Genomic DNA, 72089 nt, shown 5'->3' on the forward strand with positions numbered 1-72089 from the left:
TCCACGTGGTCAAGATGCACTACCCTATAAGGTTGTATAGACAGTTCAGAAGATTGCAACCATGCTCACCATCGCTGTATACAACCAACAGAAAGTTGCACGGGTGCGATGACTATAACATAATAATTTAGCAGTCATGTGCATACATACAACCACTAACTTATATTAAACTTGTAGGTATGATCGAAGGAATAGGTACAAGGAGAAGAATTGGGCCGTGACACACGCGGGGTACATCCACGACTGGGAGAATAGGCAAAGGGTCCTGATCGCTGAGAAACCACCGCATGACCAACGCAACTTTGACCGCTACCTCCAATGGTTGCATAGGAGTACTCGCACACATATGTAGGCCCCTACACTAAGAAGCCAATTGATGAGGACGAAGACGAGGATGACACCACTGATGCATACGATGAGGTGACAAGGATGGAGACAGCTTCAGAGAGCCCCACTACAGAGATACGTGGGAAGAAATTTGAATTTCAATACAACTGCACGTCGGTATTCCTATGAATTGTAGTGATACGACCTTACCTCGATTGTGTATGCAGGCAACACAGTTGACAAGTCTGTCCAATGAAGCAGCCGTGCGACTTCACGAGACCAGAGGGGAGCCACACGGCATTCTACACATTTTCATCGATGTACATTCTATTCTCAAAGCCATGATAGTGCTTAAATGGTTCCCATGATTCATTCATCCGTGTTTTCTTTTTTTGCAGAAAATGAGGAGGAGTTGTAAGAAGCTAGCACAGAAGCTCAGCTACGTGGATACTCCGTGGGAGATGCCCTATGACCCAGACCTATCTAGTTCCTTACGCTCGAGCACTATGCCGACACGAGCAGGTTCCTCCGACACGATGGCTACTGGGACCTCTTATGTTCATACTCCCGGCAATGCAGGCAAGGGTCCCGCAGAGCACGACATTGAGGAGGATGAGGATGAGGAGGATGAGGACAAGGACGAGGAGGAGGACTACGATGAGATTGGGATGTCTCAGCTTGGTGATGCACCATTTCCTACATAGTTCGACGAACAGGTACTTGAAACAACCCTTCGCCATGTAGGTCACAATTACTTAAATATTGTAAGTAACGATGCCTATATTGTAATTGCAGGGTCATAGTTACACTCAGTAGTACCGCCGGTCCGCTAACGAGACCATACCGACGTTGGGTTCACCCCTAACGTACTGCCTTCACGTCTGAAGAGGCAGCGACGTCCACGGTACCCATATACTCCTGGGTCATAGGAGTTCTTTAGGATGACATGATGCACTTGTACTCGGACAACCATATACTGATGGAGCATGTAGTATGTCGAGTAATGTCGAACTTATGTATTGATGAACTTGTGTTGTAGTTATGACTTGTTGAACTTATGTCAAATAGAGGTATTGTCGAACTTGCGATGAACTTGGGACGTGTACAAGTTAGTATTGCTGAACTTGCGTATTGATTGTCTCGTGCACTTAACCTTCCTGTTGACCTATTCATTGAACCGACACGATGAAATAACTTGGCTTATATGAGAACATAACAGAAGTGCCTTGTTCCATTTGTTGCCGCTTTGACTGCCCGCGCCATGGCTGGGGGCGCGTTAGCCTTTGCTGCGCCATGGACGGTGGCGCGGCAAACCCATGCTGGGCGCTGGCCAGACTCCCTAGTAGCAGCAAGATTTTGATGCATATAATTTAGGGGGTTTCGAAAGATCGCAATGGTGAGAACAACTTTTTATTTATATTTTTTAAAACAGAGCATAGACATGACACAAGGTCATTAGTGATTGGTACAGTCTTCTAGATAATGTTTGGACAAGATGGACACCAAACTAAGACCCAAAAGTAATAACCGAATGTGTGACAATGACAAAAGCAAAAGCATTATATACCGAGAACGTAACAAATACATGCAAATTGCAGCATTGTAATACCATTTTTTGTGGTGAAAGTTTTATGAGATAACACAATGTCTGTTACAAAAATTAAACAGTGTTCATTACATGGGTGCAATAAATAAATAGTTCAAATGAAACACAATACATCACCGAGAAAGTTCTACTACAATACAAATACTAAATCTAAAGCATTGAACTAGCACACCTATACCAATTCTCTACCACACCTCTACCAATCCTCAGTCTAAAACATACTGAGTAAGCAACTCGTCGTCTGAGTACCAGTCCTCACCACTACCTCATTGTTGTGGCTAGGCTCACCTGCATTGCCCTGATCTGCCTGTCGCCTGTAGTAAGCTGCCTCCGCTTCACCTACGGCCTCTGCGGCCTGAGTCAAGAACACGTCCTCCTCCATCTGACTCATGTGGCTAGGCTCACCTGCATAGCCCTGATCTGTCTGTCGCCTGTAGTAAGTGGCCTCCGCTTCATCTGCGGCGAACGCATCCTCCTCTGCCTGCAAGCCTGCATCTGCTTGAGCAATAAGCTCGCTAGGTCTACCAGTGTCTTTCTCAGCCTCCTTCTCCTACAAGCTCGCATCCACTAGAGCAATGAGATCGCTCAACCTGGCAGTGTCATCCTCATCCTCGTCCCCATCATTGGCCAACACAATCGAAGATTGGACGGTGCGACCAGCTCGCGTTCTGTGCTCATCTAACTTCTTTTTCTCATACCTTGCACAGGCCACCTCTGCAGTATGGTCCTCACTGCATCCAATCCCTTCATGTATAAAATGCAACTAGATAGCAATGCGATTATATTACATTTAAAATCAGGCAACGAAAATAAAAAAACTTTCAAGCACTCACTGGCACACAATGCAACAACATGGTCATTCAAGACCTACATCTGTACTCCTGTCTCCTCCCTTGCCACCTTCCTTGCCCTCTCCTCCTCTAACGCCCTCTATCTCTCCAACCCCCATTTGTCAAGCCTAACATCGATCAGGTTATGAATACCGCGCTGTCTAGCAAACTCACGCATCTTCTTTTTGTGCTGTTTAATGAATAGGTTGACGTAGTCAGGTCCATATCCCCTCTTTCGTGCAATTACTTCGCCTCCCCTTCAGTTCATCCAAGAACTTAGCTTGACCATCATAACATTCCCACCTGCATTTCCTAGTGCTCTGTTCAAACAAAAAATTATATCATATATATCCTAGCAAAAGAAACAAAATACAATTTCATGTTTACCACAAAAATAACCAACCTCATCATAGTCAACCATATGGCCCCAATAATGGCCTATTCCAAGCTCCGAAGGGACTAGACCGTAGTTGGATTTAACACCACATTCGCACATGACTGGAGGTGCTTTGTAAATTAACCTTTCTTTCTTCTTTTCCTTTGCCTTTGGTGGCTCCGGCCATTGATTCTTAGGACCGTAGAGCCACTCATTGAAACGACACTTCACAAATCCATAATGCTACAAGAGAACTACATTAGTACATGCACACATATAGAGATAAACATTTAAATAGATACACTTTCCACTTACTTCGTGCTTGTTCGGACACACAAACTCCAACGTATTCTCAGGGTTTATCACAGCTCGATCTCCGCATTCGCATAGAAGAGGTTCCTCAAGTCGTCTAACTACGGCTAGGTGCTTCTCCTTAGCCATCATTGGTGGAGGGTTAGGGGGGGTGGAACCCACCGCTCGAAGTGCTCACGTGGATGTCTCCCTCTACACCAATCATCGAAAAGGATGTACCTAGGGTCAAACTTGTCTGCACCGTCGATCCACTAAAAGAAAAAGCACCTCTCATGGGCCTACACAACAAGATTCCAACAAAATATTAGTAGCCTGCTTACACAAATGAAGAAAAAAATAGTGGAAATAATTACTTACATTAAAACGACTACATGTGTAGAAGCAACGCGCCGCTGTGTCTAGATGTCTCGATTGAAACACGTCGGCAGAAAAACCATAGTCACAGTTAGGGACAGAGAGGTCAGGAGGGACGGGGGCATCTTTGCTAGACGCATCGGGGTATAATTCTCTAGGACGACCCCATTTTCACCAAAACTTCTCCCGATATATGTCTTGCATCTAACAAAATGGTTGTAATTTAACAAACAAAAATAAAAACATCACAAATTAATGTCAATGAGAACCATTTGCATTACAACAAATAAAATATAACATACACTTTAGTGCAAACTCTATCTTAGATGTAAACATGCAAACTACATAAAAACTATACTTTGGTCACCAAAAAATAAAATTTGGTACATCAACAGTGTGTCCATATATTTATTCACATATAAAAGTTGAGATGCAAACTCAAACAAGCAAAATTCATATAAAAATTGACCTTAGAATCATGGTAATCATAATTCTAACTAACCAATTAACCTTAACATTGGCAATCCTAATCCTAATCCTTCAATCCAACGTTCTAATGAACTCATATTTTCCTCCATACCCTAACTACTCATTCAAATCCTTTGATTCACCGTGGAGGTCGAGGAGGAGCTTCATTACCTTGACAACTCCGAGGAGGAGCTTCGGGGAAGGTAGGGAGGGGGCCGCAAGGGAGGGAAAGTCAGCGGCCGGCCGTGAGGGAGCCGATAGGCAATGGCACGGGCGCCGCGAGCGACCTCACCTCGAGTTGGGCAGACAGATAGAGGGAGGGAGCCAGCACCGCAACAGGTAAGTAAAGCTTTGCCACGCCATTGAAAGGATCAAGATGCCCAAGAGGGGGGGTGAATTAGGCTAATTCTAAATTTCTTTGCAATAATTAAATCATATGGTTAGCCCAATTAACCCCTTGTGCCTATAAAAGTGTTTCTATTAATCTAACGCACAAAAGTTTAGCAACTTATATTCCAATCCTACTCTAGCATGGCAATTCTAGGAATATAAATGATAAGAATTGAATTGCTCAAAGTAAATAGAGAAGGAGGAATGCGACGATGTTTTGCCGAGGTATCGGAGAGTCGCCACTCCCCACTAGTCCTCGTTGGAGCACCCGCGCAAGGGTGTAGCTCCCCCTTGATCCACGCAAGGATCAAGTGCTTTCTATGGGTTGATTCTTTGATACTCCGTCGCGGTGAATCACCCACAACCGCTCACAACTTGAGTCGGGTCATCCACAAGCTCTCCGGATGATCACCAAGCTCCTAATCACCACCAAGCCTTCTAGGTGATGGCGATCACCAAGAGTAACACACACGAACTCTCACTTGACCACAACAAGCCTAGGGAGAAGGGTGGATGCACACTTTGCTACTCTTGATCTCACTAATGAGGGCTCTCTTTTGGATTCTCAAATTTCAATCACCTCACTAGGACCTTGCTCTTCTTGGCACTCTCTAAGGTGTGTTTCAACTGTTGGAATGAGCAAAAGTCACCCCACACATGAGTGGAGGTGGTATTTATAACATCAGCTAAAAAACAAACCGTTATGTGCCTCTACGGGGTGACCGGACGCTCCGGTCATATTGACTGGACGCTCCGGTCAGTTCACCCCGAACTCCAGTGATCACATAGCGACTGGACGCTGGCAGCATCCGATCGTAATTTTCCCTCTCTAGAACCTTACTGGAGTCGATCGGACGCTGGCCCTCAACGTCCGGTCACTCACCTCTCAGCGTCCGGTCGTGCCAGACGAAAACACCTCGATCAAATGAACTAACCGGACTCTATGCTAGCATCCGGTCAAACCGGAACTAGCGCCCGGTCGGTATTTGACCCTCCATTCACTTCTAACTCTCGATCATATGTGAATGAAGTTTGCTCCAATGGATCTTAGGCTTATTTAGGAGCTACCTAGTGCTAGTTTCAACTAGTGTGCACCACACCTAACTCACTAGACTCACCTAGGTCAAGCTACCCATCCATACCCCCCTTAATAGTACGACCAAAGGAAAAACAAAGTCCTTAACTACTCTAAGTGTCTCTTCAACACCAAACGACACTTATAACTAGTCCATCCTTAACCTTGTCGTCCATCCTTTGAAAACCGAAATGATTTCCATCATAGGGGCATGAACACCATGATTGCCCAATCGATCTCCATTACCGTGACCTAACTTAATTGCCTCTACAAAACGCACGTTAGTCACAGTAATCACGTATTGTCATTAATCACCGAAACCCAACTAGGGGCTTAGATGGTTTCAATCTCCCACTTTTTGGTGATTGATGACAATACTACCTCGAGTATGTGAAAGAGATGAGGTTTTTAACATGCTTGGATCATATAAGCTTTTTGCAATAAGAACAAAAGAGTTAGGCAAGCTTATATGACCCAAGCCAACATGATGTACTCAAATGATATGAAATAAGCATGAGTACAAGTAATAAAGCTCATTTGCATCGGAGTAAAATGCGGAAGCAAAGCAAATGAGCATAGCACAAGTGATATGACATATAAATGATTCAAAGTAGAGAGCACACATGTCACATATCACATAAATATCACGATTACGTAGATATCACTATCACATAGATATAGTTCAATGCATAATAGTAAACATGAATGCATAATGTATCACACATAAAAATCCAAATGTAATAGCTAATAGATAAACTAAGCTCCCCCTATATATGTCGCTCGCCCTAAGACTAACATACTCGATCCTTCTCCCCCTTTAGCGTCAAACACCAAAACCTAAGGGTTGGTCGGCGGGGCTACAGCGGACGAGTTGGGCGCTGAGGTACGAGGAGCGAGCTAGAACTAGGTGCCATCATCATCTGACCCTGAGCTCTGAGCAGTCTGACCCTCTGTAGGTGGAAGTGATGCTGAAGCAGTATGGGTCGGATCAGGGACTGGAGCTGCTATAGACTGTGCTGGTATGACTGTAGTAGCCGGCTTTGATGATACCACTGAAGAAGGGAGCGTCTTTGTAGTCTCGGTAATAGGTGTAACTATCGAGGGACCTGGGACATATAGATATGGTGGAGTAGGCTGCCCTGTCAACTCACTAAAGGTCGCTCCAAGACTCCTGAACACTGAGGTATCTGGCACTAGCCGCAAGAATGTCTGTGCCAGTGTGAAGCCCATCTAAAAAGGTGTGAACTGTGGGGCTAGCACTGGCAAAGCAAACCACTAGGACACCTGCTCTATAGGTGAAGCAACTATGCTGGTGGCTGTCCCTGACTCTGAAGCCCACTAGGCTGTAATGCTGGAGTCATAGAAGTGGTGGCAGTCTGACCAAGCTGGGGCGTAGGCTATGGCAGTGGAGCCCCAATAGCTGTCACTACATGCTGCATGAATTCAAGTAGCTGCTGTTGCATGAGGAGCTGCTGCTGATGCATGGCCTGATGCTGCTACTGTATAGCCTACTGCTGTTGCTGCATAGCTAGCTACTGCTGCTAGAACTCGTCCTACCAAGTTTAGAACTATGCAAATGTAGCAGCTGTCTCCTAAGCCTAGCGAACCTGATCCTACCTCATCCGCTCAAGTATGGCAAGTAGAGCGGGGTCTGTCTACGGTGCAGGTGGAGCTGAACTAGAGCTGTCGGCCTCAGCATCATGTTGTCATGGAGGCATAGTAGGGATAGCCTAGTAGTCATCATCTAAGTTGTCACTGGGGTCGCTCTCGACCATCCCCTTCTGCTGAGCATCAAGCTGCTCCTCCTCTATAGCTGCAAGGGCCCTGATAGTCTCATCCTGCTAGGCTACAGACTCTGGCACCTCTAGACGATGGTGCGGCTAACTAGGTGCACTCGGTGTACTATGGCAGATCATCTGAGTCAGGTTATATATAGGGAACTTGGTAGTAGCACCACTATACTCAGCTAGCATCTTAGGTGGCCTCACAGTAACTGCCCTGTGAATGAGAAAAGTGATCCAATGGGCATAGGGCAACTGATGATGACCTCTAAACCCCTCAGCAATAGTATCCTCCATCTCTGATAGAAGGAGATCCCAAATATCAAACACAGTCTGCTGCATCAGGGAGTTCAGTAGCCATAACTGTAAGCGAGTCAAGCCCTCACGATACCCATCCTCAAAATCAGGGTCCTCCTCATAATAGCATCCAGCACTCTGGCTATAGGAGTAAGATCACTCGGAGTCCTGCTCGACCCCTCACCAAAAGGCTCTCTGAAGCAGTGACGGACTAGATCTATCGGAGGTACCATACCGCCATGAGGACGTCTGGGAGGCGTTGTCTGTCCATAGCAAATCTCATGAAGCCGAATGGGGTGCTCCTAAAGTCTGAGTATCTCCCTAACCCTAGAGCTCTGTAGCCTGTAATCTCTACCTCTGAATGCAAAGTGAATATACCTATGCTGCGGGTCAATCCATAGTGTAGCATAGAACTCCCGGACCCAAGATGGAACATATAAATCGGTCTGTTCGAGAAGATCTGTCAGCCCTAGCAGATAAGATAGGTACTAGCGAATGTGCTCTCCGGCTGCTGCTACAATAGACTCAATGTTACAGACCCTCTGAGACCTAAAAACTGTCCCACTATTGAGATATGCATTATAAAAGTCCTCCTGCAGTGGTGTGTAGAAGCCCTGTGAAGCTCTATCATCCCTCTGCCTGCTCTCCCTCCTGAGCCTGCTCTATAGGCTCTGCTGGCTGGGGCTACTGCTGTGGCTCCTGCTGTGACTCCCCTTGAGGTTGTGGCTCATCAATAGCAACACATTGTCCTCCAATCATGAGAGTCCCAGTTGGACTACCATGAAAACTCTCAACCTCCTAGATGCCGGCCCTCTGAGCTGGTGAAACTTGATCTCTAATGACAACTCCACTCCGGGCACCTCCTCTCTCAGCATGCTCTACCGCTGCTGCAATTGTAGCTGCTCTAGCTGTATCTGCATTTGGATACTTTCACTTCTTTGTAGCCAGCTTCTTTGTCGCCTTGCCTTTTGGATCTGCAGGCAAGCGAGGTGGATGCCTCGGATCTTCATCACCTGGACCACCTCCGACGTTCTTCACACGAGCCATCTGATGAAACTAAAAAGATCAACTGTCGCTGACAAAGATCAACTGCCAACTGTCACTTTCAAGGCTTGGCCTCAATCCGTACTCGCGAGCTTGTCCCCGAGTTGACTGACAACAGCAAATATGATCTCAACGACACCGACTCGCTGCACGATAGAATAGATACGATATACAAATAAATACAATATATCTAGAGATGCAAAACCCTAGGAAGCAAGCAATTAGATATGAAATTAGAACCGAGGGCTTGCTACCTGACGTAACTGCGATCTGAAGAGAAGAGAAGCGACACACGGGGATCCACCGAATCGGCTAGAGTTAGGGTTTCGGCTCGACAAAGATCGGCGACTAAGCAATGCAATGTATGGCAGTGGATTAGGCATTGCGTGGAGCAGTGGCACGGTGGCAGAGAGCACGGTGACACTAGCGCTAGGGCATGGGGGCGGTGCTGCAGCTGTGGAGCTTGGCGGTGGCTCGGGTAGTGGAGGCGCAAGGAGGCTAGCGTGGCGGCTTGGGTGGCTCTGGTGCGGGCGTTGATAGAGTGAGTGCGGTGGCACTAGGAGCTACGGTGGCACTGGAGGCAGTGGCTCGGGCAATGCAGCGTGGGCAAGGAGGCATGACGGTGTGGCGAAGCTGTTGCGGGAGCAGAGGCGCGATGGCGATGGAGGGCGGATGTGGTTCTAGGTCAACTCACCGACGCAATTAAAAATGGTGGCCCCCGAGTCAGATAAGGAAACAGAGATAAGAGATTGAATCTCGCACGTTTTCTACTGACCGGACGCTGCCACCCACGTCCGGTCGATTCTAGAGAGGTCCAAAACCCCTGGAATCGTGACCGGACGTGTCCGATCCCAACTGACCGGATGCAGCCAGAGTCCGGTCAAACCTGTCGACGTTATCTTCAACTAACCGGATGCTGGATCGCCTTCTGACCGGACGCTAGGAACACTGTTTCAGCATCCGATCACTCCTTCGCAGCAAGTTCACCTCCTGTGAACTGACTGGACGCTGGACTTTAGAGTCCGGTGCAGCGTCCGATCACTCCTTTCTAGTAAATCTTCAATGTCCTTCATGCTGCCTGTTCCCAATCAAGTCCCAACTCAAATAAGATCCAAATAAACACCAATTAGGACTGATGTGAGTGACCTCTCTCAAACCCTCATATTTTTCAAAATATTTTGCCTTAGGCTACAATTCTTTTTAAGAAAATAGGCAATAAAGGGTGATTTAAGATAAACGACAAAACAACATTCATGCATATGCAATACTTGAATGTAAATCTAGTTGCTTGTCAAGTTTGATCCAAGGTTAAGCTTCTTCACTCGCTTTTCGGCAGTTATCTTAACCATGTTAGACAAGCCCTATGTGCATTGCCACAAAGTAAACATGTAGTATATTACAATGCAATGCAACGGACAACACAAGCTCATCTTTTAGTGTCATTACTAAAATCAAGAACATTGAGCTCATTCCGTAATCGACAAAAAGTCACCTCATCTAGTGGTTTAGTAAAGATATCCGCCAATTGATCCTCGGTCCTTACACCTTCTAGTGATATATCATTCTTTGCAACATGATCCCTAAGAAAGTGATGACTGATATCTATATGCTTGGTGCGAGAGTGTTGAACCAGATTATTTGCAAGTTTTACCGCACTTTCATTGTCGCACAAAAGAGGTACTTTTTCTAGAACTACACCATAGTCTAGCAAAGTTTGTTTCATGTAAAGTATTTGTGCACAACAAGCACCCGCGGCAATGTATTCCGCTTCGGCGGTGGATAAAGTCACACTATTTTGTTTCTTGGAGGACCAAGACATAAGTGATCTACCAAGCAAATGGCACCCTCCGGATGTGCTTTTTCTATCAACTTTGCAACTGGCATAATCCGAATCGGAATAGACCACTAATTTAAATATAGCTCTTTTGGGATACCAAAGGCCAATGCTTCGTGTGTGCTTAAGATACCTAAGGATACTTTTAACGGCAATCAAATGAGTTTCCTTAGGATTAGCTTGAAATCTAGCACACATACACATACTAAACATGATGTTAGGCCTAGATGCGGTTAAATATAATAAGCTACCAATCATAGAGCGGTAGAGAGTTTGATCAACCTTGTTACCTCCCTCATCTAGGTCGAGATGTCCATTAGTTGGCATTGGTGTCTTGATTGGCTTACATTCATCCATCTTGAATCTCTTGAGAAGATCATTTGTATATTTCTCTTGAGAGATGAAAATCCCTTCTCTCATTTGCTTGATTTGAAAGCCAAGAAAGAATGTAAGCTCTCCAATCATTGACATCTCGAACTCCTTTGACATCAATTCACCAAATTCTTTGCATGAATCTTCATTTGATGATCCAAAGATGATATCATCAACATACACTTGACAAATGAAGATATGACCATCAAGCTTCTTGGTGAATAGTGTGGTGTCGACCTTCCCAATGGTGAAGCCCTTCTCAATGAGGAAGTCCCGAAGGCGCTCATACCAAGCTCTTGGGGCTTGCTTAAGCCCATATAATGCCTTGGACAACCTATAAACATGATTATGATATCTAGGGTCTTTAAACCCAGGAGGTTGATCAACATAGACTAGTTCATTAATAAAGCCATTTAAAAATGCACTTTTCACATCCATTTGATATAATTTCATTTCATGATGTGATGCATATGCAAGAAGGATACGGATGGCTTCTAATCTTGCAACCGGTGCAAAGGTCTCTCCAAAATCCAAACTTCAATTTGAGAGAACCCCTTTGCAACTAGTCTTGCTTTGTTCCTCACAACAACACCTTAATCATCTTGCTTGTTGCGGAACACCCACTTCGTTCTAATGACTCTTGCACCTTTTGGCCACTCTTCAAGAGTCCAAACTTCATTACGAGTGAAGTTGTTCAACTCATCATGCATGGCATTGATCCAATCTGGATCCTGAAGAGCTTCTTCTACCTTAGTAGGCTCAAAACAAGAGACAAAAGAGTGATGAGCAATAAATGAAGTAAGTTTTTGTGAGCGAGTCATTACACCCTTTGATGGACTCCCTATGATGAGATCTTGTAGACGATCTTGTAGTAGAGGTGTATTTCTTCTATTGACCACTTGAGGGGGAGGTTGTGGAGCATCAACATCTTGTGCTTGTGCCACCATTTGATCATGGGAGACATGAGTGTCTTCATTTTCTACTCTCCCATCTTTTTCACTATCTTGTGGCACACTTGATGAAGAAGGTGGATCAATGACTTGTACATTATCTTCATCATCTTTAGGCTTGATGTCTCTAACCGGAATGTTCTTCATAGCCTCCCTCAATGGTTCATTACCTACATCATTAAGATTCTCATGTGCTCCTTGGGAGCCATTAGATTCATCAAATTCTACATCATATGTTTCTTCAACCAAGCTGGTGACATAATTAAATATTCTATATGCTTTGGACTTTGATGAGTAGCCAACAAGAAAGCCAATATCACAACATCTTTGAAACTTCCCTAGGTGTTGCCGCTTCTTATAGATGTAGCATTTGCAACCAAACACCCTAAAGAAGGAGATGTCCGACTTCTTCCTATTGAGCAACTCATAAGGTGTCTTGCCAAGGAACTTTTGAAGGAATAGGCGGTTGGATGCTTAGCATGCGGTGTTGATAGCTTCCGCCTATAGAGCTTTGGGGGTGTTGTACTCATCTAGCATTGTTCTTGCAAGAGTGATCAATGTCTGGTTCTTTCTCTCAACTACACCATTTTGTTGAGGAGTATAAGTTGCGGAGACCTCATGCCTGATCCCAACTTCATCACAATAGGCTTCTATGTTTGTGTTGTCAAATTCTTTCTCATTATCACTTCTAATTTTCTTGAGCTTCACTTCAAATTCGTTTTGTGCTCTCTTGGCAAACTTCTTGGAGCAAGATGCAACTTCGGATTTGTCATAAAGAAAGAATACCCATGTATACCTTGAATAGTCATCAACAATCACAAGACAATAAAGATTTCCTCTCAAACTCTTGTATGTTGTTGGTCCAAATAAATCTATGTGAAGGAGTTCTAGCACTCTTGTGGTTGACATGAAAGCTTTGGTTGGATGAGTATTTGCAACTTGCTTGCCGGCTTGACATGCACTACAAAGCTTGTCCTTTTCAAACTTCACATCCTTCAACCCTCTCACCAAATCATTCTTCATTAGCTTCTTGAGTGAGCTCATCCCAACATGACCAAGTCTTCTATGCTATAGCCATCCAAATGTTGTTTTGGTGAATAGGCATGTCTTCAAGTTAGCATCTTCGGAGGTAAAATCTACCAAATATAGGGTGTTGTATCTAAATCCTTTGAATATCACTTGATCATCATCCTTCTTAGACACAACAACTTCCTTCTCGGTGAACAAGCATTGAAAGCCAAGATCACACAATTCTCCAACGGATAGCAAGTTGAAGCTCAATGAAGCAACATATAGCACATTTGAGATAGAATGATCATTTGATATTGCCACTTTGCCCAATCCTTTGACCTTGCCCTTTGAATTATCTCCAAATGTGATTCTTTCTTGTCCATCTACTTCTTCATCTAGTGAGGTGAACATACGAGGATCACCAGTCATATGTTGTGTGCAACCACTATCAATTACCCAATGACTTCCACCGGTCTTGTAGTTCACCTACACATAAGAGATCAAGCTTTAGGAACCCAAACTTGTTGAGGGCCCTTCACCTTCTCGACAAGTGACTTTGCAACCCAAATCTTCTTAGGCCTAATCTTGTTTGGAGATCCTAAGAACATGACTTTCATCTTTCCACTAGAATCCTTTCTAAGCATGTAATGAGCATTAAAAGCAAAGGGTCTAGCATGCTTGGGCAAGGGTTGTGGTGGTGGAGTTTGGCACTCATGAGCAAAGTGGCCTTCTTGTCCACACTCAAAGCATCTCTTTGGCTTTGGCTTTGGCTTTGATTGTTGTTGTTGAGCTTGAGCCTTCTTCTTCTCTACATTTGCCACATATCCAATGCCACTTCTATCCATCTTCATGACGGTGTTCATTAGAAGCTCACTTTGAAGATGTTTGCCTCTTGTGAACTTGCTCAATTCAATCTTAAGATGCTCTTTTTCCAACTTGAGCTTCTTGTTCTCTTCCTTGAGTGCATCACTACTTTCATCTTTCTTGAGTGCAACATTGTTTCTCTCTTCCTTGAGTTTCTTGTTTTCTTCTTTTAGCTTCTCATTCTCAAGAATTAAGTCACCATCATGATCAAGAGTTTCTAGCACAATGGTGTTGTGGATTTTGAACTCTTCAAACTCTTTCTTAAGCCTTTTATTATCTTGCTTGAGCTTGACATACTCATCATAGTCATTGTACTCAACCACTTGCTTACCTTTGCCACTAGATCCTTGCTTAATGCTCTTATCAATTAAATCATCACATAATATAGCTATATCAATCTTAACAACATGGTTAGTAGCATCATGTGGCTCATCGGATAAAAATTCTTGAGCAATAACAAGACTATCATGATTAATCATAAGAGTAGTATATTCTTCTTTTAGCTTGTTGTGGCTAGTGATGAGCTCTTTGTGCACCCACTCAAGTTTATCATATTTATCTTTAAGCTCTTTCTTAGAAGATTTGAGCTCCTTGAGTTTGTATGACATAACATCATTTGCTTCTCTAAGCTCAACACTAGACTTTTGGCTATGTCACATTTAGCTAAGAGAGAATCATTCTTAATTTCAAGCTTTTCATTTTTAGCTCTAGTCTTTATAATGATCTTAGTGTATTTCTTTAGCAAATTAGCAAGATCATCATAAGAAGGCAATTCATATTCATCATCATCGCTATCGCTATCACTATCATCATTATTAGCATGATCATCACCACTACTATCATCATTTGATACCTTGCGATCACCCTTTGCCATAAGACATAGGTGTGTAGAGGATGATGGCGGTGGTGGCAGTGAAGATGATGAAGAATCAATAACAATGGCGGCCACCTTTCGTTGTCACTATCATCATTGGATGATCCACTAGATGAATCATGTTCGTGAGCCAATCACCGATGATGTATGCCTTTTCACTTTTCTTCTTCTTGTGGAAGTTCTTCTTCTTGCCATCTCTCTTCTTCTATGGCTTATCTTTCTTCTTTTCATCTTCATCACTTGAGTCATCTTTCTTGCCCTTGTTCTTGTTCTTGAACTTGTCTTTCTTGGGCTTTGTGCATTGATGTGCTAGATGATCAAGTTCTCCATAATTGTAGCAATCCATCTCTGAGATTGGCTTCCTTCTAGAGCTTGTGAAGAACTTCTTCTTCTTGCCATTAAACTTGATGCCACTCTTGTTGAGCTTCTTTAGCATCTTGGCAGTTCTTTTCACCATGAGAGCAAGGCTTGCATCATCAACTTCATCATCACTTGAGCTCTCATACTCAAGCCTTGCTTTGCCCTTGTCTTGACTAGCTTTGAATGCTAAGTCCTTATCTTTCTTCTTAGTAGAGGATGAGAAATCTTGTAGTGTGATGTACATGTACATCTCATGAGCATTGATCTTTCCCAAGATTTGCATTGGTGTAGCGGTGGAAAGATCACCTTGGTGTAGCACAGTCACAATATGCCCATATTTGTCAATGGGGAGGACACTCAAGATTTTTCTTACAACATCAGATGGCTGCATTTGAGTGAGTCCAAGCACATTGACTTCCTCTACAAGAACATTCAAACGTGAATATATCTCATTAGCACATTCTTTGGGAAGCATTTCAAAAGAGTTAAGCTTCTTCATGACAAGATGATAGCGTTCCTCACGCTCGCTCTTTGTTCCCTCATGGAGCGCACAAACGTCCGACCATAGTGCATGGGCGTCTTTGTGGTTCCTCACCCGGTTAAACACATCTTTGCAAAGGCCTCTAAAGATGGTGTTTCGAGCCTTTGCATTCCATTTTTCGTAATTTATCTCATCGCCTTGTAGGTGCGTGGGATCCTGAGGTTTTGGGAATCCTTGTGAGGCGGCTCTAAGTATACCAATATCTAGAGCTTCTAGATACGCCTCCATGCGGATTTCCAATATGAAAAATCATTCCCCTCAAAGATAGGAGGAGGTCCATCCCCGTGAGACATCTTTCTCTAGGCGGTTAAACCTAAATATGTGAGCATGAGGCAATGATACCAATTGAAAGGATCAAGATGCTCAAGAGGGGGGGGGTGAATTGGGCTAATTCTAAATTTCTTTGCAATAATTAAATCCTACGGTTAACCCAATTAACCCCTTGTGCCTAGAAAAGTGTTTCTATTAATCTAACGCACAAAAGTTTAGCAACCTATATTCCAATCCTACTCTAGCATGGCAATTCTAGGAATGTAAATGACAAGAATTGAATTGCTCAAAGTAAATGCTCAAAGTAAATAGAGAAGGAGGAACGCGGCGATGTTTTGCCGAGGTATCGGAGAGTCGCCACTCCCCACTAGTCCTCGTTGAAGCACCCGCGCAAGGGTGTAGCTCCCCCTTGATCTGCGCAAGGATCAAGTGCTCTCTACGGGTTGATTCTTTGACACTCCGTCGCGGTGAATCACCCACAACCGCTCACAACTTGAGTTGGGTCATCCACAAGCTCTCCGGATGATCACCAAGCTCCCAATCACCACCAAGCCGTCTAGGTGATGGTAATGACCAAGAGTAACACGCACGGACTCTCACTTGACCACAACAAGCCTAAGGAGAAGGGTGGATGCACACTTTGCTACTCTTGATCTCACTAATGAGGGCTCTCTTTTGGATTCTCAAATCTCAATCACCTCACTAGGACCTTGCTCTTCTTGGCACTCTATAAGGTGTGTTTCAACTGTTGGAATGAGCAAAAGTCAATCACACACGAGTGGAGGTGGTATTTATAACATCAGCTGAAAAATGAACCGTTATGTTCCTCTGCGGGGTGACCGGACTCTCCGGTCAGTTCACCCCGAACTCCAGTGATCACGTAGCGACTGGACGCTGGCAGCATCCGATCATAATTTTCCCTCTCTAGAACCTTACTGGAGTCGATCGGACACTGGCCCTCAATGTCCGGTCACTCACCTCTCAGCGTCCGGTCGCGCTAGACGAAAACACCTCGATCAAATGAACTAACCGGACTCTGCGCTAGCGTCCGGTCAAACTGGAACTAGCGTCCAGTCGGTATTTGACCCTCCATTCACTTCTAACTCTCGATCATATGTGAATGAAGTTTGCTCCAATGGATCTTAGGCATATTTAGGAGCTACCTAGTGCTAGTTTCAACTAGTGTGCACCACACCTAACTCACTAGACTCACCTAGGTCAAGCTACCCGTCCATACCCCCCTTAATAGTACGACCAAAGGAAAAACAAAGTCCTTAACTACTCTAAGTGTCTCTTCAACACCAAACGACACTTAGAACTAGTCCATCCTTAACCTTGTCATCCATCCTTTGAAAACCGAAATGATTTCCATCGTAGGGCATGAACACCATGATTGCCCAATCGATCTCCATTACCGTGACCTAACTTAATTGCATCTACAAAACGCACGTTAGTCACAGTAATCACGTATTGTCATTAATCACCGAAACCCAACTAGGGGCTTAGATGGTTTCAATCTCCCACTTTTTGGTGATTGATGACAATACTACCTCGAGTATGTGAAAGAGATGAGGTTTTTAACATGCTTGGATCATATAAGCTTTTTGCAATAAGAACAAAAGAGTTAGGCAAGCTTATATGACCCAAGCCAACATGATGTACTCAAATGATATGAAATAAGCATGAGTACAAGTAATAAAGCTCATTTGCATCAGAGTAAAATGCGAAAGCAAAGCAAATGAGCATAGCACAAGTGATATGACATATAAATGATTCAAAGTAGAGAGCACACATGTCACATATCACATAAATATCACGATTACGTAGATATCACTATCACATAGATATAGTTCAATGCATAATAGTAAACATGAATGCATAATGTATCACACATAAAAATCCAAATGTAATAGCTAATAGATAAACTAAGCTCCCCCTATATATGTCGCTCGCCCTAAGACTAACATACTCGATCCTTCTCCCCCTTTAGCGTCAAACACCAAAACCTAAGGGTCGGTCGGCGGGGCTGCAGCGGACGAGTTGGGCGCTGAGGTATGAGGAGCGAGCTAGAACTAGGTGCCATCATCATCTGACCCTGAGCTCTGAGCAGTCTGACCCTCTGTAGGTGGAAGTGATGCTGAAGCAGTATGGGTTGGATCAGGGACTAGAGCTGCTATAGACTGTGCTGGTATGACTGTAGCAGCCGGCTCTGATGATACCACTGAGGAAGGGAGCATCTTTGTAGTCCTGGTAATAGGTGCAACTATCGAGGGACCTAGGACATATAAAAGTTGAGATGCAAACTCAAACAAGCAAAATTCATATAAAAATTGACCTTAGAATCATGGTAATCATAATTCTAACTAACCAATTAACCTTAACATTGGCAATCCTAATCCTTAAATCCAACGTTCTAATGAACTCATATTTTCCTCTATACCCTAACTACTCATTCAAATCCTTTGATTCACCGTGGAGGTCGAGGAGGAGCTTCATTACCTTGACAAGTCCGAGGAGGAGCTTCGGGGAAGGTAGAGAGGGGGCCGCAAGGGAGGGAAAGACAGTGGCCGGCCGTGAGGGAGCCGATAGGCAATGGCGTGGGCGCTGCGAGCGGCCTCACCTCGAGTCGGGTAGACAGATAGAGGGAGGGAGCCAGCGCCGCAATGGGTAAGTAAAGCCTCGCCGCGCCATTGAAAGGATCAAGATGCCCAAGAGGGGGGGGTTGAATTGGGCTAATTCTAAATTTCTTTGCAATAATTAAATCATACGGTTAGCCTAATTAACCCCTTGTGCCTAGAAAAGTGTTTCTATTAACCTAACGCACAAAAGTTTAGCAACCTATATTCCAATCCTACTCTAACATGGCAATTCTAGGAATGTAAATGATAAGAATTGAATTGCTCAAAGTAAATAGAGAAGGAGAAACGCGGCGATGTTTTGCTGAGGTATCAGAGAGTCGCCACTCCCCACTAGTCCTCGTTGGAGCACCCACGCAAGGGTGTAGCTCCCCCTTGATCCGTGCAAGGATCAAGTGCTCTCTACGGGTTGATTCTTTGACACTCCGTCGCGGTGAATCACCCACAACCGCTCACAACTTGAGTTGGGTCATCCACAAGCTCTCTGGATGATCACCAAGCTCCCAATCACCACCAAGCCTTCTAGATGATGGCGATCACCAAGAGTAACACAAACTCTCACTTGACCACAACAAGCCTAGGGAGAAGGGTGGATGCACACTTTGCTACTCTTGATATCACTAATGAGGGCTCTCTTTTGGATTCTCAAATCTCAATCACCTCACTAGGACCTTGCTCTTCTTGGCACTCTCTAAGGTGTGTTTCAACTGTTGGAATGAGCAAAAGTCACCCCACACACGAGTGGAGGTGGTATTTATAACATCAGCTGAAAAACGAACCATTATGTGCCTCTACGGGGTGACCGGACGCTCTGGTCATGTTGACCGGATGCTCCGGTCAGTTCACCCCGAACTCCAGTGATCACGTGGCGGTCGCAATTTTCCCACTCTAGAACCTTACTGGAGTCGATCGGACGCTGGCCCTCAACGTCCGGTCACTCACCTCTCAGCGTCCGGTCGCGCCAGACGAAAACACCTCGGTCAAATGAACTAACTGGACTCTGCGCTAGCGTCCGGTCAAACCGGAACCAGCGTCCGGTCAGTATTTGACCCTCCATTCACTTCCAACTCTCGATCATATGTGAATGAAGTTTGCTCCAATGGATCTTAGGCATATTTAGGAGCTACCTAGTGCTAGTTTCAACAAGTGTACACCACACCTAACTGACTAGACTCATATAGGTCAAGCTACCCGTCCATACCCCCCTTAATAGTACGGCCAAAGGAAAAACAAAGTCCTTAACTACTCTAAGTGTCTCTTCAACACCAAACGACACTTAGAACTAGTTCATCCTTAACCTTGTCGTCCATCCTTTGAAAACCGAAATGATTTCCATCGTAGGGGCATGAACACCATGATTGCCCAATCGATCTCCATTACCGTAACTTAATTGCCTCTGCAAAGCGCACGTTAGTCACAGTAATCATGTATTGTCATTAATCACTAAAACCCAACTAAGGGCCTAGATGCTTTCAGCCATGATGCACGGCGCATCGGCCCCACCACGTCAGTGGTCGCCACGGTCATTGACGGCCCCATGCCGTGCCGCCATGCATGGCGCGACAGCGTGAATTTGCCGCGCCATGCAAACAGGCGTGTCCAAAAGTGTTACTTTTGAAAAAAAAAACAGTGTTACAATTAAAAATAGTTTAAAAAAGTGTTAATAATAAAAAAATTCACCCCTACTCACCGCATCGCTCCATAGTCCGCAACCCTGCCTCTACTCACCGCTCGGCCGCTCCCTCTCCTAGCTGCCCGCTCCTAGGTACTAGCGCTTGGCCGGTCGGCAGGTAGCCAGCAGTCGTGGCCTGCGGGAGAGTGGAGACGGTAGCAGAAGGCGGCGCCGACATAGTTCAAGGTCATTCCACCAAGGGAGAGCAGCAGCAGCAGGCGGCGTCGGCGTACGTCGAAGGACACTCCATGGAGGGAGAGTGGTAGCGGCAGGCGGCGCCGGGGGGGAGGGGCGGTGAAGTGCTGCGGTTGAGCGCCGCCACCACCCGCGGGTGAGGTGGTCGGAGGCGGCTCGGCAACGTTGCGGCGGCCGGAGGGCGTAGGCGGGGCGGTGTTTTGACGGGGTCGCGTCGCAGCCGACGGAGGAGCGTCGCCACCAGCAGGCAGTAGCAGCCGTGGCTCACCGCTAGGCCGGCTGCGCCCGGCGGCCAGCGTGCGATGAAGCCTCCTTGTGTTTATCCCAGGGGACATTTAACTTTTTGCCATCCTTACGGATGGCACTCCTTCATTTGCTATTTTTATACGAACACCTACATATTTACCATCGCAAACAGTAATCCTCCTAATTTTTTGCCATTTTTGCTGATGTGGCATGCCACGTAGTCAGCCAGCGTGGCAGCGCCTCTCCTCCCACGACTGCTTCTCTCTCCCTCCATTCGCTGACATGTGGGCCCCACCAGTCAGGTTCATCTTCAACCTCCGGCCACCGGAGAAACTATCCCCATAGTGCAGAGGTCTTCATGCAATAAATGTGAATCTTTTTTCATTGTCTCTCTCTTATCCCTCCGATGCTCTCTCCTATGTTCTCCGCCAACCGAACCAAAACGTGGCGGGTGCGGCAGATGCGGGCTGGGCCAGGGCGCGGCGGTGCGGCTGCCGTGGGCAAGCGGGGCCGGCTCGGATGACCGGTGCCGGTGCAAGCGGACGCGATGGCGCGTCTGAGTGCGAGCGAGCAGGGCCGGCACGGGCGCGGTGGCGGGTGGGCGCGGCAGCGCGGCTGAGCGGGGCCGACGTGGCCGAGTGCGGGCGCAGCGGTGCTTCCGCCGTGGGCGAGCGGGGATAGCTCGGGAGAGCGATGTCGGTGCGGGCGGGCGAGTGCGACGGTGCGTCTGAGCGCGGGCGAGCAGGACCGGCGCGGGCACGGCGGCGCGGCGAGCGGAGCCGGTGTGGGCGGGCAAGACGCGGGCGAGCGGGGCCAGTGCGGGCCATCCTGGAAACCAGTGGTTTCTTCTCAACGGCCAGAGGTTGAAGATGAACCTGACCGGTGGGACCCACATGTCAGCGAGTGGAGGGAGAGAGAAGCAGCAGTGGGAGGAGAGGCGCCGACACGCTGGCTGACTGCGTGGCATACCACATCAGCAAAAATGACAAAAAAAAAAAAAAAGAGTGTTACTGTTTGCAATAGCAAATATGTCCGTGTCCACCGTTGTAAAGATGGCAAAAGTTACTAAATGTCCCTTATCCGAGAGTCTACCGGACCGTGGTGAAGCCTCTCCTCCAAAATTACCGCTCGGCTGCGGTGAAAGCTCCGCCGAAAATTCCTGCCCGTCCGTGGTGAAGCCTATCCGAAATCACGCCTTCCTCAAGATCCCGTCCCAAGCCGCGCCTTTTCCGGGTTCAGACTCGATCCGCTCGGCCTCGCTCGCGACTCCGCTGGGCCGCTCCCGGCTTGCGCCCCCTCCGCCCCCCCCCCCCCCGCGGCTCGCGAGAGCCCAGCCCTTGAGCCGGCACGCCCCGGCCCCGGCGCCCCGTCCGCGGCGCGGCGGCAGCCAGCCCCAGCCCCGCCCCGAGCACCGCGTCCAGGCCGGCCACAGCAGCAGCATCCTCCTCGCCTGCTCCCTCGCCCTTCCATTCGCCGCCGCCGCCACGGACGCGAGGAACGAGGACGCGGCCGGCTCCTCCTCGCCTGCTCCAGCGCCGTTCCGTTTTGCCCCGCCGCCGCTGCGGACGCGAGGAGCGACGACGCCTCGGCGCCCGCCTATCCGCCGCCTCCACTTCGCAGGCGCCTCTGGTAAGCTCGTCGAGGTCCATTGTTCCTGATGAAGTGTGCTTTGCCCATTTGTTCTTTTGCCTTTTGTTCTGTTTCTGAGTTTCCATGCTGCATGACTGGTACTGCATCAATCGTCCATGGTTGCCATCTTTGATACCCTGATGTCACTGAAGTTTCCATTTAATTTTTAAAGAACACATACCAATGATTGCCAGCAAGCATTGCATAATGCATACTGAGTTAAAATGCATCAGTCTAGAAAAAAAATGCTTGCATCAATATCAGTTAAGGCCACGTGAGGTATGGAGTGTTGTTCTGAGAAAATTCTATAAAGCAAAACCAAAGAACTGATGTGTGTTTGTCAGGAATATAACGAAAGAGTGAAAGCAGCTCCCAGGCTCTATAACGAAAGGGGCTTATATGGCCATCGCAGTTTCGTAAATCAACTTCTTCAGAATTTGTCAGGAATACTGAAAACTGTCCATCATATTGCTCTATTGCCCCTTTCACTCCCATGGATGGATGGAACAAGAGAGAGTGCCTATTTTATGATGGCAGACAACTGAAGTTAAGATGGCATGTAATTTGCGGTTACCACACTATCAGTGCTGCGCCCCTGAACCTGATAGTGTCCTAACAGGGGCGGCTATCAGGTGCAGGACTTCTTTTGGCGAAAAGTTGTCCCTATGACCACTGACTAGGCAAAGGACCATTTCTGTCTGATCTTGAGGCCCTTTCCCCTGATGAACTGTCGCTTAAGAATCTGAACCTTAGTGCCCAGGAAGATGAAAATGCCTGGTCAGTGCCAATTCTACATCCATAATTGATTAGAAGTGGTTTAATGCCATTTTGGGCTGGCCCTGCCTCAAAAGTTTTAATCTTAAATTATGCACAAACTTATAAATTAGGAGTGACCTGTCCAAACTTATAAATTAGCACAGTTATTGAATTTGTGGACAATGGGTGTAATACAATAACCATTATATGTATCGTGGCAATAATCATTAAATTTAGTTCTTCTATTTTTTTTTCTCAAGGGGACCTGTTTGCTGTTTTGTTAAGAATCCAGAACTGACAGTCATTTGGTGGTAACATCGGGACAGTGCTGCTCATGTATTTATACGAAAATTGTTCCTTCTGATGTCTCTCTGATAGGAGGGAAAATGGTTGGGAGGGAGGACTGCAGACTTCACCTGAAAAATTCTGTATTGGCAGGTTTAATGTAGGCATAGCATTCTTCAGGTCAAGGAATGCCACCAACCTATCATTTAGCAAAAAAAAAAAAAAAAAAAAAGACCCTATAAGTAAGAGACTGTATGGTGTAAGTAATTTACGCTTGGCTGTATAGCACAGCATGCCTCATGTAATTTAGATTTGGCAATGGACCGTGAATCTTTTCCCCTTTTTTTTAACATTACAGTATGCCTCCTGTAATTAGTCGAGCCAGAACAAATAATGTTTCTTTTTGATTAACTGATGCAAAAGGACATTCCAAATTCCATCTTACCCAACAATGTGGTTTTCTGATAATCCAATGATACTACAGATGCTGATGTGATACTCTGACGGAATCCTTTTTTTTTATTATCTTTGATAGTTCTGTTTTTTTTTTTTTTTTGAAAAAAGTGTTGTTCAAAGAAACTGTTGTGTTTTTATTAATCCTGTCTGATGGAATATTTATTAGAAATTGGTATCTGGTTACACGTCATTTGACCTCGTGGTGTTCATATAACAGGTTTGTGATTGTAAAAACCTGTAAAGGGATCGAGTAGAGAGAAGATCGAGTCAGCCCATCCAGCATTGGCCAACAACGAGGTGCCGACCAAAGAAACACTTAAGGAGATTTCTCAGTACATTGGACTGTAGATAACTAATGTTTATTCCAGTCATGTTTTAAAGATATCCAGATTAGAGAGCACTGATATGCTACACAAAACCTGCTTCATAAGTCTATGTGATGTGGTTATGTTCATATAAATAGAATTTCTTATTTAGTGTATACATAGTTGCTGAAAAAGGCTGGATATCTTTCATCATGTTGGTCAATGATTCCTGACAATCCTAGCCATCTCAACAGCCATGCTGACTTATCTTTTTAGTCTCAATTTGCACCAGTGCAAAGAAAAACGCCCGAGGGCCAAAGGTGAGACGAACTCAATCTCAGGCTATCCTTTATTCCTTTAGATTGTTTGATACTTATAACAACTCACTAACAAACCTTTCCTAAATCTAAGGGCTGACAGCCCTGACTCAACAAACTCCAAACCAACTAGGACTCTTAATAACTAACTCCTACAGACCCGGCTGGGGCCCAAACCGGCTCCCATGCCTTGCCCTGGTGGCTGGCCGCACCCTAGTGCCTGGCCCGACCCCTGCTACCCTAGCCACTCATCTTGCTACGGCGGTGGTACACCTTTCCCACCATAACAAAAACAATATGAGGTCAACTAGAACCATTGGTTTAACGGTTCATGTTATTTGCTGTACTTGTTCATCTAACTGATAGAGATCCTACAATCATGTGTCCATGGATTACTTTGTCCTTCAGTACTTAGTTGTTACAACCTGGCCATGTCTCTTCCTATTACAGATTAATACAGTGCAAAATAGTGGTTCTCGAGCGCCATTGGGAGACAAGACTAACACAACTAAAGAAGGTTACAGAATGCAACATGCTATCGAATATTCCATTGTGTTTCCTATGTATATGTTATATCGATTTTTTTTAAAACTATCACCAGTTGATGCTAAAGACCACAAGAGGGAAAAGGATAGAGCTCGATGGCATGCAATGTCCCAAGAACGGAGGGATGAAAAAAATAAGAGGCGACGTGAGTCATATCATAATAAAAAAATTAAGCATCAAGTCACCGAAGCTAAAGGGCGTACCCAGTGCAGAGAGCTCCCGCTCTGTGCGGGGTCTGGGGAAGGGTGTCAGTGGCAAGCCTTACCCTCGCTTGTGCAATGCGAGGAGACCGCGACTCGAACCCGGGACTTTCCGGTCACAGGCGGTAAGACTCTACCACTTGCACCAGGCCCGCCCTTCAAGTCACCGAAGCTACCAATAAAAAAACAAGCACTTATTTTGACATTGTTACTAAATTTGATGCTTATTTATTTGAATGTGGCTCGAAACAGTATGTTGCTAAGCCAAGTTAAAATTTATTTGTCTTCATTTCAACCCACTATTTTTTTTTGATGCTCTTATTGCGTTGAAAATTTGAGGCTCCTAACCTACAATTTTTTTCTTACTTTTATTGTGTTGAATTGCATTCAAAATTTTAAGGTTTCCATAGCAACGCACGGGCATACGCTAGTCTGTTTATAATGTTCTAACTGTTGATGATACTGGTAGATACCACAAGAAAATCTGGAAAGGGAAAATTCCTTAGAAATTGAAAATCTTTCTTTGGATGGCATTGAATAATGCTATCTTAACTAAGGACAACATGATCAAGAGAAATTGGCCTGGGGATCCTTCTTGTTATTTCTGTTCTCAACCTGAGACAGTTGATCATCTTTTATTTCAGTGCAGTACTGCCAAAGTTGTGTGGGCTACTGTGGCTGTATGTTTTGGGGCTAGTAATGTGCCCAGATATCTGAACCAGTGTTGGGAATGGTGTGAAAAATGGTTACCATTGGGGGAAAAGTTTCATACTCTGGGAATTGCTGCTGTTTGCTGGGCAATATGGAAAGCCAGGAATAAATTGTGCTTTGAAGGCAAATTAATTTTAAATCCAATTTCTATAGTTTGCCATGCTTGCGCCCTTATGAGTTACTGGGCAGGGCTATATGCAGGGATGGATAGGGAAGCTCTGGAGGAAGGAATCAACACTATTATGCTGCGAATTGCAACAGGATTGCTGAACAAGAAGCCACGGAAAGGTGAACAGCACTTGGGAATCAACAGAATGGTTGAAGCCTTCACAAAGCTGTTAGTTCTTTTGGTGGATCGCTGGAGGACATCTGAAACCAGATGGATGTTTGCTCTTTTCTTTTGTTTTGTCAAAACTTGAACTTCTCGAGTTCTCTCTCTCAGGCTTAGTTGACTGGTAGTTTCTGGCGATCATGTTGGTGTTTTCCCCTTAGTTCGGGTACATGTGCCCTTTTCATCTTAAGTGGTTTAGGTGTAGTAAGGTAAGGCAATCTTCTCAGCTGTCTTTCTTCCCGGCTTCTTGATATCTGTTGCTACTCACAGTTACTGTATCTCCGTTATTTTGGTAATGGAAATGGGGTTAAACCTGACAGAATCCCGATCCGGCGAGAGGGAGACGAGAGCGAACACGCACACACGAACACAGGTAGGCACACGATATTGGTGCTGCAAAGCGGCAGCGTTTCTGATTGTATTGCCAAGCTTATATAAACCAATACAAGGAAACTAATCAAGAACTTTTGAACACAATCACAATCAGTGATCATGCGCCTAAATATCTACTGGTAAATATAGTAAGCTAAGTATGGTAAGCTAATCTAGCACACAAGGATTACAATCAACAATCTCCTCCTAAGCCTTGCTGTGCTTACTATTTACATCAAACATGCCGATCTTTCCTCGAAGCTCCTGAAACCGAACGCGCCCGAGCGCTTTAGTGAGAATGTCACCCAGCTGCCGTTCAGTACCAACGAACTCGACGTCGATCAGCTTCCTGTCGCAGCACTCCCGGATGAAGTGGAACTTCACATCAATATGTTTCTCCGGTCATGATGCACAGGATTTCTCATCAAGGCGATGACGGACTTGTTGTCCACCTTGAGCTTGGGTGCGAGGACGGCTCCTCCGACGAGCTCAGCCAGCAATCGTGCTAGCCAAACTGCCTCGCACGCAGCTCCAGCAGCCGCGATGTATTCCGCCTCGCAGGACGACAGCGCAACCACCTTTTGTTTTGCCGACTGCCATGCAACCGGTCCACCCGCAAGGAAGAAGATGAGACCGCTTGTGCTTTTCCGATCGTTAACGTCGCCTGCTAGATCGCTGTCGGAGTAGCCCAGCAGTCGAGGCACTGCTCCCTTCTTTTCTCCCGGATGGTAGTGCACACCCCAGTACACCGTGCCCGCCACGTAGCGAAGGACGCGCTTCACAGCTGCCAGATGCTCTTGCCGCGGCGCCTCCATGAACCGGCTGAGGTAGCCCACCGCGTATGCCAGGTCCGGCCTGGAATTGCACAAGTACCTCAAGCTGCCAATGAGGCTGCGATACTCGGTGGCGTCCACACTTGGCGTCGAGCCTTCCTTCAGCAGCTTCAACCCCATCTCCATGGGCGTGGCGCTCGCATTGCAACCTACTAGCCCAGCCTTCTCGAGGATCTTGGTGGCGTAGGCACTTTGGTGCAGCGTGATCCCATGAGCTCCTTGGGTGACCTCGAGGCCAAGGTAGTAGGAGAGGAGCCCAAGATCGCTCATGCGGAAAGTGCTCAGCATCTGCTTCTTGAACTTCCCCACGACATCTGCATCACCTCCAATGATGATAAGATCATCGATGTATACGCCCACGATCATGCGCCCTTCTCCTTTGCCACAAGTGTACATCCCGTGTTTGTCGACGCAGCGCGTGAACCCGAGCGACAGCAGCTCAGCATCAAGCTTCTGGTTCCATGCGCGTGGAGCCTGACGGAGGCCGTAGAGTGCCTTGTGAAGCCGAAACACCTTGTGCTTGAGCTTGTCGTTGACGAAGCCAGGAGGTTGCTGGACGTAGACTTCCTCCTGGAGCTCTCCATTCAAGAACACCGACTTGACGTCCATGTGATGGACGCCCCAACCGTAGTGCGTTGCGATGACGAGGAGCAGGCGCACCGACTCCAGTCGAGCGATGGGAGCGAACACCTCTTCAAAATCGATGCCGGGACGTTGCACGTAGCCCTTGGCTACAAGGCGGGCTTTGTACTTGACGATGCTCCCGTTCTCGTCGTGCTTCACTTTGTACACCCATTTCAACCCGATGGCTCGGTGTCCGCGCGGGAGTTCGACCAGCGACCATGTTGCATTGTCGCGGATCGACTTCATCTCCTCCTCCATCGTAGCAGCCCAGTTGGGGTCGCCGTCGGCTTCTTTCAGCGACCTGGGCTCCTCCACGCTCACGGCGTGGCTCACTGCGTGCAGCTTAGCCTCCACAGCGTCGTGGTGTGCCAGTCCGGGTGCTGCATCCACGCCAAGGATGTTGTCCAGCATCCGGTACCGGTGCTCCCCCTCCTCATCATCATCAGCGTCAAGGTTTGGGTCCGTGCTGAGCAGTGTCGCGAACTCAACCTGCGTCCCAGCCATCAGTGGCGTCGGGGACGGCGATGCAGGTGGTGGTGAGCTCGGTGCGCCAGGTGACGACGAACGCAACATGGACGGTGGTGGGGAAACTGGTGAGTGCTGCTCAGGAGACGTCGGCTCTTGAGCCGGCACCTCAATACGTTGGCGCCGCAGTTTGTAGTCATTTGCGATGGTGAAGGGGTACTCATTGATGGCGACCGACGCATCTCCCCAGTCCCAGCGCGCGCCCTCATCGAAGATGGCATCATGGGAGACTTGGACGCGCTCGGAGACGGGGTCGTAGAAACGGTATGCCTTTGATCCGTCCTGGTAGCCGATGAAGACAACCTTCTGCCCGCGATCGTCGAGCTTGCTGAGATGCGGGCGTAGGCGCTTGATGTAGGCGACGCACCAAACACTCTGAAGAGGTGCACGGGCGGCTTCTTCCCGTACCACGCCTGGTATGGGGTCATCCCGTTGAGCGCGCTGGTGGGTGCCCGGTTGAGGAGGAACATGGCGGTGTGCACTGCCTCGCCCCAGAAGTGGCCCGGCATGCCCTGCGCACGCAGGATGCTCCTCGTCGTCGCCACGACCATCTGGTTTTGACGTTCCACCACACCGTTCTGCTGCGCCGCGTATGGAGCCGAATGGTGACGCTGGATGCCCTCGCCTACACAGTACTCACCGAACTCAACTGAGGTGAACTCACCACCGTTGTTGGTGCGGAGCACCTTCAACTTCTTGCCGGTTTCATGCTCAACGCGTGCTTGGAACATCATGATCGCCGCCGGTGCATCCGCCTTTGAGCGCAAAAGAGTGAGCCACATATAGCGGCTCATGTCATCAGCGAGGAGCAAGAAGTAGGCATTCCCTGCCGGTGTTGATGGCGAGATCAGGCCGCATAGGTCACCATGGACCAGTTCAAGTTCCTCCTGAGCCCGGTACTTGGCGGCCTTGGGGAACGACGTCCTCTTCTGCTTTGCTAGGATGTAGTCCTCACAGACTTGGTCTACGTGGTCAATCGCTGGTAGTCCTCGCACCATGTCCGCACGCCCGAGCTTGCGCAGCGCCTGGAAGTTGAGGTGACCATACCGCTCATGCCAGCGCCACGCCACGTCGTCGACACGCGCGGTGAGGCACACTGGTGCGACGATGTTCATGTCGAGGAAGTAGAGCCGGCTCGGTGATCGGTGCACCTTCGCCAGCAGTTGCCGCTCTAGGTCGAAGAGGCGCAGTATGCCCGACTCGATGTCGACCTTGAACCCATCCTCATCCATCTGGCTGAGACTTATGATGTTCGTGGTGAGGCGCGGGATGTAGTAGACCCCATCTAGTCGACGGTGTTCACCGGACTTACAGGCGAAGAGCACGGTGCCCTTGCCCTGGATGTCGACCACCGATCCGTCCCCAAACTTGATGGTGCCAGTGACGCCGGTGTTCAGCTCGGCGAAGACAGTGCGCGTTCCCGTCATGTGGTTCGTAGCCCCGGTGTCCAGTACCCAGTGGCGAGATGCCACGGCCTCCTTCTGTTCCTCACTGAGGTGGAGGAGCACCTTCGGTTCGACGAGGTGGACACGCGCCTGTGGCTCAATGACGGGCGGTGGCGACCTGGGGTGGCAGCATGACACGGATGGCGCGATTACCTCAGCGTCCATGGCGATGTACATCAGCGCGTGCTCATCGTCCTCAGCCTGCGCGACATGTGCCGCTCCCTTCTTCTTCCTGCGACAATCCTTGGCCCAATGGCCGGACTTGCCACAGTTGTTGCAGAGGGTACCGGGTGGTGGCCTCCCGCCACCGGTGTTCCCGGCGCCTGCAATCTGGCCATCACGGCCGTCACGCGTCGAGGATCCTGCACCGCCGCGGCCACGTCCTCGCGGTCGGCGCTTCCCACGGCTGCTGGGGCCACCGCTGCCACCAGAGTTCTCCTGCTCACGGCACGCTTTGCGGCGGGCCTCCCAGTCCTCCTCGCAGAGCATCAGGCGCCCCATGGCGTCTGTGACCTCCTTGGGCTTGGCGCGCTCCTCGAACACGTGCAGCCGTCCAACCACCTCCTCGATGGTGACCTTGTTCAGATCAAGGAACATCTCGAGGGAGACAGCGGCTTGGTTCAGCCTTTCAGGGACCACCTGCAGCAGCTTCTTCACTACCTCAGCGTCGGTGATGTTGTCGCCGAGGGAGCGGAGGTTGGTGGTGAGCACGGTGATGCGGATGCCGAACTCGTTGACGCTCTCTCCTTCCTTGAAGGAGAGGTTGCCGAATTCCCGGCGGAGCTGCTGCGCGCTGGCATCACGCGCGCGTTCGTCGCCGACCCGCAAGTTCTTGACCGCGTCCCACGCCTCTTTCACCGTGCGCTTGACGGCGAGGGTGCTTAGCTCGGAGGGCACCGAGCGCAGGAGCCCGGCCATCGCCTGTCGGTCGTCGTGGTACTCATCTTCGTCGGGGTCCTCGGCGATGCCATGGTAGACGACGTCCCAGACTCTGAGGGTCTGGAAGTTCACCTCCATAACGAGGGCCCATTCCGGATAGTTTGTCCGGGTCAGCATCGGCCACGCGACGTTCGCTGATGGTCGCTCAATGATGCGCTCGACGACGCACGACCCGGCGTCCCGGTTGCGCGAGTGACGGCTGTGAGAGCGGCCACGGCGACGTGGCGGCGATTTCGATGGCTGGACCTTCTTCTCGCTGGAGGCATTACCCGTCAGCAGCTTCTTGGATGGTGACTGCGACATGGCGATGTCGAGACCTGGCTCTGGTACCGATTGACAGAATCCCGATCCGACGAGAGGGAGACAAGAGCGAACACACACACACGAACACAGGTAGGCACACGATATTGGAGCTGCAAAGCAGCAGCGTTTCTGATTGTATTGCCCAGCTTATATAAACCAATACAAGGAAACTAATCAAGAAACTTTTGAACACAATCACAATCAGTGATCATGCGTCTAAATATCTACTGGTAAATATAGTAAGCTAAGTATGGTAAGCTAATCTAGCACACAAGGATTACAATCAACAAAACCCTCGGTTCGAAAAAAAAAGAAGCCAACTAAAACTTTCTTTGAACCAGGGCAACAAACAAGCAAACAAGCTTGTCTGCTATTGTTGAGCAATCGAAGGGACAGAAAATTATTTTCTTTCGCGCACCTGTGGAGAAGCCAGGAGGAGAAGGCCGCGGCCCTGGCGAGACAAATCGCGGAATCAGTCAAGCTCGCGTTCGCGCTCCCTTCCGCGGTCTCCGTCTCAGGCGCAGATCGAGGCCAGGGAAGGGAAGCCGCAAGGATGGGAGCAGGAGGCACGGCCGTTGCCGGCCGGCGAGATGCAGCTTCCGGAGAGTAGTGAGTGCGAGGGGAACGGGAACGGGAATGACGGCGACGGTTGCTGGGCTGTTTCAGTGGGCCGACAAACTGTTACTCTTAATGGGCCAAATGCCCTGTTCTTCTTGTTTGAGCCGGATACTCAAGGTTTCTTCGATGGCGGAGAAAGAAAGCCCATAGGGTTGGCAGTGTAAGGCCCAGTTCGAAGTTTGGTGCTTTGAAATGGACCACTTGGAAAAAGAACATACAAAACAGAAGAATCACACATATTTTGTCATAGTAGAAAGATATTATTTTCCTGCAGCTAGCTGAACTCATAAACTAAATTATAGATGATGCTGTAACGGACTGGATATGGGCAACATCATCATATGATAAAGTACCTTATCTCTGCAAGTCGTATATCTGCAGGTACGGTGGTGCAGTAACTATATATAGTTAGCTACTGCTGTGCTAATATATAGGTGCACTGTCCTAAAAAAATGCTAAATATTTAAGTTTGAATCAAATCTGTATGAATATATTAATATTCATTTATTATACTAAATCTGTGCCATTAGTAGATTCATTATAAAACATATTTTCATAATTATCTATTTATTGGATGGAAGTCATGAATAGACTTAGCTAAATCTAAGATAATTTGGGTCGCACCAAACATAGAATTGCAATGTTTGTTTATAGACGGAGGAGGCGAGCAGTAGATAAACGGTGCAGTGAAGTCGTGGATTGGCACTTGGCAGCAGTCAGCAAGCGGCCATGTCCTCGTGTACCCTCTGCAGTACAATACGAATTGAAGCTACTTATTAGCAGCCATGCAACTAATCCTCTCAACTGAAGATCGGACCGTACGAACTACCAAATTAAATTAAATATACATATATCAGGCCAGTCCGGCTCCGTCTCTTGATTCGCAAAAGGTGTGTTTGGATAATTGGGTGATCTGCTCCGTCATTGTTTGCACGCGCAGAGACGAACCACTACAGTAGACGTGTGCTTTGCCGAGTGCAATTGTACTCAACAAAGAAGGCTTTGCACTCAGCAAAGCCTTTGCCGAGTGCTACACTTAGCAAAGAGCTGTCGGTATATCCCTTCACGGCAAAGGCTTCTTTACCGAGTGCCGCATGTCGGGCACTCGGCAAAGGATTTCTCGAGTGCCACGACGGCACTCAGCAAAGAAAAGCCGCCGTGACGGCCAGGTCACGGTGACGGCCCCTTTGCCGAGTGTCACGCGTCGGCACTCAGCAAAGAAATATGTTTTTTATTTTTTTTAAAAAATGCTTTAGCACTCGGCAAAGCTTGTTTTTTTTTTGTTTTCTTTGCCGAGTGTTGTAGGTAGGCACTCGGCTAATTAAAGCCACACGTTAGTCGTTCTTACAGTTACAGGCTAGACATATTATACTCCCGGATATAAGAACCTGCACGAATTTCAATATTAAAAGTTTGTTATCTTTGACTAACAATTAGCCTAATTATATTAAAAGTTTGTATTACAAAAATAGTTACATTAGATTTTGTATTTAGAAAAAAAAATACTTTCTAATGATCAAACTTAATTTTGTTCCTATAAATTATATATTACAAGAGAAATAAATCAAAATATGTTCTTTAAGACAGCATCAAGTCAAATCGCGTCTTATATTCGGGGACGGAGGGAGTATCCACTAATGCAAATTACCAGACATCTCATTACTAATTTTTCTTATATCTACTCATAGGACCTCACCCAAAACTTTTTTTTTGAGAATTTGCAGCCCCTCATCCTGCTTCCCCACCCAAAACGTCTATATGAAACATCCATCGAGCAACCAAATACACCCAAAACGTCTCTCAGAGCTAGTGAAGTCATTTCTCTTTGTTTTTTTTTTCCAAACATGTAGAAAGAGCTACGCTGCACATCATTCATTAATCTCTAATATAAATTCTGCTACAAAAAAGCCCTAGCTCCCAGACGGACTCATAGTCTCCTTTTTCTTATATATATATAATATACAAAAATAAACAAATAATAAAGGGCTTAAAAGAAATCTGTCTTATCTAATCCCTGATGGATATGATCTCGGTCCGTGTGTGTTATATTTGATCCTGCTTGATTACAATCCGATTCTCTCTAATAATGTGGAGTGGAACAAATCACAGGGATCGCTCCACCACCGACTCCAAATCCACAACAATAATTCATTATCTCTATTTAGAAAATAATAGTAAAAGTAATGAAATCCAACATAATTTGAACAACAATACCCACCAAAACCATTTGTTGCATATGCCTCTCCATCTTCTTCATATTTTAGTTATTCTGGTATATATATTTGTGCCCCGTACTATGCTAGTTTTTTTTAGAAAGGCAGCAAAAGCTTTGCCGAATTTTTATTAGCTAGACGTGGAAAAAAGAAACAAAACAATATTTACAAATTTTTTTTAGTCGAAACTCCAAACCACCGAGGCGCAAGGGCCAGACACTACTAAGCTAGTAAGCTACTAAACACTGTACTATGCTAGTACATGTCGTTATAAATTATATTGCACCAAAAAGATCACCACAAGATAATGATGTTGTTCTGCTACCATGCAGATACCTGAGGATCCTACCTAGAACAGACGACACATCCACACCTACATGTTGCTTATTTCAGAAGATTGTAGTGTATCGTTTAAATTGGATGCATGATTGAATTAATTAGAAGATTGACATGAGATTCTAGACAACACAAATTGAAGCGTGTGTGTTGCATTGGGGTTGGTTGTGGTTTGGACGTTTGGTTTGCTGTTCGAGAAGGATCGATTTGATGGAGGGGACACATCATTGATTTTAATATAAAAGTACCTTTTATAAATAAAAAAACCATATCAAGTACTCACTCCATAAAAAAAAAAATATACAACTATGAAATACGTGCGAGTCAAGCTAGATTAACTTTGACATAGTTTATAGTGAATATTATTTACATTTATGTCTCCAACTAAATTTATTACAAAAATATATTTTATAATCAATTTAATAGTATTTATTTTGTATTATAATTGTTAGTGAATTTTTATATAGTTTTGGTCAAACTTCACGTTGGTTGACTCTTCGAAATTAAAAGTGAAAATTATATATTTTTTTATAGACGGAGGAAGTAGTCTTTAAAATTGCCTAAAGATGGTGGCTATCAGTTATCGCTTAAAAAAATGCACGTATCATTGTACCATTTAGTGGATGTGGATGTATACTACATTACTACTACACCTATGTTCTGGAACACAGGTGATTTTTATCTTGTTCTAAGTCAAAATTTTCTAAGTTAACAAACTACGCCGATGATTTTTTTGCAATCACCTCCCATTTTAGGTGTGGTTTATATAGTAAACGGTCTCTAGAAATATTTTAATGAACTGTAGCTTCTAAACCATCCTATGAACCAATTTCTATAAGCGGTTGACTTAATAAAATCACCACTAAAAATAAACCTATTTTAGGGGCACATATATGACATAAAACAACTATTCTTATAAGTCACATTTTTGGCAATATATCCGGTGCAAACCAACCAACCACTGCAAACTTGGAAACTACCAATCAGGACCACTGGATGCTGATCCAATGGATGGGGTGAGGGGGCTTAAGCGCAAAAAAAAAAGGACGGCGGGTGGAAGGCTTAAGCACAAAAAAATCCCACCTCTCACACCATTCATTGATCAGCATCTAGTGGTTCTGATCGGTAGTTTTCAAGTTTGTACATGTTAGTTGGTTTGCAGCTGATACGTTGCCCACATTTTTAGGGATAGTCTCTTATGTGGACCGTCCCTAAAAATGGGTGGATTTAAGTCAACTACCCATGAAAAATGGGAACTACCCTAAAAGTTATCACGAAGCAAATAAATTCATAACATCTTCAAATGAAGTCAAATAAAGAAACTTTATATCAAAATTTTAGAGCTCAACATATATAACTTTACAACTAATGACTTCTTTATTTGAGGCTAATATCTCAAATATATGTTTGAAGTTCTCAAAATATGAAATCCAAACTTTTAAAATTTTCAAACGACCTTAGATAAAATTCTACCTATACCAAAGTTGTAACACTCGAAGAGATCTAGAAATTTGTAGATGATTTTTTTATTTGAGATCGTTTAGGGGGCAAAATATTGACTACAAGATTTGTAAAATTTAATGCAAATTGCTAGCACCGTATACTTCTTCACCAGAGACTCGCGCGGTGTGCTGGTAGGGGTGGGGGGGGGGGGGGGGGGGGGGGCTTGCGTGAGGTAAGAGGTCACAGATTTGAATCCTTGAGAATGTAGTGTGCAGAATTTCACGAAAAAATGTGAAACTTGTGACACACAACCTTGTATGGATTTTCTATAAGCTTGGTCAATTCTATGATAATTTGACTTGGGACAAATTTATAGGCCCTTATATTTTCTTACAAAATATAAGAGACTTCAAAAATGATGCACCTAGACACAACCAGAATGCTTGTAGTATATATGAAGTGAAGTTTTGCAAATTATTTTCGCATGCATTACACAATTGGGTTGAGAGATATTGAGGGTAGAAAATTAGTTCATTTCCCACTTCAGTCCCTCCCAAACCACTGATTGGAGTGCAGCTAAACAAATCCTAAGATAATTTACCATGCTACTAGCATGACTTAGGTACCAAAAGTTAAGGCACGTGACGGAAATTAACTATTATCAGTAGTTCCAATGCATAAGGTGTCAGATTGTACTTTAATTACTCTTTACATGCAACTAATTAACTACTGGGCAGGCGATAATCAACTCCAAATGCTACTTTTGAGTCACAGCTTTGCCCCGAGATTATTGGCTCGAGGTCATCATCTACGCAGACGCAGCACGCACGCCATCCCCTGCAACGTTAACCTCCTGTGCAGTTTGCGGCTGACGCTGATTGGCAATTTATATTAATCGTCTTGCATGATGGATCGATGACAGTAGAGCTAGCTAGCTTCTCGTCGTCGATCATTCTCTACTTTTAAAACATAGGAGCGGATCGATTCTCCATGATACGCTGACGATGGATTATGCATGCAAAGGACGACCCGACGGACCGGCCTGATGATGATGATGATGATTCCTATTTATTTACTTATATATTTTTATTTATATATAATTTAATTAACACCTTATTGGATCACAACCAGACCGGCGGGATATATGCATGATCTCCGCATCGGTATTAATTATACTACTGTTGATGATTATACTTGACAAGACATAATCAATGTATATAATCTACTACTTGATGTCTTTTTCAGTATTAAGAAATTATTTGTTTTGTGAAATGGATAACCAAATTAATTGGCCTCGGCCCATGCTATCTTTTTGGGTAATATAAGCCAATCTTTTTGTACATAAATATATGGATATAGATATTGTTGTTCTCTGGCAAGTCGAAGTGGCATTTGCATCTGTGAAAGCGACCGAACAGAAAGTGCTTTACAGCTTAAGACTACAATTGGAAAATAATTTGCCTCACTTTTTTTATAAGTTGCCTATAATGTACCCTTTAATTTATTACTGCTGTCACAAAATAATTTTAGGAGATAACTGATCTTTTTATTTATAGAGGTGGCCAAAAGAATATAGTCTCTCAAAATGAGGAGTGATTTTGGGAGATATTCATTCCATTAACAGAGACAAATAGACTCACGACTACCTCTAAAAATAGAGACAATTTTCATTGGGGTTGGGGGGGGGGGGGGGGGGGGGGAGGGCTCTTAATAAGCCTATGCAGCCCAAAGCCCATTAGCCGGAGCCCACTATAAGCCTACAACCAAACCATATGCACCTCCCTCTCTTCACTTCTCCTAGATGCAAATCACCTTTAAGCCCATTAGCCGGAGCCCACTATAAGCCTACAACCAAACCATATGCACCTCCCTCTCTTCACTTCTCCTAGACGCAAATCACCTTTGTCTCCTTACGGTTGGATCCAATGTCTCTCTCCTTTCTCTCCCATCGCTCAGATCTAGCAGGAGGCACCTGTCTACTCCCTACATCCATTGCAGAGCAACGGCTCGAGTAGCACAAAGGGCGGCGGCGCGGGCGATCCAAGGCTCCCGTCTTTGATCTAGCAAATCCAAGACTCAACAACCGCTCCCTTCACTAACTCACTGTATATCCAAATCCAATCAGGCGGTCCCTCATCTTCTCCCTCTCTCTCTCTCTCTCTCCATCTTCCTCTCATCTCTCCTCCCTAAATCTCTCCCTCTCCTCATAGGTCGGAGACTCAATGGCTTGGTGGTGGTGCTTGCCAAGGCACATGGCATAGGCAGACTCAACGACGGTCACACGCGAACTCTCCCCCCTCAGCAGGTGCTCTAGCCCCACCCCTCTTCCAACAACGATGGTGTGCATCCATGTAACACCCTAAAATTTACATGGTTTTGAAATAGGAAAAATGATTTAATTACGTATTTTGTGAGCATTGAAATTTAGAAAAATAATAACTTTGTTAAAATTAAAATCAAATATAGGTCTACATACATGTATGTGCATATATGCTGCTCCATATTAATTTTTGTATTGTGTGGTTTGAAATCAGATTTCAAATTGATTTGAATTTGCATTTCAAAATTGGGTTGGAAAATTAGAAAGGAAAAAGAAAAGGAAAACTCTCTTCCCTTCATTATTCGGCCTGCTGGCCCAGGTCCAGTCGCCCGCTTCCCTTGCATCCTCAGCGCGGCCTAGCTCTCTCTTCCGTGTCCCGCAGCCCAGCCAGTCGCGTTGCCCGCGCCCCTCCTCACCTTTCTCTCGCCAACAGGTGGGCCGCCTTGTCGGGGTCACCTTCTTCCTCCCGCTCGTGTCCGAGCCAGAGACAACCGCTGCTGCTATTGACTCCATCTCCGCTACGCCGTGCCTGATGTGAACCGCAAGCCAGCTCTGCCTCCCTACCCCATCCTAGAGCCAGCGCCGCCCTCGCTTTTGCTCCAACCGTCGCATAACCCTAGCAGCTCGAGTCGCCGCCATCGCCGTCCGCTCCGCCGAGCTCCACACCGCCTCAGTCCCGCCTTCAGTGAGTCCGCCGTCGTCCTCTCTTTCTCCTCATGCTTCTGGTTCGTTAAACGGTGGCCCATAGGCCCTAAACCGACAACGCCGGTGAGTTCCTCGTCGCCGTCCATGGAGGACCGCCGTGTTGGCCCTATTCCGGCCGGCTAGCTCTCTCTCTCCCCCGCCCGATCTAATCTGCGCCGCTCAAATCTAATCCAACGGCCCAGATTCAATGATACCCCTTTGCTGGTCATTTTTGCAAAAAGGCCATTACAACTATTCAGATCTCAACCCGCCATCCTTGTATTTTTCTAAAGAGCCCCTTGGGTTTTTATTATAGAACCCGCAGTACAATGTGCAAATCCAGAAAACGTTTTCTTCTGTAGAAAGCATAGTTTCCTTCGGATTAGATTCAAAATACATTTTCATCTATTTACAGTTTTGCCAGTAATCTTGTTTTAACCATAAAATGTCCGTTTTAACTCCGATTTGTTCCATTCAAATTGCGTTAGGTTCGTAATTCTATAATCTACATGTTCATACTACTGTTAGGTATGTTTTCAACTTTTAAAATTTGAGGTTAGATTTAATCTATTATTTTACTAAAGGAATCTTATTTAGTTCATAACTTCTTTGTTTGAGCTCCGATTTTTATGATCTTCGCGTCTATGTGTTCATAGCGAGACGTAGATTCATTTTCCAAACTTTTCATCTTGATTTTATACTATTGGTGTACTGTTCAAATCTATAGTTTTTGTTTGCTATGCATGATTGCTTTTGGATGCTTGTATGTTGATGTGATTATCGAGTATAGACGGTGAGCCATTTGCGGGTGAACAAGAGTACTACTTTAATGAGCAGGATCAGCAGGAGTACTTTGTTCAAGGCAAGTATAGCATCGGATTATCCTTATTTCCTATTCACCTTAATACATTTAATTCATGTTGCATGTGTCACCTTGATAGGGATTCCCTAGAATTGTATCTTATACCTTGTCTCCTATGGGATATGCATTGGGTAGCTTTGCTAGTGCTCAATTAAACCATGATCTTGTAACTTGACTAATGGTATATGCAATAAACATTAAAACATGACTTTTTAGCAACTTGGAAATAGGGAGCTGGAGTGTTTAGCTACTTTCTAAATGCTTTAGATTTCTCTCCCTAAGAACTTATCTGTAAGTGATCATCTAGGATTTACAGTACAGCTGTGAGGGCTACATGGCTCTGGCTTTAACTCAGTATGAGGACATTTTCTAGCTTGTTAGAGGTTTCCTTTATTGGCGTAAGAATGGCTTGATGAATCAGGTATAGGACAATCTCTACTCTTATGTGTATAGCAGCGATGGAATTATGCCATTCGACAGGGGGGTTCCTACATCTATTTGCCGTGTGAATCTAATGGCCCTAACTTGTTAGACGAACCTTTGAAAGGCTTTATAGTGACCCCTGCCTGCTCACCTTAGAAGTGTTTTGGGAGTAATTAACCTAGGCATATGGGTATCATGACTCACAGTGAAAGTGTACAACCTCTGTAGAGTGTAAAACTGGTATATCAGCCATGCTCATGGTCACGAACGACTTTGGACCCTTATGGAATAGATGATCACTAAAATTATCTGTTTATGCTATTCATTACTCATGTTTACATTGATCATGTGTTTTACTTTGGGATTGAAATAACTTGTTGCTACTCTTATGCTAAAACTGTGACAATTAAAAGCTGAATGCTGTCAAACCTGTGTCAAGCCTTTTGAGCCTCATGAACCCTATGTTACACTTGTTGACTACGACATATATTTATGTTTGTTTATTTTCATTATTTGGATAAAAATCCTGGATGGGTAACAGATGGCTATGGTAATGACGACTTTCCTAAGGATTACTAGACTTGTGGTCAACCAGTTGACGTCCTTGTGATATAGAGCTTCTGCGAGAGATTTTTTATACTTCCGCTATATTTATGTGAAGACTATGTCTTATTATTCGTGATGTAATAAACACTTGTGATAATACTATTTATAATTTGTCAGCTTATATGTGTGACTGATCTCTGGGCGCACATAAGATTTTGCATCCCATTTTATCCTTAAAATCGGATGTGACAGATTGGTATCAGAGCTGTGTTGACTATAGGATGCAAGCCTAGTTAGCAATGGTCGTTTTAGCTTCTTTTGCTTCACGCATTTCATGCTTTCCATCTCACCCTTGTTATTTGCTAAATTTTATGCTTCTTTTGCCTTACTCTATTATGAAAATTATTGCTTCTAATCTGACTAAATCTAATTCTGTAGATGCCTCATGCCAATAAGACCGCTCGCATTAGTACCGGAGGCTACTACCCGCCTCGTGGCTTGTCCATAGAGCCACATGAGGAGGAGGAACCCTAGGAACAAGAAGTTGATTCGCCAGCACCTGCACCTACGCCAAAGCCATTCTAGGAAGAGCCTGAAGAAGAAGAACCCGAAGAAGTGGAGGTTGTTGCATTGTCTGATGATGATGATGAGGAGGACATCGTTAAAGAGGATGAGCCGATCCCTCCCCTAGGATGGACTATGAAGGTCTGGTACAAGCTGGGGTGTGAATCCTCCATTTCGCACCACCGAGTTATGGGGATTCTTTAGACCTACTACGCTGATTGGGACGCAGCTGTGGAGCACGTCTGCAACGAGCATACGCACCCTCTGGAAGACACTTATTGGAAGACCAAGGTGTGCATCTCCATCAGGGATGAATAGAAGGACGCATACCAGCTAGACTTAAACTATGCGCATCACGCTCACTGTGCCATCATGGACGATAGCATAGAAGATGTAGCCGCTGTAGCCTGCATGGGTCTCCGTGGTCGTCGCTTCGAGGATATGAAGGAGGACTAATATCGATTCCTCCCTCGCCAACACCCTAAATTGGAGTGGGCAATGATGGACCCGCAGGGCACAGATCCAACTACCCAAGTGATGGTGCACTTTGGCTGTGAGTTAGTAGCAAAGATTCAGCGACTGGAAGATCAGTTGAAGGCATAGCAGAAAACCCTTAAGAGATACCAACAAGTGATAGACGAGCAAAGGGTGTGCCTCAACCTACCAAGGATGTATGGGGAGCTTCCCCATAAATTTCACCCATAGATGTTGGAGTCCTTTTTATGTAATAAGACGTTAGTAGAATAGGTCAAGTTGAGTCAAGTCGACTCTAGTAGTGTGGTGTGAACTTTGGTGTGTCTAGTTGATTTGTTATTATGTTTATGTGTGAGTTGGATTTTTGGTAATGAGTATTAGAACTTTGTGGGCATGTCCATAAGTTTCATAGTTAAGAATATTAATGTTTGAGTCAATAAATAAATAGTTGGGTTTGATACATCTTGTTCTTTTGGATCTATTTTTCGGAGCAATCTGCCCTTATCTCATTGCCAATCTAAATGTACTTGACAAAAAATTATGAAATTTTTATGGGGACAACTAGACTTAAGTATATTTCCAATGCCTCTAGAATCACCCCTATATTTTATCTGGTTTGTGAGATATGGCTGTTTCAAGTTAAAGTTTCTGCGCAGTCTAGAATCTAGAATAGTTCCGGTTGTATCCTATTTTTGAGTAACCTAACAACAGAATATGGAAATGTGGTCTGAATAAAAGTTGTAGATAATTTCTTAGGATTTACAACCATGTAAAGCACGCCTATTTTGGATATCTAGAACTCGAGATATGACTATTTTACCGAGCTGCTGATGTTGGAACTTGTCCAGAAATTTTTTAGAATGTATTCTATATCTCTATAAGTGTCTATAACTTAGAAATCTCTAAATTTTGAATATTTATGTTGAATGTCAGATGTATGAAAGAGAAAGAGGCCAAGGTCATGGAGGTGTTTCCCCACATCCACCACCACCACCACCACCGATAATTGAGCAACTTCTGGCTGTGCAGACACAGCTTATGCATGCTCTGGTGCAGAATCAGCAGAATCAACCAATTGGTGGAGCACCGCGTGACAAGCGTGGTGAATTCTTGAAGGGCTGTCCCCTGGTGTTTTCTCATGCCACTGATCTATTAGAAGCAGATAATTGGCTTCGTGCAGTGGAAAAGCAACTCAACATAGCGCAATGCGATGACCAGTAGAAGGTGTTGTACATGTCAGGACAAATCCAGGGAGAAGCCTAAAACTGGTGGGAGCATTCGAGTATGGACGTCCCACTAATGCTCCTCCTATCACCCGACAAGAATTTAGAGAGAATTTTAGATCCTACCACATACCTGAAGGATTGATAGAGCTCAAGCAGGAGGAATTCAGAGCTCTGAAGCAGGGATCTATGTCCATGGCTGAGTATCATGACAAATTTACTCAGTTGTCACATTACGCTCCGAATGAGGCGGCGGATGATGCTGACAAGCAACGTCGTTTTCTGAAGGGTCTGTATGATGGTCTGCAACTCTAGCTTATATCCAATACATACCCTAATTTCTAGATGCTGGTGAATCGCGCTATTGTTATTGACAACAAGCGCAAAGAGATGGAGGCCAAGAAGAGGAGGCTTTAGGGACAGGCTTCTGGAAGCAATACTCGTCCGCGCACCAATCCTCAGCAAGGCTTCCAGCAGAGGTACTAGGGACCCCCTAATTAATGGAATCACAACCAGAGCCAGCAACATCCATCGTACCAGCAGCAGATTGGCAATCAACGCCCCTAGCAGCAGAGTGGCCAGCAGACACCACGACAGGGAACATCCAACAACACTTCCATGAAGACCAATGCACCTAGTACCCCTAACGTATGCTATCGTTGTGGAGAAGTTGGACATTATGCTAACTATTGCCCCAGGAAGTAGAATCAGCAAACACCTCAGGGTCAGCACAGTAATCAAAAGGGAACGCCCCATAAGCTAGCACCCAACATAGGAAAGGTGAACCATGTGTCTACCGAGATGGCGCTTGCGGAACCAGAAGTCATGCTCGGTACGTTCAATGTCAATTCCACTCCTGCCACTGTTCTTTTTGATTCTAGAGCTTCACATTCATTCATATCGTAAGCATTTGTTAGAAACCATAGCATACCCTTATGTGCCATGCCAAATCCCATATTAGTAAACTCACCAGGAGGTAGTATGTAAGCTTCTTATTGTTGTCTTCTGACTAGTGTATCCTTAAGGGGGTAGAGTTTAAAGTGAGCCCCATTGTGTTGAGAACATCTGGCATTGATGTGATTCTGGGTATGGATTGGATGATGCAACAACAAGCAGTGATTCAGTGTAAGGTGAAGGTAGTTGTTGTGACCACACCGAATGAGGAAAGAATCAATGTTGATGTTGTAGTGCAGAAGCACCCGACAGCCATAGTAAACCAGCTTGATGATCGCATCAACAAGGAGGACCCAGTAGTAGATGAGTTTTTAGACGTGTTCCCCGATGACTTGCTAGGTATGCCACCTGATCGTGACATTGAGTTTATTATTGAATTATTATCTAGAACTACACCTATAGCTAAGCGTCCATATAGAATGGGAGTTAATGAACTAGAGGAACTTAAGAAACAAATAAAGGAGTTATAGGAGAAAGGTTTCATTCATCCTAGTTCATCACCTTAGGGAGCACCGATTATATTTGTTGACAAGAAGGATGGTACCCAAAGAATGTGTGTTGATTATCGATCCCTAAATGAGGTTACTATCAAGAACAAGTATCCGTTGCCTAGAATTGATGAATTGTTTGATCAGTTGAGAGGTGCTTATGTTTTCTCTAACATTGATCTTCGTTCTGGTTATCATCGGTTGAAGATTTATGCAACTGACATACCTAAGACAGCCTTTACTACGAGGTATGGTTTGTATGAGTACACCGTTATGTCCTTGGTTTGACCAATGCACCTGCATACTTTATGTACTTAATGAATAAGGTGTTCATGGAGTTTTTGGATAAGTTTGTGGTGGTATTTATCGATGATATACTGGTATTCTCCAAAACAGAAGAAGAGCACGCTGAACATCTAAGGTTGGTCTTGCAAAAGCTCAGAGAACACAAGTTGTATGCTAAGCGAAGCAAGTGTGAATTCTGATTGAAGGAAGTTTCTTTCCTAGGCCATGTTGTCTATAATGGTGGAATATCAGTAGATCCAAGCAAGGTGAGAGATGTGTTGAATTAGAAACCACCAACCGATGTGGGAGAGATTCGTAGTTTCTTGGGATTGGCTGGATACTACAGAAGGTTCATAGAAGGTTTCTCTAAACTTGCCAAGCCTATGACAACTTTGTTGGAGAAAAATGCTAAGTTTGTGTGGTCCAAGAAGTGCCAGGCTAACTTTGAAAATTGAAGAAGAGGTTGACTACAGCCCCAGTGTTGGTTTTGCCAGATTTGAGCAAGAGCTTTTCTATTTATTGTGATGCATCTCATCAAGGACTTGGATGTGTTCTTATGCAAGAAGGAAGAGTAGTGGCCTATGCATCCCGACAGTTGAGAAATTATGAGTTAAATTATCCTACTCATGATTTAGACTTAGCAGCAGTGGTTCATGCTTTAAAAATATGGAGACACTATCTTATCGGACATAAGAGTGACATCTATAAGGATCACAAGAGTCTGAAGTACATTTTTGCTCAGACGGATCTGAATATGAGACAGCATCGATGGTTGGAGTTGATTACAGATTATGATCTGGAGGTACACTATCATCCTATATAGGCAAATGTTATTGCCGATGCTCTTAGCAGAAAGAGTTATGCCAATGAGGTGCAAGTGGCACCTATGTCGAGTGAGTTGTGTGCTGAATTTGAGCGACTGAACTTGGGCTTTGTCACTAATGCAGTGGAATTGGTGTTAGAGCCTACACTGGAGCAAGAAATACATGAGGGCCAGCTATAGGATGCAAAGTTGAAAGAGATAGCGGAGAACATAGTGATTGGCAAGGCACCAGGATTCCATATGGATGATAATGGAACTGTGTGGTTTGGGAAAAGGCTATGTGTGCCTGAGAATAAGGCTATATGAGATGCAATTCTTCGTGAGGCACATGAATCTGCTTATTCTATTTATCTTGGGAGTACCAAGATGTATTTGGATTTGAAAGAGAAGTATTGGTGGTATGGACTGAAGAGAGATGTTGCTGAGTATGTTGCTTTATGTGATACATGTCAAAGAATCAAAGCTGAACATCAAAGACCTACAGGATTATTACAACCAATGAAGATACCTGAGTGAAAGTGGAAAGAAGTTGGTATAGATTTTATTGTCAGGTTACCACGTACTCAGGGAGGTTATGATTCAATATGGGTGATAGTGGATCAGTTAACTCAAGTTGCTCACTTTATATCGGTCAAGAGTACTTATAATGGACCGAGGTTGGCCTAATTATATATGGAGAAGATAGTGTGTCTACATGGAGTTCTTAAAAAAATAATGTCTGATCGAGGTACTCAATTTACATCTTATTTTTGGCAGCAAGTACATAGTTCATTGGGAACAAAGTTGAATTTTAGCACAGCATATTATCCTCAGACTGATGGACAAACTGAGAGGATTAATCAGATATTAGAGGACATGTTGAGAGCTTGTGTATTGCAGTATGGTATAAGTTGGGACAAGAGTTTGCCTTATACAGAGTTCTCGTATAACAACAGTTATCAGAAGAGTCTCAATATGGCACCTTTTGAAGCTTTGTATGGACAAAAGTGTAGAACCCCATTGTTTTGGAATCAAACGGGAGAAACTCAAGTGTTTGGACTGGATGTTTTAAGAGACATAGAAGAGCAAGTAAGGATGATTAGAGATAACTTGAGAGTAGCACAGTCTCGACAGAAGAGTTTTGCCAACACTAGGAGAAGAGAATTGATTTTTGAAATAGGGGACTATGTTTACCTAAAGGTGTCACCTATGAGAAGTGTGAGAAGATTTAATATGAAAGAAAAGTTAGCACCAAGGTATATGAGGCCTTTCAAGATTTTAGAGAGATGTGGAGAAGTAGCTTATCAGATGGAATTGCCTGAGAGTTTGTATATGATGTGTTCCATGTGTCTCAATTAAAGAAGTGTTTGCGTGTACCTAAGGAGCAGATACCGTTAGAAGAGTTTACAGTTAAGAAAGATCTTACATATGAGGAATTTCTGCTAAAGGTTTTGGAGATGGCAGAAAGAGTTACAAGGAGCCGAGTTATAAAGATGTGTAAGGTTTAGTGGAATTGGTATACGGAGGATGAGGCTACTCGGGAAAGAGAAGAGGATCTAAGAAAAAACATATCCGTAGCTTTTTGAGTAAGCATCGTCTGAATCTCGAGGACGAGATTCATTTTAAGGGGGGTAGAATTGTAACACCCTAAAATTTGCATGGTTTTGAAATAGGAAAAATAATTTAATTATGTATTTTGTGAGCATTGAAATTTAGAAAAATAATAACTTTGTTAAAATTAAAATCAAATATAGGTCTACATACATGTATGTGCATACATGCTGCTGTATATTAATTTTTTTATTGTGTGGTTTGAAATCAGATTTCAAATTGATTTGAATTTGCATTTCAAAATTGGGTTGGAAAATTAGAAAGGAAAAAGAAAAGGAAAACTCTCTTCCCTTCATTATTCGGCCTGCTGGCCTAGGCCCAGTCGCCCGCTTCCCTTGCATCCTCAGCGCAGCCCAGCTCTCTCTTCCACGTCCCGCGGCCCAGCTGCGGCCCAGCCAGTCGCGTTGCCCATGCCCCTCCTCTCCTTTCTCTCACCAACTGGTGGGCCACCTTGTCGGGGTCACCTTCTTCCTCCCGCTTGTGTCCAAGCCGGAGACAACCACCAGTGCTGTCGACTCCATCTTCGCTACGCCGTGCCTGATGTGAACCGCAAGCCAGCTCCACCTTCCTACCCCGTCCTAAAGCCAGCGCCGCCCTCGCTTTTGCTCCAACCATCGCGTAACCCTAGCAGCTCGAGTCGCCGCCGTCACCGTCCGCTCCGCCGAGCCCCATGCCACCGCAGTCCCACCTTCATTCACGAAAAGCCCTTTGGTGAGTCCGCCGTCGTCCTCTCTTTCTCCTCGTGCTTTTGGTTCGTTAAATGGTGGCCCGTAGGTCCTAAACCGACAACGCCAGCGAGTTCCTCGTCGCCGTCCATGGAGGACCGCCGTGTCGGCCCTATTCTGGCCGGCCAGCTCTCTCTCTCCCCCACCCGATATAATCTGTGCCACTCAAATCTAATCCAACGACCCAGATTCAATGATACCCCTTCGCCGGTCATTTTTACAAAAAGGCCATTACAACTATTTAGATCTCAACCCGTTGTCCTTGTATTTTTTTCTAAAGAGCCTCTCGGGTTTTTTATTATAGAACCCGCAGTCCAACGTGCAAATCCAGAATACATTTTCTTATGTAGAAAGCGTAGTTTCCTTCGGATTAGATTCAAAATATGTTTTCATCTATTTACAGTTTTACCACTAATCTTGTTTTAGCCATAAAATCTCTGTTTTAACTCCAATTTGATCTGTTCAACTTGCGTTAGGTTCGTAATTCCATAATCTATATGTTCATACTACTGTTAGGTATGTTTTTAAATTTTAAAATTTATGGTTAGATTTAATCTATTATTTTAATAAAAGAAATCTTGTTTAATTCATAACTTCTTCGTTTTAGCTCCGATTTTTATGATCTTCGCATCTGTGTGTTCATAGCGAGACATAGATTCATTTTCCAAACTTTTTATCTTGATTTATGCTATTGGTGTACTGTTCTAATCTATAGTTGTTGTTTGCTATGCATGATTGCTTCTGGATGCTTGTATGTTGATGTGATTATCGAATATAGACAGTGAGCCATTTGCGGGTGAACAAGAGTACTACTTTGACGAGCAGGATCAGCAGGAGTACTTTGTTCAAGGAAAGTATAGCATGTGATTATCCTTGTTTTCTATCCACATTAATACATTTAATTCATGTTGCATGTGTCACCTTGATAGGGATTCCCTAGAATTGTATCTTATACCTTGTCTCCTATGGGATATGCATTGGGTAGCTTTGCTAGTGCTCAATTAAACCATGATCTTGTAACTTGACTAATGGTATATGCAATAAACATTAAAACATGACTTTTTAGCAACTTGGAAACAGGGGCTAGAGTGTTTAGCTACTTTCTAAATGCTTTAGATTCTTCTCCCTAAGGACTTATCTGTAAGTGATCATCTAGGATTTATAGTACAACTGTGAGGGCTATATGACTCTGGCTTTAGCTCAGTATGAGGACCTTTTCTAGCTTGTTAGAGGTTACCGTTATTGATGTAAGAATGGCTTGACGAATCGGGTATAGGACAACCTCTACTCTTATGTGTATAGCCATGATAGAATTGTGCCATTCCACAGGGGGGTTCCTACATGTGTTTGCCGAGTGAATCTAATGGCCCTAACTTGTTAGACGAACCTTTGAAAGGCTTCATAGTGACCCCTACCTACTCACCTTGGGAGTGTTTTGGGAGTAATTAACCCGGGCATATGGGTATCACGACTCACAGTGAAAGTGTACAACCTCTGTAGAGTGTAAAACTAGTATATCAGCTGTGCTCACTGTCACGAACGGCCTTGGAACCCTTATAGAATAGATGATCATTAAGAATTATCTATTTATGCTATTCATTATTCATGTTTACATTGATCATGTGTTTTACTTTGGGATTGAAACAACTTGTTGCTACTCTTATGCTAAAAATGTGACAATTAAAAGCTGAATGCTATCAAACCTGTGTCAAGCCTTTTGAGCCTCATGAACCCCATGTTACACTTGTTGAGTACGACAGGTACTTATGCTTGTTTATTTTCATTATTTGGATAAAAATCCCGGATGGGTAATAGATGGCTATGGTAATGATGACTTTCCTGAGGATTACTAAACTTGTGGTCAACCAGTTGACGTCCCTGTGATATGAAGCTTCTGCGAGAGATTTTTCTTTATACTTTCGCTATGTTTATGTGAAGACTATGTCTTAATATTCATGATGTAATAAACACTTGTGATGATACTATTTATAATTTGTCGGCTTATGTGTGTGACTAATCTCTGGGTGCACATAAGATTTTGCATCCCATTTTATCCTTAAAATCGGGTGTGACAATCCAAGGTGAGCTAGCCCCTCTCTCCCTCACCTTGATTCTAATCTCTCTCCCTTCCTCACCATCTAAGTTCAGGCAAGGGTGACCCTAGCTTCGGGCATGGATGGCATGGAGGCATGGCACCAATTGGATCAACACTGCAGTGTCACCCTGTGGTGGATCAGATCTAGGCCAGAGTAGTTTGAGTGGTGGCCCAAATCTAGGCCCGGAGCAACCCAGATGGTAGCCAGATCTGGCACTCTTGATGTCATGCACAATCTTGTTTTTTTTTGTATTAAAAGACGAGCATATTCACCCACCTTTAGAAATTGCCATTAACAGAGGCGTGCTTGCAGAAACAGGTGAGGTGGCAGCCTCTATTAAGGTTTTTTGGCCTACTTTGAAAAGAGTTAGTGTAGTAGTGTACTCTCTCCATCATCCCTAAAACTAAGTAACTCTAGCCACCACAATGAACGTCTGCATATGCACATGCAAAAAAAACTCTCTTATTAATAAAGGATTTTCAAAAACTAGTTACAAAACTACCAAATTAACAAAAACATATCAAAGTGACCTCTCAACATCAATCCAACAACATTGCACATGCACAATTAATTATTGCCCAAAAAGATTACATGGCCTGAGGCCAATTAATAATTTAGTTATCCATTTCACCAAACAAATAATTTCTTTATATAAAAAGGCATCAAGCTGGATTATATATATTAATTATGTCTTGTCAAGTAGTATAATCACCAATGATATATAGTGCCGATGCAGGGACCATGCATCCCAATCTAATTTAGATCCCAAGGTGTCAAATTATAAATAAATAGTACTCTGTCCTTTCAATTTCAAAGAAAATATCATTCTTGTTGTTCAAAGAGTCAATAAAAGTAGACTAGTGTTCATGGCCTCATCTAATGTCAAAAGAATTAAGTAACAAACCGACTTTTTGTTCAGATGGTGTATATGTAGTAGAAATGGTTTAGTCCCATGCCATTTATTCAGAAAGAATAAGTTGGAGAAAGGTAAAGACTATAGTTGTATATAGTACAGTATACTACTCCATCCGGTCCAGTTGATAAGGCATCTTATGATATGGCACAATCTCCTAAATTATACTTTGATCATCCTTTTATTTTATATTATATTATCTATAATTGTAAACTTATGATTATTTGAATAGTACACTTGACTGCAAATCTTGGAAGATAGTTTAACTAAGAACAAACTCAGATTCATTATATTTTAGAACGGAGATAATAACATATACCAGATACCAAGCTCAAACCATGTAAAACATGCAAAAGTTCCTGCACAAAAGTCAGCACACAGTGCAGCACCATGGATTGTCAATTTGGAAACTTTTTTTGGTCCCCCGGTGGCCGGCCTAGCGCTCTACGTGCAGTTTTTTTAACAGCCGCAATTTGCACAGCGCTATCTTAATTAAGGCACGTTTACATATGTATGATATGCCTCGTCCCCACAGTGTTTGCGGCACGTGATGGATTTGCATGCCACAATGGACTAGATGATTGGCCTGTACTCCATTATTATATTGGGCTACCTGTTATTATATCTTTATGTCAATATATGATGTTCATATACACTCTACCTTGGTAAACCGTACGTGGTTTCAACGGTTCGGCCAGGCAAATAAAAGTACATCATGTGATTATAAGATTGCTGGAAGAATTTGATTGGGTGTGAAAAACGTTAGTTGGTGATGTGTATGTATCTTTTTAGAAAGAGACGTGTATGTGTTTTTGTTAGCTAGCTAGCTAGGCTTCTGCTTCTCGATCGGTTTTTTTTGGCCATTCTCATTGTGAATTTCGTGTTCCACTTTTCAGTTTTCAAAACTCTCATACGTTGAAAATAGTGTAGGCTGGTTTTTCCCATGAAACTCATTTTAGTCCCATAAAACTTTAATCATCTCTCTCTTAATCAGCATATTTGTTAAAATGTGTAACTTATTTAATGCTCATGAAACTTTTATGAGACCTCCACTAAGTCTGGCCAGAAAAGAAGAACAAGCTGAACAACTCACTCAACAAAAAGGTGAATAGGTGATGTAGCCTAACCTTATATACCAGCAAGCATTAAGATATGCAGCGCGTTACGCTGGTAGATAGGAGCACTGTAGCTCAGCTGATTTTGGATGGTTGAATAGTATTCTGTGAGAGAGAATAAGCTGAAACAAGCTGAAACAATCTAAGACCGTACCAGCCGAACGCGCTCATGTTGTGGAGGTTGGCAATATAATCAAGACGTGTTGATGAATAATGAATACTATATATATGATGAAGAAATGTTAGTACTAATGAACAAAAAGCAAATTAGTATATATAATTATTCATGATCATGCATTCATGTAGAGACGACCTATCGTGTGCATGCCACTATATATATTTTGTGGAGGTTTTCGTGTAAGATTAGATAATCACATAGTTATATATATGTCTTAGAGAGTTGCGACAAAACACACGTCCCTTTTGTTACCATCACTAAATAAGAAAACCATTTCTTATTTTGTTACCATCACTAAACAAATAAGCGTCAAATTTAGTAACAATGTCAAAATAAGTGCTTATTTTTTTATTGGTAGCTTCGGTGACTTGATGCTTATTTTTTTATTATGATATGACTCACGTCGCCTCTTATTTTTTTCATCCCTCTGTTCTTGGGACATTGCATGCCATCGAGCTCTATCCTTTTTCCCTCTTGTGGTCTTTAGCATCAACTTTAAAAAAAAATCGATATAACATATACATAGGAAACACAATGGAATATTCGATAGCATGTTGCATTCTGTAACCTTCTTTAGTTGTGTTAGTCTTGTCTCCCAATGGCGCTCGAGAACCACTATTTTGCACTGTATTAATCTGTAATAGGAAGAGACATGGCCAGGTTGTAACAACTAAGTACTGAAGGACAAAGTAATCCATGGACACATGATTGTAGGATCTCTATCAGTTAGATGAACAAGTAGAGCAAATAACATGAACCGTTAAACCAATGGTTCTAGTTGACCTCATATTGTTTTTCTATGCACTGGTGCAAATTGAGACTAAAAAGATAAGTCAGGATGGCTGTTGAGATGGCTAGGATTGTCAGGAATCATTGACCAACATGATGAAAGATATCCAGCCTTTTTCAGCAATTATGTATACACTAAATAAGAAAACCATTTTTCCAGTTTTTACCGAGTGCCATGACCATGGCACTCGGCAAAGAATTTTTTTTTTAAAAAAAATTCAAACTTTGCCGAGTGCCGGCCCGAGGGCACTCGGCAAAGAATTTTTTTTTTTAAATTTCAAACTTTGCCGAGCGCCGGTCAGGGACACTCGGCAAAGAATTTTTAGAAAAAAAAAATAAAACATCTTTGCCGAGTGCCGGATAGAGGGCACTCGGCAAAGATTTTTTTTAAATAAAAAATCTTTGTCGAGTGCCTGCAGGGTTTGCACTCGCCAAAGCGACCGTCAACGGGGCCGACGCCGTAACGGTTGCTTTTCTTTGCCGAGTGCCCCCGGGGCTCTCGGCAAAGACACTCGGCAAAGAGGGCTTTGCCGATCAATTTTTTTCCGTGTGTTCTTTGCCGAGTGCCGCACTCGGCAAAGGCTTTGCCGAGTGCCTCAGGCACTCGGCAAAGAACCTGAATCCAGTAGTGATGTTTGTTAAAATGTGTAACTTATTTAATGCTCATAAAACTTTTATGAGACCTCCACTAAGACTGGCCAGAAAAGAAGAACAAGCTAAACAACTCACTCAACAAAAAGGTGAATAGGTGATGTAGCCTAACCTTACCAGCAAGCATTAAGATATGTTGTGGAGGTTGGCAATATAATCAAGACGTGTTGATGAATAATGAATACTATATATATGATGAAGCAATGTTAGTACTAATGAACAAAAAGCAAATTAGTATATATAATTATTCATGATCATGCATATTCATGCAGAGACGACCTGTCGTGTGCATGCCACTATATATATTTTGTGGAGGTTTTCGCGTAAGATTAGAGAATCACACACACACACACACACACACACACACACACACACACACACACACACACACACACACACATATACATATATATATATATATATATATATATATATATATATATATATATATATATATATATATATATATATATATGTCTTAGAGAGTTGCGACAAAACACACGTCCCTTTTGTTACCATCACTAAAAGTCGATGCAGTGAGAGGCTAAATGCGATGAGATGGTAACGTGTGAACCCAATAATCAGCTGTGAGAGCATGATAGATGTTGCTTTCCATTGTTCCGGCCCAGCAACTATTATAAGCTACTAGCTTTTTCCTTGGTGCAGTGGGGGGAATTGATAGCATAACGAAGAGCTCAGTGAAGATCCACTCACATCTTCCACAACCTCAAGTAGTCAAGTGTGCGACACGTTCGTTGTTTCTGATTTCGGTTCTGACCACCACGGCACCACACAAATTAAACATGGTGGGCGCTCTCTGTGGCATGAGCAGCCACCTATATATACCTATAACCTCATCATTTTTTTTATTTCATATAAGACGACCGGACATTGCTTGGGCCAGCATTTTTTTTTCTTTTCTCTCAAGCACTTGCGAATTTCAAATCCGGGCTAGGAGCACTTAGTTTACTTACTGGCTTAAACCTTTTTTTTTGGGTGAGGATTACTCACATGACCTTGAGAGTCTATCCAAAGAATCTAGTATACTACTAAAAACGATTTTAGGAGACAATACCTTTTATTTTCAGATGCGGTATAAAAGTTTCTGTTTCTCCAAAAAATACCTAATTAATTTCAAAAGGAGTCCCAAAAAATACCTAATTAATTTCAAAAGGAATCAATCTATTTTAGTAGGCAGTTCAATAAATCTCGTCTTTGTAAATTGATTAACAGAATCATACCTCTTAAATGGTCCCCCCCCCCCCCTCTCTCCCACACCACTCCTTTGCTCTCTCTCTCTCTCTCTCTCTCTGTGCCGCATGTAGATCTAGGGACTTCGACATGTCCCCAATATCACTATCAGTTGGTCCTATCATTGCTGAGCAATGAAGGTCAGTTTTGTAGTAGTGATCATGAAATATATTTTCATAGTGTGCTTATTTGGTGTCATGAACATCTTATAAATTCAGTCAAACTTTAAAAAGTTTGGCTAAAAAAAAGTTGATTTAATTATTTGGGACATATGTGTAAGTGGAGTAAGTATTAGTACATTACTTTGTTTCTTAGACTGTCAAAGAGACTGAGATAGGCTAATAAGCCGTACTTTTTCAACCAATGAACAATATTTTTCTCTCATAATAAATCAGTCAACAGTATTTTCAGTCATGGCTTATCAGCCAAGCAAACAGGGCAAGTAGTTCCTTTTGCTCAATTATTGAGGGAACATAATAATTAGGGGTACTGGTGATCAACGACACACAATCATCTCATCATCACGACACCAGGCCAGGGCCTTGTTCACTTTGCAAATTTTTTAAACCCAATGAATAGTACCACTTTCGTCTTATTTGATAAATATTGTCCAATCGTGGACCAACTAGGCTCAAAAGATTCATCTCGTGATTTCCAACTAAACTGTGTAATTAGTTATTTTTTTTACCTACATTTAATACTCCATGCAAACGGCTAAAAATTGATGTGATGAAAAAAGTGAAAAAAACTTGGAATTTGGATGACATCTAAACAAGGCCCAGATCACCAAGATCCATGCATGGGATGCTTGTACTGTGCTGCACCGTGCATGCAGCATGCTAGCCCTGCAGATTGCAGAAGCTGCATGCATGGTTGAGCTGTCCAGCCGTCGGTCCCATGCCAATGAATAACGTGCCCAACTGTTTTCCTGTATTTGAGTCGTCAAAAAAAAAAATATAGCCCCTGTTCACTTGGAGTAATTTGGAGAAATTCGGATGAATCTGAAGAAATTTATGAGAGTATGAACCGTCAAATTCAGCCGTACACATTAAAATCCGGCTGATTTTTTTACCAGCCGAACGTAGCCATAGTAGCTTCATCATGGTTTTTTTTTTGGAAAAGGACGTCCAGATGTACTGGAACACGCACCACCATGTTACTGATAAACGTACCACAAACAGTATTTATTTTTAAGAACTTCGGATTGATGGAGGCAAGTTGACTTGTTCTTCGGTGGCACCGATCCGGTCATATAGTTACATCTAAGGATGGCAACGGGGACCCGATACTCGATACCCGACGGGTATTTGATCCATTAGGGGACGGGGATGGGATCATATCTTTACCCGCAGGCATCTAAATGGGCAAGAATCCATACCCGACGGGTATAGCGGGTACGGGAACGTTCCCTGTTTACCCGTCCCCGTTACCCGTTGGGGAACCCGACTATTTGAGCTGTCATGCGAGTATTAGGCCCAAAGAAGCTCAACATAGATATTTTGGTCCAAATCTGAACAGTTATATATATAATTTGTGTGTTCTAGGAACCCTCGTTCAATTTTTCCTCACCATCTCCGCCAGCAGCACAAGCACGCCTGTCTCACGAGCGCTCGTGCCCCTAGCTTCCTCAGTTCGGTCTCTCTGCCACCTTTGCTCGTCCTCCTCGCAACCTCGTTCCTTCTCCTCGGCATCTCCGAGACTCCGACACTTATACCCGGGTGAAGAAGAAACGCCTCCGATTGCAAAGCTGCGACCCCAAGTGTCCTTGTTTATCGGGTATGCAGTACCCGTCGGGTATCTGTTACCCGACCGATACCCAACGGGTACGGGGATGGGCAAGAATCTATACCCGAGACAGTTAATGGGGATGGGGACGGGATGAATTCTCCGTAGCGGGGGAAGAGAACGTTCCGGCGATACCCGACGGGTATATACCCGTTGCCATCCTTAGTTACATCTTATTTGGCACAGCTTCAAATGGTTTCGGCTCCTTGCTACAGTATACGGAGAAGTCCTAGCCGTTGAAGTTAAAAACGGCTCCTCGCTACGACGCATGGAGGAGCTGAAGACAAATAAAGCTATCCAAAGCTCTACAAACGGGATCTTCGTAACTAAAGTGCTAAAAAACATAGGGAGAAAAAGAATAATCAATGCTTAAAAATACTATGTATGCTCGACTAATAACTTGGGTAGTTTAAAAGTTAAACTGAGTTGAACACAACTCAAAAGTGAACATAGTCCACATTTCATAATTATTAAGGAAAAGAAAACATGTCACGCGAATATGCCTAGCTAGCTCCTGGATATTATAAATAAATATATATGTGTAGCCTTGCACATGCTGGTACTGGTAGTATGAAACCCTAGAAACGGTCACTGAGGCCTCCACAATTAACAAAGTGCAAGGTACAAATCACTAGCCTATAGAAAAATGTGCTCCAGTAGTTGACTTGGACCCTCATCCAACAATAGTTTCCACACATCACACACACACAAACAATGGAACATATATATAGCGGCAGGCACTACTACAAGAATGGACTTGTTGTCTCAGGCGGTAACGGCCTTTAGTCCCGGTTACCGCGCCGGGATAACGATCCCAGAACTAAAGGTGGGAACCTTCAGTCCCGGGTCATCGAGCCGGGACTAAAGAGGGACCTTTAGTCCCGGTTGGTGTTACCAAACCGGTACTAAAGGCCCCCCAGCCGAGCAAACGTGGCCGCACCCTTTAGTCCCGGTTGGTAACCCTAACCGGGACTAAAGGTTCTTTTTCTTTTTCTTTTTTTTGTTTAATTTGTTTTCAGTTCAGTTACACATATTTGTTTAATATATAATATGTTTTTATGTAACGTATTCTACGCTGCTATATAAATACACGCACGCATATAATTACATCTAATTCTCATCTCGAGCATTATTATATTCGAATAAGTATGAAACTATATATATTATAGATATATAGGTATATATACAACACTTTCATAATCTTGTTCTCGAAAATAACGATATCAATAAATTTAATTTACATCATTAGTTCCTTAGGATCAAAGTAGAACTCGCCGTTGGGATTTAGCACTTTTTCTAGAAGATATCCTGCTATTGACTCTTGAACTGCTTTCAGATGGTCTTTTTGCATGACCCTTCATTTCAACCATTCAGTCTTGCATTTGAAATAAAAGAAAAAAGTATTAATACATATATATATATTCATTTAAAAATAAATAAAAAATTGATATATACATACTCTGAGGACATCTTCAGGATTCTTCTTATGTATGCAGTGATAAATTCACAAACGTAGTATCCCACAAGTTATTACCTGGTTCCTGCCGCAAACACCACTGTACGAGAAGAAGATTATTCTCATCATCTCACACGTAAATTGAAGTACGATATAGTAATTAAACACGTGGGAAGTATATATAGTACAACTTACTGGTATTTCAACTACATAAGTGGTGCCTTGCAATCCTTACGGTGTTGCCGAATAAACTCTTTCCAAACCCTGTGCGACCAATAATGTACGATCGTTAATAAATTATGGCAAAGTCTATTTAATATGTTGTGCGCGAGAGATCGAAATTACCCCTGGATAATGTCTATCATATCTTGGTATAGTGCTCGCTCTTTTCTCAATGAGTCCAAAATTACTAACTGACTTGAGTTTAACTCAATGACAATGAGTATCTAGTGAAACCTGTATTGGTTTATACACACACGTACATGCATATAAGTTGTATTGATATTACATAAAATGTGTAGACTACATTATTATTAACACTTACTCAAATTGTACGGAAAAGTATTGTTTCTTGTCGTGCTGCTTCACGAAGAACTTCATGATATTCGTCTATGCTTCAGATACTAGTGCTCCTTGACAATAATATCGGTTTTGAATACGATATAAGGATCAATGAAGCCAACACTGGTGTCTTGTATTCTTTGGAGCTCTGATATCTGGAATCTATATATAAATATAAGTTACATATGAGGATAATTATATACACGTCGCATGGAAGTGAGTTTATTAAATAAAAGTAAGAATCACTTACAAACAAAAGAAGCTAATGACTGATTTGTCCAGAGCGTCCAAGTGGTATAGTTGATGCAATTCTTCAAAACTAATATGTAAGATGTCATCGCCACGGAAGTAATGATGGTCTCTAAATCTGACAAAGATCCACTGCTCACCCCTGCCACACGCCTGCATGTACCACTTGTTGAGCAAATACATCTGCATACCCAATTTATTCAGAGCCGCAGGGTTGTACAGACTTTTAACCAAATTTATAAGTCTTCTAGGTATCAACTTCCAGGTTCTGGATTGAAGCTTTGCCCGTCACTTGATCCAAGGTTAAACCAGTTTGTTCAAAAAAAAGCATTAAGGTCTTGAACCGACACTTCTCTCTCTAGAGTTGTCTAGTCGATAGACTTCTATGTTGGAACCATATTCATTAGCAATAACAAGATTTTGCATTGGTTGCTTCTGTTGTCCCGAGCTATGGGACATCTTCCCGATGCTCTTTCTTTTCTTATGTGCATCATGTGACTTCACGAGGGAGCGGTCATAGTCTGATAGTGGCGGAGGCTTACGAACTTCAAGCATCTTTTTCTTTTGTGCTCGACCTTCGACCTTCTACCTCAGCTGATCTTGTGGTATGTAAAAGTACGACTTCTCCTTAAGCTTCGCTTGTCTCTGTTTTGGATATCTATAAAAAATCTTTCACTTTTTTGTCTTCTTCAGCTGCTATTCGCTCATCAGTCTTTTTAGAAAGTATTTCTTGAGAAATAACTCTTTTTTTGGGGTCTTCTTGCCGCCGGGACCTTAGACGTCTTTGTAGTGCGTCGCTATGGAGGGGTGGGGGCATGTTGGAGACTGGCGTGGGCGATGAGGCCGGTGTTGGAGTCTAGCGTGGAGGCCGTTGGAGATAGTTGTGGAGGCGGTGGGCCGGTGTAGGAGTTGGAGATCGTTGTGGAGGCGATGGGGCCGGTGTAGGAGTTGGAGATCGCCGTGGGGATGAAGTCATCTCGCCCCCCGCGACGCTGTGATGAGATGAGGAATGAATGATTAGGCTAGGCTAGGGGGAGACCCTGCTACAAAAACAAGTTGTGGGTCAATTATTTTTGAAGCCAATATAAAACTAATGGAAAATAATATTTCATTCACTTTGATTCGTACCTAGGTGAGGTAGGGGAAGCGTAGCGCCCTAGGAATGATGATGAAGCGTTTGCGCCATTGAATAATGTCTTCTCTACTTCTCCTAGTATATCTTCTCCCCATCACCGCCTTCAATGTCAAGAGGAACATTGCTGTAACCTTTGAGCACTCTATCGACCGAGACGCTAGCATATCCAGGTTAAATAACTGACCCATGGATTCTTGGGTTCTTCGTTCAGTCTATGTGAGATACAACCCCGACAGCCACCATGATTGATGCATTATTACCATCTAGAATGTGCAGCTCACATGTTGTTAGAGGCTCGGTAATGTCATCAACAGGGAAGTGCAACCCAGCGTCACCTTGAATAACTGGCAGCTCCATGGAAGCCAACTGCTTTTCATCTGACCAACGGGGCTAATGGTGACTCCGGCGTTGATTGGCGATTGCATTTGACTCATTGCTAGCTGCACCTACCTCTTGATCTCCTCCTGCATTCTTGCCTCAAGAGATTTTTCTTCTCGTTCACATGTTATTCAAGCAATGCTTGTTGTGACTCATTAACAAATTGCTCTAAACACGGATTCGGTCTGCCTCCTCATCATCTTCTTCTCTAGCAGCTTCTGTAGGTATCCCTGTCTAATGGGAATGTTTGTGCAACCACAAACTGCCCCATAGCCTCTTGTTCGACCACCGTGTTCGGGATTCTCTAGGGCATATGTCAATTCATCCTTTTCTCTATTGGGCTTGAAAACAACACTATCAGCTTCTTCCCTAGCACGACTAGTCGTCTGTGTTGCTCTCTCAATTTTTTGGCCGAAATTAGCTTGCCAGTGTCTGGGTCTAGGCTTCCCCCATGAGCATAGAACCAATTCTTGCGCGTTGAGGCCAGTTCTTCTCTATTGTTTTTAGGTATGATTCCCTTGGCAGTAATCTCTGCTTCTAGGTTTGCCACTTGGAATAGCACTCCTATAACCACACCTGGATCTAAAAAAAAAAAAAAAAAGAAAAAAAAACAAAAAAAAAAAGAAAAAAAAAAAAAAATGCGATGATGGTATTGCTTCTATTGCATTCTGCGAGATTCCTCATCACACTTCCTCACTCTCTTGAGATGTCTTGTATTGTACAAGTCATCCCAATGGGACTCCAACTAGACAAACGCCTTAGCATTGAAATTCGACGTTTCATTCTTCAAGATAAACTTTTTATACATGTCTTCTTCCAACTCTGGAACAATGTTGCCATCTTCTTCATTGTCTAATCCCTCACTAGCTCCTTCAAAGCATCATCTGCTTGTAATGTGAAATGCTGAGTGATATCTCTCCAAGCTAGATTCTTGTCATGACAGATACAAAACTAACATTAGGAGCGATATCTTCTGCTTCCATTCACGAGCACTAACTAGGATCCTATCCCTTACAATGAACCCACATTGATTGACATATGTCTGAGCATGTGGTCCCAATGGTTTGCCGGTGTCGTGTCGAATTCTGATATTATGAAACGGCCCTCTAATGGCTTTTTTGGCCCTCGGACTTTCCTACTCTTCCGGTGGTTGATGTAGATCCAGAGACCGGCTACATGAGTAGAAACACAATGATTAACAACAAATATACGTACACATGCATCTATAGAGATGAAGATAATCGAATATACCTCGCCAGTATTTTCTTGCGCGACAATTTGTTGATCTTCAACCACCGGTATATTCAGGTATCCTCATAATCAGCAAAGTACTGACTCGTGTCATCTACATCCACATTGGTGCTGGTGTTGATAATATTTGCCATTATGTCATCATTCAAGTTATCATCCGGAGCAGCCATTTGTATCTTCAAGATAACACATAGATAGAATTACTATGGCACATAACATAGTACATGTGATAACACATATAGAATTACTAAATCCAATTAAATATAATAACACATAATATTTCATAAGGATAAACAATAATAAGGTATAGGCTTTGGAATCGAATAAAAAACACTTTCGATCCAAAAACATGGAAATAAGTACATGTATATATACATATAGAATGATACAATTTTCTCTCTCTCTCTCTCTCAACATAGAATAAGTGCATATGTATATATCTCTAGATATGCATGTGATAACACATAGAATGTCTCTCTAGATACAATTTTTCTCTCTCTCAACACATGAAATAATTAAGTACATGTATATATACACAGAAATAATTAAGTACATATATATGTATACATATAGAATCTCTAGATAGAATTAATTACTAAATCTAATTAAACCTAACATATATACATAGATAGAATTACTAAATAAAATTAAATCTAACACATATAGAGAGAGATAGAATAATAATTACTAAATATATCAAAAACTATAATAAAAAACTATCTAAAAAACTATCTAAATAAAGACTAATTAAATTTTAATACATTTAAATCTAATTAACATATATAAAAAACTATCTAAAAACTAAGATAAACTACTAATTAAATTTTAATACATTTTAATCTAACATATATATCAAACACTACCTAAAAAGTATCTAAAAAAGTATCTAAAAAACTATCTAAAAAATATGGCCGAGCGCTATATAGCTAGCAACAGGCTATATGGATGGCCATGGCGGCCGGGCGTGCTGGCCGGCCACGGGGCCGAGCAGAGCCGCGCGAGGACGACGTACGGCGGAGACTCGACGGCCATCGGGCGGGCTCGACGACGAGGCCGGGCGGGGTAGACGAGACGGTGGCGCGGCACAGCAGAGACGACCAATCGACGTTGTAGATCAAAAAGTAGAAGATGAACAGAGGAACCATTCGATATATATAGCCGGGACCCTTTAGTCCCGGTTGGTGTTAGCCGGGACTAAAGGTATTTTGGGTGGGCAATTCTGCCCACCCTTTAGTCCCGGTTCCTGGAGGGCCGGGACTGAAGGCCTAAATTTTTGCACCCGCCAAAGTGTTGTTTTTTTTATTAAATTTGACTTAAACTTGCTCAAATGAGACACTAAATGACCTCAGATGAAAAATCTCTGAATACCAAGTTTGATCATCTCAGCAAGATCTACAATTGTTACATAGCTCATTTTCCCATTTGAGAAAGTTTTATCAAACACTAGTCACAAATTCTTGAATCTCATATAGACTTTCTAAAACTATGTCACACACTTGTGAAATTTGAACTACATTTTGTTCAAACTTTCTCAAATGAAAAAGGCCTATATAAGGATTGTAGATCTTGATCTGAACAAACTTGGTATTCAAAACTTTTCAATTTGAGACAATCTAGGGTTCCGAAAACTAGTTTGTAGGCGTCGAAATTTAAAAATCACAAATTTGAACCATCCAAACTATCTCAAATGGAAAGTTGACCAAAACAAATTGTAGATCTTGATGATTTTAACAAACTTGGTATTCAAAACTTTTCAATTTGAAGTCATTTAGAGTTCATAATACTAGAGTCAAAGTGTTGTTTTTTCATTTGACCAAATTTGACTTGGTCAAACTTGCTCAAATGAGACACTAAATGACCTCAGATGAAAAATCTCTGAATACCAAGTTTGATCATCTCAGCAAGATCTACAATTGTTACATAGCTCATTTTCCCATTTGAGAAAGTTTTATCAAACACTAGTCATAAATTCTTGAATCTCATATAGACTTTCTAAAACTATGTCACAACAGTGCATCGTTGTATCATGCGGGCACAACAGTGAATTTTTCTTGACGTATGACCCTTGGTTATGATCTTGTCGTAACCATGGAGTGTCTTCATCATTTAACATGATGCTTGGATCTTTCTTCACTATGAAGGGTGGAATTCGGACATTTCTTTCATAATCTTCTGACATGTCTGACTTGTCTTCAATTCCCACTATATTTATTTTCCCAGAAAGAACTATGTGGCGCTTTGGCTCATTGATCATTGAGTTGATGTCTTCGTTTTTTCCTCTCTTTGATTTTGTAGACATGTCTTTCACATAGAACATCTGACTCACATCGGCAGCAAGGACGAATGGTTCGTCTTTGTACCCAATATTGTTGAGGTCCACTGTTGTCATTCCATACTCTTTGTCGACTGTTACCCCTCCTCCGGTCAGCTTCACCCATTGGCACCGGAACAAAGGGACTTTAAAATTAGGTGCGTAGTCTAGTTCCCATATATCTTCTATGCGGCCATAATATGTTTGTATATTCCCATTTGGATCTGTGCCATCTATGCGAACACCACTATTTTGATTGGTGCTCCTTTTATCTTGGGCAACTGTGTAAAATGTATTCCCATTTATCTCGTACCCTTGGTACGTGACTACTACTTGATGTCTTGTCTTCAGTATTAAGAAATTATTTGTTTTGTGAAATGGATAACCAAATAATTGGCCTCGGCCCATGCTATCTTTGGGTAATATAAGCCCTTTTTGTACAATAAATATATGGATATAGATATTGTGTTCTCTGGCAAGTCGAAGTGGCATTTGCATCTGTGAAAGCGACCGAACAGAAAGTGCTTTACAGCTTAAGACTACAATTGGAAAATAATTTGCCTCACTTTTTTTATAAGTTGCCTATAATGTACCCTTAATTTATTACTGCTGTCACAAAATAATTTTAGGAGATAACTGATCTTTTTATTTATAGAGGTGGCCAAAAGAATATAGTCTCTCAAAATGAGGAGTGATTTTGGGAGATATTCATTCCATTAACAGAGACAAATAGACTCACGACTACCTCTAAAAATAGAGACAATTTTCATTGGGGTTGGGGGGGGGGGGGGGGGGGGGGAGGGCTCTTAATAAGCCTATGCAGCCCAAAGCCCATTAGCCGGAGCCCACTATAAGCCTACAACCAAACCATATGCACCTCCCTCTCTTCACTTCTCCTAGATGCAAATCACCTTTAAGCCCATTAGCCGGAGCCCACTATAAGCCTACAACCAAACCATATGCACCTCCCTCTCTTCACTTCTCCCTAGACGCAAATCACCTTTGTCTCCTTACGGTTGGAGTCCAATGTTCTCTCCTTTCTCTCCCATCGCTCAGATCTAGCAGGAGGCACCTGTCTACTCCCTACATCCATTGCAGAGCAACGGCTCGAGTAGCACAAAGGGCGGCGGCGCGGGCGATCCAAGGCTCCCGTCTTTGATCTAGCAAATCCAAGACTCAACAACCGCTCCCTTCACTAACTCACTGTATATCCAAATCCAATCAGGCGGTCCCTCATCTTCTCCCTCTTCTCTCTCTCTCTCCATCTTCCTCTCATCTCTCCTCCCTAAATCTCTCCCTCTCCTCATAGGTCGGAGACTCAATGGCTTGGTGGTGGTGCTTGCCAAGGCACATGGCATAGGCAGACTCAACGACGGTCACACGCGAACTCCCCCCTCAGCAGGTGCTCTAGCCCCACCCCTCTTCCAACAACGATGGTGTGCATCCATGTAACACCCTAAAATTTACATGGTTTTGAAATAGGAAAAATGATTTAATTACGTATTTTGTGAGCATTGAAATTTAGAAAAATAATAACTTTGTTAAAATTAAAATCAAATATAGGTCTACATACATGTATGTGCATATATGCTGCTCCATATTAATTTTTGTATTGTGTGGTTTGAAATCAGATTTCAAATTGATTTGAATTTGCATTTCAAAATTGGGTTGGTTGGAAAATTAGAAAGGAAAAAGAAAAGGAAAACTCTCTTCCCTTCATTATTCGGCCTGCTGGCCCAGGTCCAGTCGCCCGCTTCCCTTGCATCCTCAGCGCGGCCTAGCTCTCTCTTCCGTGTCCCGCAGCCCAGCCAGTCGCGTTGCCCGCGCCCCTCCTCACCTTTCTCTCGCCAACAGGTGGGCCGCCTTGTCGGGGTCACCTTCTTCCTCCCGCTCGTGTCCGAGCCAGAGACAACCGCTGCTGCTATTGACTCCATCTCCGCTACGCCGTGCCTGATGTGAACCGCAAGCCAGCTCTGCCTCCCTACCCCATCCTAGAGCCAGCGCCGCCCTCGCTTTTGCTCCAACCGTCGCATAACCCTAGCAGCTCGAGTCGCCGCCATCGCCGTCCGCTCCGCCGAGCTCCACACCGCCTCAGTCCCGCCTTCAGTGAGTCCGCCGTCGTCCTCTCTTTCTCCTCATGCTTCTGGTTCGTTAAACGGTGGCCCATAGGCCCTAAACCGACAACGCCGGTGAGTTCCTCGTCGCCGTCCATGGAGGACCGCCGTGTTGGCCCTATTCCGGCCGGCTAGCTCTCTCTCTCCCCCCCCGATCTAATCTGCGCCGCTCAAATCTAATCCAACGGCCCAGATTCAATGATACCCTTTGCTGGTCATTTTTGCAAAAAGGCCATTACAACTATTCAGATCTCAACCCGCCATCCTTGTATTTTTCTAAAGAGCCCCTTGGGTTTTATTATAGAACCCGCAGTACAATGTGCAAATCCAGAAAACGTTTTCTTCTGTAGAAAGCATAGTTTCCTTCGGATTAGATTCAAAATACATTTTCATCTATTTACAGTTTTGCCAGTAATCTTGTTTTAGCCATAAATCTCCGTTTTAACTCCGATTTGATCCGTTCAACTTGCGTTAGGTTCGTAATTCTATAATCTACATGTTCATACTACTGTTAGGTATGTTTTCAACTTTTAAAATTTGAGGTTAGATTTAATCTATTATTTTACTAAAGGAAATCTTGTTTAATTCATAACTTCTTCGTTTTAGCTCCGATTTTTGTGATCTTCGCGATCTGTGTGTTCATAGAGAGACGTAGATTCATTTTACAAACTTTTCATCTTGATTTTATACTATTGGTGTACTATTCTAATCTATAGCTTTTGTTTGCTATGCATGATTGCTTCTGGATGCTTGTATGTTGCTGTGATTATCGAGTATAGACGGTGAGCAATTCGTGGGAGTGACCAAGAATACTACTTTGACGAGCAGGATCAGCAGGAGCACTTTTGTTCAAGGCAAGTATAGCATGGGATTATCCTTAGTTTCCTATCAACTTTAATACATTAATTCATGTTGCATGTGTCACCTTGATAGGGATTCCCTAGAATTGAACTTATACCTTGTCTCCTATGGGATATGCATTGGGTAGCTTTGCTAGTGCTCAATTAAACCATGATCTTGTAACTTGACTAATGGTATATGCAATAAACATTAAAACATGACTTTTTAGCAACATTGGAAACAGGGGGCTAGGAGTGTTTAGCTACTTTCTAAATGCTTCAGATTCCTCTCCCTAAGGACTTATCTGTAAGTGATCATCCGAGACTTATAGTACAGCTGTGAGGGCTACATGGCTCTAGCTTTAGCTCAGTATGAGGACCTTTTCTAGCTTGTTAGAGGTTACCTTTATTGGCGTAAGAATGGCTTGCCGAATTCGGGTATAGGACAACCTCTACTCTTATGTGTATAGCCGCGATGGAATTGTGCCATTCGACAGGGGGGTTCCTACATCTAGTTTGCCGTAGTGAATCTAATGGCCCTAACTTGTTAGACGAACCTTTGAAAGGCTTCATAGTGACCCCTGCCTGCTCACCTTAGAAGTGTTTTGGGAGTAATTAACCCTGGCATATGGGTATCATGACTCACAGTGAAAGTGTACAACCTCTGCAGAGTGTAAAACTGGTATATCAGCCGTGCTCATGGTCATGAGCGGCCTTGGACCCTTATGGAATAGATGATCACTAAGAATTATCTGTTTATGCTATTCATTACTCATGTTTACATTGATCATGTGTTTTACTTTGGGATTGAAACAACTTGTTGCTACTCTTATGCTAAAATTGTGACAATTAAAAGCTGAATGCTGTTAAACCTGTGTCAAGCCTTTTGAGCCTCATGAACCCATGTTACACTTGTTGAGTACGACATATACTTATGCTTGTTTATTTTCATTATTTGGATAAAAATCCTGGATGGGTAACAGATGGCTATGGTAATGACGACTTTCCTAAGGATTACTAGACTTGTGGTCAACCAGTTGACGTCCCTGTGATATGGAGCTTCTGCGAGAGATCTTTTTATACTTCCGCTATATTTATGTGAAGACTATGTCTATATTCAGGATGTAATAAACACTTGTGATGATACTATTTATAATTTGTCAGCTTATGTGTGTGACTGATCTCTGGGCACATAGATTTTGCATCCCATTTTATCCTTAAAATCATGGTGTGACAGATTGGTATCAGAGCTGTGTTGACTGTAGGACTGCAAGCCTAGTTAGCAATGGTCGTTTTAGCTTCTTTTGCTTCACTCATTTCATGCTTTCCATCTCACCATTGTTATTTGCTAAAGTTTTATGCTTCTTTTGCCTTACTCTGTTATAAAAATTATTGCTTCTAATCTGACTAAATCTAATTCTGTAGATGCCTCATGCCAATAAGACCGCTCGCATCAGCACCGGAGGCTACTACCCGCCTCGTGGCTTGTCCATGGAGCCACATGAGGAGGAGGAACCCTAGGAACAAGAAGTTGATTCGCCAACACCTGCACCTACGCCTGAAGCCATTCCAGGAAGAGCCTGAAGAAGAAGAACCCGAAGAAGTGGAGGTTGTTGCATTGTCTGATGATGATGATGAGGAGGACATCGTTAAAGAGGATGAGCCGATCCCTCCCCTAGGATGGACTATGAAGGTCTGGTACAAGCTGGGGTGTGAATCCTCCATTTCGCACCACCGAGTTATGGGGATTCTTTAGACCTACTACGCTGATTGGGACGCAGCTGTGGAGCACGTCTGCAACGAGCATACGCACCCTCTGGAAGACACTTATTGGAAGACCAAGGTGTGCATCTCCATCAGGGATGAATAGAAGGACGCATACCAGCTAGACTTAAACTATGCGCATCACGCTCACTGTGCCATCATGGACGATAGCATAGAAGATGTAGCCGCTGTAGCCTGCATGGGTCTCCGTGGTCGTCGCTTCGAGGATATGAAGGAGGACTAATATCGATTCCTCCCTCGCCAACACCCTAAATTGGAGTGGGCAATGATGGACCCGCAGGGCACAGATCCAACTACCCAAGTGATGGTATCACTTTGGCTGTGAGTTAGTAGCGAAGATTCGGCGACTGGAAGATCAGTTGAAGGCACAGCAGGAACCCTTAAGAGATACCGACAAGTGATAGACGAGCAAAGGGTGTGCCTCAACCTACCAAGGATGTATGAGGAGCTTCCCCATAAATTTCGCCCATAGGTGTTGGAGTCCTTTTTATGTAATAAGACGTTAGTAGAATAGGGTCAAGTTGAGTCAAGTCGAGTCTAGTAGTGCGGTGTGAACTTTGGTGTGCCTAGTTGATTTGTTATTATGTTATGTGTGAGTTGGATTTTTGTAATGAGTATTAGAACTTTGTGGGCATGTCCCATAAGTTCATAGTTAAGAATATTAATGTTTGAGTCAATAAATAAATAGTTGGGTTTGGTACATCTTGTTCTCTTGGATCTATTTTTTCGGAGCAGTCTGCCCTTATCTCAATGCCAATCTAAATATACTTGACCAAAAATTATGAAATTTTTATGGGACAACTAGACTTAAGTATATTTCCAATGCCTCTAGAATCACCCCTATATTTTATCTGGTTTGTGAGATATGGCTGTTTCAAGTTAAAGTTTCTGCGCAGTCTAGAATCTAGAATAGTTCCGGTTGTATCCTATTTTTGAGTAACCTAACAACAGAATATGGAAATGTGGTCTGAATAAAAGTTGTAGATAATTTCTTAGGATTTACAACCATGTAAAGCACGCCTATTTTGGATATCTAGAACTCGAGATATGACTATTTTACCGAGCTGCTGATGTTGGAACTTGTCCAGAAATTTTTTAGAATGTATTCTATATCTCTATAAGTGTCTATAACTTAGAATCTCTAAATTTTGAATATTTATGTTGAATGTCAGATGTATGAAAGAGAAAGAGGCCAAGGTCAGGAGGTGTTTCCCCACATCCACCACCACCACCACCACCGATAATTGAGCAACTTCTGGCTGTGCAGACACAGCTTATGCATGCTCTGGTGCAGAATCAGCAGAATCAACCAATTGGTGGAGCACCGCGTGACAAGCGTGGTGAATTCTTGAAGGGCTGTCCCCCTAGTGTTTTCTCATGCCACTGATCCACTAGAAGCAGATGATTGGCTTCGTGCAGTGGAAAAAGCAACTCAACATAGCGCAGTGCGATGACCAGCAGAAGGTGTTGTACGCGTCAGGACAACTCCAAGGAGAAGCTCAAGACTGGTGGGAGTCATTCGAGTATGGATGTCCGCTAATGCTCCTCCTATCACCTAGCAGGAGTTTAGAGAGAATTTCATGATCCTACCACATACCTGAAGGGATTGATAGAGCTCAAGCAGGAGGAATTCAGAGCTCTGAAGCAGGGATCTATGTCCGTAGCTGAGTATCATGACAAGTTTGCTCAGTTGTCATGTTACGCTCCGAATGAGGTGGCTTGATGATGCTGATAAGCAAATGCTGCTTTCTCAAGGGTCTGTATGATGGTCTACAACTCTAGCTTATGTCCAATACATACCCTAATTTCTAGATGCTGGTGAATCGCGCTATTGTTATTGACAACAAGCGCAAAGAGATGGAGGCCAAGAAGAGGAGGCTTTAGGGACAGGCTTCTGGAAGCAATACTCGTCCGCGCACCAATCCTCAGCAAGGCTTCCAGCAGAGGTACTAGGGACCCCCTAATTAATGGAATCACAACCAGAGCCAGCAACATCCATCGTACCAGCAGCAGATTGGCAATCAACGCCCCTAGCAGCAGAGTGGCCAGCAGACACCACGACAGGGAACATCCAACAACACTTCCATGAAGACCAATGCACCTAGTACCCCTAACGTATGCTATCGTTGTGGAGAAGTTGGACATTATGCTAACTATTGCCCCAGGAAGTAGAATCAGCAAACACCTCAGGGTCAGCACAGTAATCAAAAGGGAACGCCCCATAAGCTAGCACCCAACATAGGAAAGGTGAACCATGTGTCTACCGAGATGGCGCTTGCGGAACCAGAAGTCATGCTCGGTACGTTCAATGTCAATTCCACTCCTGCCACTGTTCTTTTTGATTCTAGAGCTTCACATTCATTCATATCGTAAGCATTTGTTAGAAACCATAGCATACCCTTATGTGCCATGCCAAATCCCATATTAGTAAACTCACCAGGAGGTAGTATGTAAGCTTCTTATTGTTGTCTTCTGACTAGTGTATCCTTAAGGGGGTAGAGTTTAAAGTGAGCCCCATTGTGTTGAGAACATCTGGCATTGATGTGATTCTGGGTATGGATTGGATGATGCAACAACAAGCAGTGATTCAGTGTAAGGTGAAGGTAGTTGTTGTGACCACACCGAATGAGGAAAGAATCAATGTTGATGTTGTAGTGCAGAAGCACCCGACAGCCATAGTAAACCAGCTTGATGATCGCATCAACAAGGAGGACCCAGTAGTAGATGAGTTTTTAGACGTGTTCCCCGATGACTTGCTAGGTATGCCACCTGATCGTGACATTGAGTTTATTATTGAATTATTACCTAGAACTACACCTATAGCTAAGCGTCCATATAGAATGGGGGTTAATGAACTAGAGGAACTTAAGAAACAAATAAAGGAGTTACAGGAGAAAGGTTTCATTCGTCCTAGTTCATCACCTTGGGGAGCACCGTTATATTTGTTGACTAAGAAGGATGGTACCCTAGAGATGTGTGTTGATTATCGTCACTCAATGAGGTTACTATCAAGAACAAGTACCCGCTACCTAGAATTGATGACTTGTTTGATCAGTTGAGAGGTGCTTGTGTTTTCTCTAAGATTGATCTTCGTTCTGGTTATCATCAGTTGAAGATTCATGCAACTGACATACCTAAGACAAGCTTTTACTACGAGGTATGGTTTGTATGAGTACACCGTTATGTCCTTTGGTTTGACCAATGCACCTGCATACTTTATGTACTTGATGAATAAGGTGTTCATGGAGTTTTTGGATAAGTTTGTGGTGGTATTTATCGATGATATATTGGTATTCTCCAAAATAGAAGAAGAGCACGCTGAACATCTAAGGTTGGTCTTGCAAAAGCTCAGAGAACACAAGTTGTATGCTAAGCGAAGCAAGTGTGAGTTTTGGTTGA

General features: G+C 43.7%; 2 protein-coding genes across 2 annotated transcripts; both read left to right on the forward strand.

Moving 5' to 3' along the window:
* Nucleotides 1-20967: 20967 nt before the first annotated feature.
* On the forward strand, nucleotides 20968-30905 carry LOC136505599 (uncharacterized). The gene is made up of 3 exons (XM_066500757.1): nucleotides 20968-20987; nucleotides 21260-21331; nucleotides 30350-30905. The coding sequence occupies exons 1-3, from the start codon at nucleotides 20968-20970 to the stop codon at nucleotides 30903-30905; spliced, it is 648 nt and encodes a 215-aa protein (XP_066356854.1).
* On the forward strand, nucleotides 21714-26533 carry LOC136505600 (predicted GPI-anchored protein 58). Its single transcript, XM_066500758.1, has 2 exons — nucleotides 21714-22314; nucleotides 26080-26533. Exons 1-2 carry the CDS (start codon nucleotides 21714-21716, stop codon nucleotides 26307-26309), a joined length of 831 nt encoding a protein of 276 aa, XP_066356855.1. The 3' UTR covers nucleotides 26310-26533.
* Nucleotides 30906-72089: the final 41184 nt, after the last annotated feature.

The sequence above is a fragment of the Miscanthus floridulus genome, chromosome 14 (genome assembly GCF_019320115.1).
Source record: "Miscanthus floridulus cultivar M001 chromosome 14, ASM1932011v1, whole genome shotgun sequence".
In the NCBI taxonomy this organism is placed as follows: domain Eukaryota; kingdom Viridiplantae; phylum Streptophyta; class Magnoliopsida; order Poales; family Poaceae; genus Miscanthus; species Miscanthus floridulus.

Excerpts from the sequence above, each read along its gene's own strand:
- LOC136505599 (XM_066500757.1), top strand. The coding sequence starts at position 20,968 with ATGTGGGCCCCACCAGTCAG. Across the intron at positions 20,988-21,259 it reads ATGTGGGCCCCACCAGTCAG|GGCCGGCACGGGCGCGGTGG; the intron begins GTTCATCTTCAA and ends GCGAGCGAGCAG. Across the intron at positions 21,332-30,349 it reads CGACGTGGCCGAGTGCGGGC|TCTGGCCATCACGGCCGTCA; the intron begins GCAGCGGTGCTT and ends CGGCGCCTGCAA.
- LOC136505600 (XM_066500758.1), top strand. The coding sequence starts at position 21,714 with ATGTCCGTGTCCACCGTTGTAAAGATGGCAAAAGTTACTAAATGTCCC. Across the intron at positions 22,315-26,079 it reads CCACTTCGCAGGCGCCTCTG|GGCTATATGCAGGGATGGAT; the intron begins GTAAGCTCGTCG and ends GTTACTGGGCAG.